The following is a 72089-nucleotide window of genomic DNA, read 5'->3' as shown; positions in this document are numbered from 1 at the left end:
AAAGATGGGAATATGGGAATAATCTCTAAGAGAACATCTGAGGTAAAATGAACAGTAAAGCAAAGTTTCCTCATGGTGGCAGGGGTGGCATGGGGGCAGAAGCCATAAGTACAAGAGAATGCAGGCAGTTGTTACTCTCTCTGAAACTGTGTATATTAGAATTGCTACATTATAAAGAATGCAGTATGATTTAGTAGTTAAGGAGTGCTTTCTGGAGCCATATTGCTTAGACTCAAAATCTGGCTCCTCCACTTACCAGTTGTATGACCAACTGTATGAGCAAGTTACTTAATCTCTCAGAGCCACAGCTTTCTCATCTGCAATGTCAACAAATGGTACTACCTACTTCTTTTTTTTTTTTTTTTTGAGATGGAGTCTCGATCTGTTGCCCAGGCTGGAGTGCAGTGGCGCAATCTCGGCTCACTGCAAGCTCCGCCTCCCGGGTTCACGCCATTCTCCTGCCTCAGCCTCTCCGAGTAGCTGGGACTACAGGCGCCTGCCACCACGCCTGGCTAATTTTTTGTATTTTTAGTAGAGACGGGGTTTCACCGTGGTCTCGATCTCCTGACCTCGTGATCCGCCCGCCTCAGCCTCCCAAAGTGCTGGGATTACAAGCATGAGCCACCGCGCCCGGCTAGTACTACCTACTTCTTATGATTTTTATGTGATTTAATTAGTAAAGCACTTAGAAAAGTACCTGGCTCATAATGGGCACTATCTAAATTTTACCAATTAATAAAATAATAATAATTAGAGCAATAACAAGGACTAGTTTAGATAATGCATATAAAATACTTACCACAATGCCTGCACATGGGAAGTGCTCAACAGATGAATTATTATTATTATTACTATAAATACTCTACAGCAATAACAATTAGGTAAGCACTGGCCTCAGGAGGAGTTAACTAGCCTCACAAACCCATGGCAGAAAACCTTTATTCTAGAAATTTGAGAAAGACACATTGTTCTCCTACAAATACAGCTCCTTCTTTCTATATTTCTAAAACTGCAAAATAAATGAACTGTCCTGGGAGGTATAGTGCTCCTATCATAGCAGGCACTAAAGCACAAGCTGGCTAATTGCTAGGCAGGGTTGCTGTATAGGATACAGACAGACAATAATAACAATGATAGCTAACAGTAACATAGGTACTCCTAGTATCCCCATTTTATGGATAAGGGAACTGAGGCAAAGAGCACTCAAGTCCTTTTCCTGAGATCACATAGCCAGTAAGTAGCAAAGGTCCCTTTCAACCCCCTGACATCCTCTTGTGAAACATAGTAGATTCAGTCCCCAAGACTGTAATATGAATAAGATTATTGGCTTCCCTTTTCTTCTTGTCAGGATAAAAGGAAGTGATGGTGAGTATTGGATTAGAGGTACAAGATTTAAAAGAGGAAAAATATAAAAGAAGACAGTAGGGCCAGTGGCACTTCAACAGACAAACTTTATCAACTCACATCTTTGGGGGGGTAGCCTCAGGATATTGAACCTAATCTCATGAGATCTGAACTGCCTGAGCTGTCTCTCCCAGGAGTCCTCAGGGGATTTCGAGATCAGAGCTGGCCCAGAATTGCCAATTGGAGACACAAGTGCCCACACAAAATTGTTCTGCCTGTTCCAGGTCTGTAGGGAGCTGACTCACGTTTTGCTTACTACAATGGGCTCTATTTCAGTATCAGTTTGATCTCTTGCCAGAGCTGTGTTCACGGAGGAGAGGGAAGAGAAGAAGAGAAGAGAGGGGATTCCTGGCCTGTGGGATGGTTCAGAAATGGGAGTAAGGAAGTCATATTTTCTCACTCAGGAAATAAAGTGGCTGGAACAAAAAGTTCAGGTCAGACAGTAGCAAAAGCTGAGGGAAGACACTAGCAGGAACAGAAGGAAGTTCAGTAAGGAGGGGTTAGCTATAGAGGACTTTGACACATAAGTTTGGATCTTCTATTCTTGCACCTATTCTCTGACATCAACTGGGTGTCCTATGATTCAGTTCAATTTGAACACTAACTACCTTGAGTATCTGAGCAGCGGAATGACATCCAAATACTCCAGGAAGATTCTGGCTGACCTATGCACACTGCACTACAGTGATCTGAGACAGCAGTTCAAGGAGATCTGAAGATAGAAAGGTCTCTGAGAAGCTGTGCAATAGCCCAATCTAAACGGAACTAGATGGTAAGGGGATGGAAGCCACAGGAAAAAGAACTGGAAAGAAGGGATAAGAAAAGAAGTGGTTGACACCACGGAAAACTGCTTATTCAGTTACATCTTTATTCAAGATAAGTCCTCTGTCTAGAACCCACTTCTTACATTCCTTCACTTGACTAACACTCATCCTTCTAAACTTACTCCATTCTCTGTGAAAGTTTCCCTGGTCTCCCAGATTGTATGAAAGTGACTTGTTCATGTATCTATTTTGTCTACAATATTTAGAGTTTCTTAAGGGTAATTTTTCTCTTCTTTCTTTCTTCTTTCTTTCTTTCTTTCTTTCTTTCTTTCTTTCTTTCTTTCTTTCTTTCTTCCTTTCTTTTTCTTCCTTTGTTTCTTCTTTCTTTTCTTTTCTTCTTTCTTTTCTTCTCTTTCTTCTCTTCTTTCTTTCTCTCTTTCTTTCTTTCTTTCTTTCTTTCTTTCTTTCTTTCTTTCTTTCTTTCTTTCTTTGTTTCTTCTTTCTTTCTTTCTTTTCTTTCTTTTCACCAAATATTTCTTGAATACTTACTACAGTGCAAGGAAATGAAGAAAGAACTTGGGACAGACATTCCACCTGATTCTGGTGACATTGGGTTTGGAAATTGATTGGATGTCTTATGTGAAGCTATCTTAGTGACTTCCAGAGAAAATAAAATCTTTTGGTGTCACTAGCATAGAGGGTGTGGTAAAATAAAAAATATATTTGGGAATGGAATTTCCCAAGTCATAGGACTGTCTTTGTTACAATAATGAGGTGACTCATAGGGAATAGAACTGGGTAGCTTCAGGATGATGGTTGGTTGCCAAAAAATCAGCTTTATTATTAGAAAATTAGGACTGAATGAAGGAGATATTCAAGGAGGTTACAGATTGAGTTCAATCATGTGGTCAATGATTTAATCAATCATGCCTACTAATGAAACCTCATATAAAAATCCTGAAACCATGAGGCTTAGAGACCTTCAAGGTTGGTGAATACATCAATGTGCTAAAGAGGATGACATGCCTAGATTCCATAAGGAAAGGGCATGAAAGCTCTGCACTACTCCCCTCCCCAATGTCTTGCCCTATGTATTTCTTCATTTGGCTATACATCTGTATTATTTATAATAAAATGGTAGTCATAAGTATAGCACTTTCTAGCAAATTATTTAGCCCAGAAAGAGATCATGGGAACCCATGTACTTGTAGCTGGCCAGGCAGTAGTGTGAGTTGCTTGGGGAAAATGACATTTGTGGCTGGTATCTGAAGTGGGGACAGTCTTTTGGGACTGAGCCCTTAACTTGTGAGCATCTACACTAACTCCAGATTGTTGGTGTCAGAATTGAAAGACTTTGCCCTTAATCTGTGGAATCTGTACTAATCACAGGTGGTTATTGTCAGAATTGAATCGAATTTTGGGATACCCAGAGAGTTGGTGCAGGAATACTGAGCAGTTGAAATCATGTGTTATTGGGTAACCTCACAAGAGTGTAGAGGTAAAGGGTCCAGAATGGAGCCTTAACTGGGTAGTGATGGTACAGTGATAAAGAGAAATATCCACTATTCATGAAGGACCTTGATGTCACTCTTTAGTGTATTAGTCCTTATCCAAGAGCAGCTTCAGTTGGACTTTATAGTAGGCAAAATAATGGCCTCCTGAGATGCTTTTCATCCTAATCCTCAGAACCTTTGAATATGTTACTTTATATGGAAAAGGAGAATTATGATAATATGTGGAATTAAGGTTAATCTTAAAGTGGGGATATTATCATGAAGTATCTAGACGGGTCCAGTGTAATTTCAAGGGTCCTTAAATGTGGAGGAAGGAGGCAGGCAAAATGAGTCAGAATGATGTGTTATGAGAATGACTCAACTGGCCACTGCTGTCATTAAAGATAAGATAAAGGAATCCATGAGCCAGGAAATGTAGGTGGCAGTTAGAAGCTAGAAAAAGAACACAGCCCTGATGACATCTTGATGTTAGTTCAGTGAGCCCCGTTTCAGAATTCTGACCTCCAGAATTGTAAGTAATAAATTTGTATTATTTTAAGCCACTATGTTTGTGGTATGATCATGCACCATATTAATGACATTTCAGTCACTGAAGGACTACATAGATGACAGTGCTCTCATAAGATTGTGATGGAGCAAAAAATTTCTATCACCTAGTGATATTGCAGCAATCATGCTGTTGTAAGCATTGTGAGATCACAGCCATCGTAATATCATAGAACATTATTCATGTTTGTAGTGATGCTAGTGTGAACAAACCTACTGTGTTGCCAGTCATATAAAAGTATAGCACATACAGTTATGCATATTAAATAATACTTCATAATGATAATAAATGACTATGGTGCTAGTTGACGTATTTATTATACTATACCATGCTTTTTATTGTTATTTTAGAGTGTACTCCTTCTACTATAAAAATAACTGAAGAAATCTCAGGAAGGTCTTTCAGGAGGTATTCCAGAAGAAGGTATTTTTATTATAGGAAATGACAGCTCCATGCATGTTATTGCCCCTGAAGACCTTCTAGTAGAACAAGATATGGAGGTGGAAAACAGTGATATTGATGATGCTGGCCCTGTGTAGGCCTAGGCAAATACGTGTGTTTATGTCTTCCTTTTAAACACAAAAGTTTAAAAGTTAAAAAAATTAGAAAAACTTGGGTTGGAGCAAGATAAGCAAGATGGTGGAATAGAAGCCTCTACTGATCATCCCCCTACAAGGATACCAATTTAACAACTATCTACACATAAAAAAGCACCTTCACGAGAACCAAAAATCAGGCAAGCCCTCAACACACCTGGTTTTAACTTCATACCACTTAAAGAAGCAATGAAGAGATAGGAAAAACAGTCTTGAATCACCAATGCCACCCTGCCCTCAACCTCCAGCAGGGGTGGTGTGGTGTAGAGAGCGTTTCTGTGTTCTAGGGAGTGTGAGGGCACAGCAGTTGTGAAGGACTGAACTCAGTGCTGACCCCTTATAATAGAAAACAAAACCGAAACAAACTCAGCTGACGCCCAACCATGGGGGGAGTATTTAAACCAGCCCTAGCCAGAAGGGCAATTGCCCATCCCAACAGTACAAACTTGAGTTCTGACAAGACTCACCACCATGGACTAAAGTGTTCTGGGGCTCTGAATAAACTTGAAATGCAGTCTAGGCTGCAACTCCTAGTCAAGTTCTGGTACTGACTGGGCCCAAAGACAGTGGACTGGTGGGGCACAAGACCTACTGAGAAACCAGTGGGAATTGTTAAAGGAATACTGACATCACCCCTCCCCTAACCCCAGGCTGCACAGCTCATGGTTCCAAAAGAGACCCCTTCTTTCTGCATGAAAAGAGAACAGGGAAGAGTCGAGATAACTTTTCTTGCATCTTGGATACCAGCTCAGCCACAGCAGGATAAGGCACCAGCCAGAGTCATGAGGCCCCCTTTCCAGGTCTTAGTTCTTGGTTGATATTTCTAGACACACCCAGTGCCAGAAGGTAACACATTGCCTCAAAGGGAAGAACCCAGTCCTGGCAGGATTCATCACCAGCTAACTGAAGAGCTGGATATTACCAGCAGTAATATCCAGAAACTACATAGAGGGCCTCGTGTGAGCCTCTTGAGACTTGCTGATTTAAGGTGAGACTCAAAACATAATCAAATGTGGTGGCTATGGGGCAAAATTCCTTCTGCTTGAGAAAACTGGAGGGAAAAGTAAAGGGCATTTTGTCTTGCAAGTCAGGTATCAGCTTGGCCACAGGGGAGTACAGTACAAAGCATGTTCTTGCGGTCCCCAATTCCAGGACTAGGCCCTTGAACAGTATTTTTGGACTTGCCCTTGGCCAAAATGGAGCCTGCTACCATGAAGTGTGAGTCCCAGGCTATGCAGCATTTACCAAAACCTGACTGAAGAGCCCTGGGACATTAACAGAACATCAGTGGTAGTCTGGCAGTACTCTCCATGGGCCTGAGGTGGTGGCGGCCATGGGGTAAGGCTGCTCTGCCTTTGAAAAAAGGAGGGAAAAGTGAGAAGGACTGTGTTTTGTGGTTTGAGTGCCAGCTCAGCCACAGTGCAATAAAACACCAGGTAGACAGCTATGGTTTTTGACTCTGGTCCCTTACTCCTAGACAGCACCCTTGGACCAACCCGGGGCCTGGGGAACTCACTGTCCTGAAGGGAGCGACACAGGTCTGACTGGATTCGCCATCTGCTGATATTAGAGACCCAGGGCCTTGAGCTAACATAGGCAATAGTCAGGGAACGGTTACAGCACATCTTGGGGAAGACCCCATGCTGCACTGGCTTAATGTCTGACTCAGCACAGCACTAGTGGTGGTGGCCACAGTGTTGCTGGTGTCACTCCACCTTCAGTTCCAGGTGGCTCCAAACAGAGAGAGAAACTACATTTGTTTGAGAGAAAGTAAGGGAAGAGCACAAGTGTCTCTGCCTGGTTATACAGAGAATTATCCTGGGTCTTGTCCAAGACCATCAAGGTGGTACCTCTATGAGTCTGAAAGAACCACAGCATTATTGGGTTTGGGGTGTCCCCTAAAGTAGATACAGCTTAAATCATAACATCCAAATCATTTTGAATATCTGGAAAGTGTTCCCAAGAAGAATGAGTACAAAGAAACCCAGACTGAGTGGAAGACAATAAATATCTAACTCTCCAATCCCTAGATACAGACAAACATTTACAAGTATCAGAATCATCCAGGAAAATATGGCCTCCCAAATGAACTAAATAAGCCACCAGGGACCAATTCTGGAGAAACAGAGATATGTGACCTTTCAGACAGAATTCACAATAGCTGTTTTGAAGAAACTCAAAGAAATTCAATATAACAGAGAAGGAATTCAGAATTCTAACAGACAAATTTAACAAAGAGATTGAAATAACTAAAAATAATCAATCAGAAATTCTGGAGCTGAAAAATGCAACTGGCATACTGAAGAATGCATCAGAGACTTTATATAGCAGAATGGATCAGGGAGAAAAAAAGAATTTATGAGCCTGAAGACAGGCTATTTGACAGTCAGAGGAGACAACAGAAAAAAAAAGAACAAAAAACAATGAAGCATGCCTATAGCATCTAAAAACTAGCCTGAAAAGGGCCAATCTAAGAGTTATTGGCCTTAAAGAGGAGATAGAGAAAGACATAGGGGAAGAAAGATTATTCAACAGGATATAACTGAGAATGTCCCAAATCTAGACAAAGATATCAATAGTCAAGTACAACACCAAGCCCATTTAACCTAAAGAAGATTACTTCAAGGCATTTAATAATCAAATTCCCAAATATCAAGGATAAGGAAAAAACCCTAAAAGCAGTAAGAGAAAGGAAACAAATTACATACAATGGAGCTCCAATACATCTAGCAGGAGACTTTTCAGTGATAATCCTACAGGCCAGGAGAAAGTGGCATGACATATTTAAAATGCTGAAGAAAAAAATCTTTTACCCTAGAATAGTATATTCCAAAAAAATACCCTTCACGCATGCAGGAGAAATAAAGACTCTCCCCAACAAAGAAAAGCTGAAACATTTAATCAACAGTACACCTGTCGTACAAGAAATGCCAAAGAGAGTACTTCAATCAGGATGAAAAGGACATTGATGAACAATAAGAAATCATCTCAAGGTACAAAATTCACTGGTAATACTAAGTACACAGGAAACACAGAATATTACTAAAATGTAGCTGTGGTATGTAAGTTCACTTTATCTTAAGTAGAAAGACTAAATGTGAATGAGTCAAAAATAATATAAGAACTACAAAAACTTTTCAAGACCTACACAGTACAATAAGACAAAAATAGAAACAACAAAATATTGAAAAGCAGGGAGATGAACACAAGGCTTAGAGGCTTTATAACTTTTGTTCCTGTTTGTTTGTTTGCTTATTTATGCAAACAGTGTTAAGTTGTTATTGGTGTAAAGTAATGGGTTATAAGATAATATTTGCATGCCTCATGGTCACCTCAAACCAAAAACACATACAATGGATACACAAAATATAAAAATCAAGAAACTAAATCATAACACCATAGAAAATCACCTTCATTGAAGGAAGACAGGAAGGAAAGAAAAACCACAAAACAACCAGAAAACCAATAACAAAATGGCAGAAGTCCTTACTTATCAACAATAACATTAAATGTAAACGGACTAAACTAATCAAAAGCCAGAGAGTGGCTGAATGGATTAAAAAAACAAGACCCAATGAGCTGTTGCCTACAAGAAATACACTTAATGTATAAAGACACACACACAGACTGAAAATTAAGGGATAGAAAAAGATATTCCATGCCAATGGAAACCAAAAAAGAGCAGTATACTTATATCAGACAAAATAGATTTTGAGAAAAAACTTTAAGAAGAGACAAAGAAGATCACTATATAATGATAAAGGGGTCTATTTAGAAAGAGAATTTAAGTATATTTGCACCAACTGTGAAGCATGCAGACATATAAAGCAAATATCATTAGAGCTAAAAAGACAGACTCCAATACAATAATAGATGGAGATTTCAACACCCCACTTTCAGCATTGGACAGATCATCCACACAGAAAATCAACAAAGAAATATTGGACTTAGTCTGCACTATAGAACAAAGGGATCTAATAGACATTTACAGAACATTTCATCCAAGAGCTAAAGAGACTAAACATTCTTTTCCTCAACACATGGATAGGTAACAAAGCAAGTCTTAAAACATTCAAAAAATTGAAATAATATCAAGCATCTTTTCTGACCACAAGGGAATAAAACTAGAAATTAATATAAGAGGAATGTTGTAAACTATACAAATACATGGAAATTAAACAATATGCTTCTGAATGACCAGTGGGTCAGTGCAGATATTAAGAAGAAAATTGAAAAATTTCTTGAAAGAAATGATAATGGAAACACAACATACCAAAACCTAGTACAGCAAAAGCAGTACTAAGAGGGAATTTTATAGCTGTAAGTGTCTACATCAAAAAAAGAGAAAAAAAACTTCAAATAAACATTCTAATGATGGATCTTGAAGAACTAGAAAAGCAAGAGCAAATCAAACCCAAAATTAGTAGAAGAAAAGAAATAATAAATATCAGAACAGAAATAAATAAAATTGAAATGAAGAAAACAAAACAAAAGATCAATGAAACAGAAGTTACTTTTTTTGAAAAGTTAAACAAAATTGACATACTTTTAGCCAGACTAAGAAAAAATGAGAGAATATACAAATAAATGAAATTCAAAATGAAAAAGGAGACATTCCAGCTAATACTGAAAAAATTCAAAGGATAATTAGTGGCTACTATGAGCAACTATATACTAGTAAATTGGAAAATCTAGAAGAAATTAACAAATTCCTAGACACGTGCAACATACCAGCATTGAATTATGAAGAAATCAAATATCTGAACCGTGCAATAACAAGTAAGGAAATGGAAGTTGTAATAAAACCTGTCCCAGTAAAGAAAAGCCTGGTACCTAATGGCTTCACTGCTGAATTCTACCAAACATTTAAGAAAGAACTAATGCCAATCCTTCAACTATTCTGAAAAGTAGGTGAGAATTGAATACCTCCAAACTCATTTTACAAGACAAGTATTACCTTGACAGCTAAACCAGACAAATACACATCAAAAAAAGAAAATCACAGGCCAATATCCCTGATGAATATTGATGCAAAGATCCTCAAAAATACTAGGAAACCAAATGCAATAATACATTAAAAAGATCATTCATCATAACCATGTGGGATTTATCCCTGGGATGCAAGGATGCCCCAACATAGGCAAATCAATGAATTTGATACACAATGTCAATTGAATGAAGGTCAAAAACCATATAATCATTTCGGTTGATGCTGAAAAAGCATTTGATAAAATTTAACATCCCTCGTGATAAAAACTTTGAAAACACTGAGAATAGAAAGAACATACCTCAACATAATAAAAATCATATATGACAGACCCACAGCTAGTATTATACTGAATGAGAGAAAACTGAAAACATTTTCTGTAACATCTGGAACATGAGAAGGATGCCCACTTTCTCCACTGTTATTCCACATATTACTGAAAATCCTAGCTAGAGCAATCAGATAATATAGGGGAATAAAGGACATCCAAATCAGAATGTAAGAAATCAAATTATCCTTGTTTGCACATGATATCATCTTATATTTGCAGAAACATAAAGACTTACAATAGAACTATTAGAACTGATAAACAAATTCAGTAAAACTGCAGGATACAAAATCAACATACAGAAGTCAGTAGCATTTAAATATGTCAACAGTGAACAACCTGAAAAAGAAATAATAAAAGTAATCCCATTTACAATAGCCATAAGTAAAATTAAATAATTAGGATTTAACTTAACCAAGAAAGTGAAAGGTCTCCTTAATGAAAACTATAAAACAATTTGAAAAGAATTTAAGAGGACACCAAAAATGGAAAAATATTCCATGTTCACAGAATGGAAGTATCAGTATTTTTATAATGTCTGCACTACACAAAGCAATCTACAGATTCAATGCAACCCCTATCAAAATACTAATGATGTTCTTCACAGTAATAAAAAAAACAATCCTAAAATGTATGGGGAGCCACAAAAAGTCCAGAGTAGTCAAAGCTATTCTAAGCAAAAAGAACAAAACTGGAAGAATCACATTACCTGATTTCAAATTATACTACAGAACTTTAGTAATCAATACTGCATGTTACTGGCATGAAAACAGACGTGTACACCAATGAAACAGAATAGAGAACCCAGAAAAAAAATCCACACACTAACAGTGAACTTATTTCTAACAATGATGCCAAGAACATACACTGGGAAAAGACAATGTCTTAAATAAATGGTGCTGGGAAAAATAGGATATTCATATGCAGAAGAATGAACTGGACCCCTGTGTCTTGTCATATACAAAAACCAAATCAATATGGCTTAAAGATTTAAGACCTCAAGCTATGAAACTACTAAAAGAAAACATTTGGAAATCTCTCTAGGACATTGGTCTGGGCAAACCTTTTTCGAGTAATAACCCACAAACACAGATAACCAAACCAAAAATGGACAGATGCAATCATATCAAGTTAAAAAGCTTCTGCATAGCAAAGGATACAATAAACAAATTGAAGAGTTAACTCACAGAATGGGAGAAAATATTTGCAAGCTACCTATCTAACAAGAGATGAATAACCAGAATATATAAGGAGCTCAAACAACTCTATAGGAAAAATCTAATAATTCGATCAAGAGATGAGCAAAATATTTGAAAAGGCATTACTCAAAAGAAGACATATACAAATGTCAAACAGGCACATGAAAAGGTGGGCAACATTAGTGATCATCAGAGAAATGCAAATCAAAACTACAATGAGCTATCATCTCACCTCAGTTAAAATGGCTTGTATCCAGAAGACAGGCAACAACAAATGCTGGTGAGGATGTGGAGATAAGGGAACACTTGTATGCTGTTTATGGAGAAAAGTTTGGAGGTTCTTCAAAAAAACTAAAAGTAGAGCTACCATATGATCTGGCAATCCTACTACTGATTATATACTTAAAAGAAAAGAAATCAGTGTAATGAAGACATATCTTCATTCCCATGATTGTTAAAGCCAAAATTCACAATAGCCAAAATTTGGAAGTAACTTAAGTGTCTATCAATAGATGAATGGATAAAGAAAATGGAGAAAGAAAATAGATGAATGGATAAAGATAAGTACTCCTTATTCACAAAGGAATACTGGTCAGCTACAAGAAAGAATGGGACCCTGTCATTTGCAACAACATGGATGGAACTGGAGATCATTATGTTAAGAGAAATAAGCCAGGGACAGTAAGACAAACTTCTTCACATATTCTCATTTATTTGTGGGGCCTAAAAATAAAAAAAAGTCAAAATAAAGAGTAGAAGGATGGCTATCAGAGTATGGTAAGGGGAGTGGGAGGGCATGGGGGAAGTGGGGATGATTAATAGGTAAAAAAACATTAGAAAGAAAAAATAAGACTTACTATTTGACAGCACAAGAGGGTGACTATAATCAATACTAATTTAATTGTATATTTTTAAATAACTAAATATAATTTGATTATTTGTATCACAAAAGATAAATGCTTGAGGGGATGGATACACCATTACTTATGATAGGATTATTACACATTGCATGCCTGTATGAAGATATCTCATGTATACCATGAATGTATACACCTATTTATTCACAAAAATTAAGAATTAATAAAATTTTAAAAAGAATAATCAGGGAAACATGACACCAGCAATATTACACTGCCAAAAGAATAAAATAAAGCACCAGAAACCATCACCAAGAAATAAAGATTTATGAACTCCTTGACAAAGTATTCAAAATAATTGTTTTAAGAAAGCACAGTGAACTTCAATAAAAGGCAGATAAACAACTTAATTAAATCAGTAAAATAATAAATTACCACAATGAGAGATTAACAGAGAGATTTATTTTTTTGTAATGGACTACAAGTGTTGACAGGGCTGTGGAGGAACTGGAAGTCATATATTCCTGGTGGGAATATAAAATACTCCATCCACTTTGGAAAACAATTTGGCAATTTCTTAAAAACTTAAGTCTACACATACCTTATGATGCAGTCATTCTCTTCCTCAGCATTTACCCATGAGAAATGAAATCCTATGTCCATGCAAGGACTTATATATGAATATGTTTACAGCAGCATCACTGGTAATAGCCAAAAACCCAGAAATATTTCAAGTGTTATGAGCAGGTGAATGAAAAAAGAAAATCTGGTATATCTATGTGGAATACCACATAACAATAAAAATGAATAAAATATTGACATCTGATATAACATGTTTGTTTTAGTCTCAAAATAATTATGGTACATTAAAGAAGCCAGACCCAAAAGCATGCATACTATATGTACAAATCCATTTTATGTTGCCATAAAAGAATATGCTCTGTGTAAATTATAAGGAAAAAATTTATTTCTTAGAGTTCTGGAGGTTAGGAAGTTCAAGGTCAAGGGGCACACATCTAGTGATGGCCTTATTGCTATGTCATCTCATGGCAGAATGTAGAAGGGTAAGAGAGTGAGAATAAGCAAGATAAGGAAAGAGAGAAGGGGATAAGCTCATCCTTTAATCATGAATCTTCTGAGATAACAAACCCACTCCCAAGATAACAACGTTAATACATTCAGGAGGGCAGAGACCTCATTTTCTAATCATCTTTTAACAGTCCCACTTCTTAACGCTGTCACAATGGCAATTAAATTTTCAACATGGGTTTTTGAAAAGGACTTCAAACCATAGCACTGTGTGATTCAATTTATATAAAACTCTAGAAAACTACAACTAATATGTAGTGACTGAAAGAAGATCAATGGCTGTCTGTGGGGGAGGAGCAAGAATGAGTAATTACAAAGTGGCAAGAAGAACATCTGGGGATGAATGATAGATATGTTTACTATCCTCACTGTTGTAATGCTTTTATGAATATTATACATATATGTGTTCATATATTTGTACACTTTAAATATGTGTACTTTATTTTATATCAGTTATATCTGAAAAAACTATTAAAAAGATAAAACAGAAATTTAAAGTAACATCAAAAGAAAGTATTTAATTGCTGATATATAGTTGGAATCTGTACAACGTCCATAGTCTGATTGAAGCACTTACTCATACAGTTTAAGTATTAGTTAGCAAGCAATCTTTTAAAAGTCTTAACCCACTGCTGCTCTTTCCCTCTGGGAATACATAACAAGTAAAGGTTATGACTCAGTCGTTTTCCATGGTGGGACACAACCACAAACACTTCCCCCATCGCTAATCCCATGCCCAGTTCTATACAACCTTAGCTTTTGTTTGTATGGAAATATTTACTGAGCATTTATAATATATCAGACACTGTATTAGGCAGGGGTGAAGGCCAAGGTGTCAGATGCAAAAGTGAATAAGACATGGTCCCAGCCCTTAAAACACTACAGTGGTAAATAGGACAAAACACCATCCAAGTGTAAAGAGCACTTTGTTTTCCATACTCCAGTGTCTTTCTGCTCTCTACCTTATTCCTCCTATTAGAAAAAAGATTGATCAGATTCAGGTTTGCAATCCATCAGTGTCAATAAATCTCTGGAAGGACTATAGCAGTGCCTGCCTACATGATCCCTGGAGCTGCTGGGAGCCAAAATGTCTGGGAAACTGGAGCGTTTCCTGTCTCTCTGGCTCTTGCCTGAATTCACAACCTTTATCAGAGCTCTGGCTCTCAATCTGCCTGAAAACACGAATGAAGTTCCTGAGAATTCAGTCCATTAAAAACTCCACCTGGGTTTTTACCTCCCCAGCTATCCAGCTCCTCTTATCTCCATTTATGTACCACACATCCCTGAACCTCAACCAATCTAACTGAACCATATGGCCTGCAATTTGTGCCTCTAGGAGTCCTTTGGATACCCAGGGTATCCAAATGAACTCCAGAGTGTCCTCATATTGGGAATCCCAGGGTTATGATATAACATGAAAAATAGGTTGGAAGTGCCAGGTGATTCAGCCTAGGGTCTTTGGACAAAAATAAAAAATAAGCATTTCATCTAGCTATGTGTCAAAGATTGAGGAATTAGTCATTTACATTGACTTCCCAATGTATGCCACCCATTAACCAAAAAGCACAGTTATTTCTATGCAAATTATCCAGTGTGTATCAGAAAAATTTAGTTGTAAGCTGCATTTGATCACAACATCAAATTCTCATAAATACTCAAGCTCCAAAGTGGTTTCTTCTCTGCAACCACTTTAGAACATGTTTCTTCATGACACAAGGACGTGATGTCACACCCTGTTGATGCTGAAGAAACTCCTGTTGGTTTCCTTTACTGTGATGTGCCAAGTTGTAACATTTTCTAGAATTATCCAAGACCAATCAGTTCCATCCCTGCTTAATTTATGCCTCTTATATTTAAAGTTGTTCAGAGAATGAGCATCACATTCTACTTTAGGAGACTGATCCTTTTCTGTACCTAACTTCACTGCAATATAGTGTTAAGATGAACATTGACTTAGAGTTAAATTCCCCAAGCCTCATTTTCCTAATCTGTAAATCAATAAGGCAGAACTACATCTCTAAAATCACAATCTCTAAAGTTCCTTTTATTTCTGGCATTTGGTGATTTTTTCAATTCATTTTCATATTCAATCAGTAGTCAAATATTTCCTGAGCATGTGCCACGTGCCAGACACTGCACTAAGTAGGGAAGTGGTGGGGGCATCAGATACAAGAATGAGTAAGACATGGTCCCAGCCCTTAAAAATCTCTAGTGGGCTTTATTTCCATGGCATCTTAAAGGCCTTAAACATTTTCATCAGGGGATGAGCGCCATTGTTGTGTGTATTTGTATTTTGAAGGAGGAGTAAAATCTTACCTACATTTAGAAAGCCAGATCAATTCAGTGGAAATGACTGAAGAGGCTGTTGCAGTGGTGCCTGGCAGAAGTAAGGAGGGCTTGAGCTAAAGAGACTGGAGATGAAGGGGCCCATTAGCAATGTTTAACAATGTTAAACAGTAAAATTGCAGGGACTCTTAAGTGCTTTGCATTACCACTGTGGATCATGCAAAATAGTAAGAGGGCCTGCCTATGCCTTCATAGTTAGAGAAGACAGTACATCCTCTCTTGGAAAAAGTCAAGAAAAACAAACATTTTGCTGTGGAACAATGAGTCTGGAAAAACTAATTTGTAATACGGAAAGTTGTTTCAAGCTAGTTGTGATAATTAATTCTCCTTCCATAGTAGATACTAAATACCATGGGGGTTAAAAGGAGGAAAGAAATATGCACCAACTGGAGCACTAAAGTAAAACTTCATAGAGAAAGGGTTTGGGATATCTCTGGTAAAAGAGAAATATGCAAAGACAGCAAGGTGTAGGTCGGGAGTGCCATGTGGTTTGCTGGTGGAATAGAATGTGGTGGGTGAGAGTAGCATGGGATAGATGATTAAGCTATATTGAAGATAAAGTTGAATTAGACAGGTTGAAGTAAAATCTTAGAATGTGCCTAAAGCTGTGCTAGATAGTTATGACTCCCAGTAAGATGGCAGAATAGGAGTTTTCTACCATTGTCCCCCAATTGTGCATCAAATTTCATAACCAGCCATGGACTGGAGTACTTTTGTGTAAGTCCAGAGGTCCAGTGGAGAAGTTCCAGCATACCATTGGAGCAAAAAAAAATAGAGGATAGACACTTTAAAAAGGTAAAAAGAACATTTTCACTTTACCCATGTAACCCCACCTCCAAGGCAGTATAACTCAGTGCTAAGAGAAACCCCCAACAACCCATGATTCATACAGTGGGGAAAAGCGAGTGTATTGTAAGTAAGCACCAGAACTTCCAGTTGTGCAGAATGCTGCCTATGAGTCACATTTTTTCTTGCCTTACACAGAAGGGGATCAGCACAGTTGAGTAACTGGGAGATGCCTAAAAGTAGGGGAGAGGGGAAAGGTGTAGTGTTTTCTAATGTGATTAAAGTTAAATTGCTTTCAGCTTAAAATAGGCTGTTAAAACTATAAAATGTTTTGTTTAAGGATCATAGCAATTACAAAGCAAAATATATAGCAGATACACAAAAGAGAAAAACAAAGGAATCAAATCATACCACTACAGAAAATTATCAAATCACAAAAGGAGACAGGATGAGATGAAGAAATGAACAAATGAACTATAAAACAGACAGAAAATAATAAACTAACAGCCATAAATTTTTATCTATCAATAATTACTTCAAATGGAAGTGAACTAAAATTTTTAATCAAGAATGGCTGAATGCCTTTTTTTAAAGACCCACCTGTATGCTGCTTACAAGAGACTCACTTTAGCACTAAGGACATATAGAATGAAAGTGAGAGGATGCAGAAACATGTTACACAAATGAAAATCAAAAGACAGCTTGGGAGCTATATTTATATCAGACAAAATAGACTGAACATCAAAAACTGTGGCAAGAGACCAAGAGGTTGACTGATTAAAATAATATAACAATTGTAAATATATATGCACCTGACCTTGGAGCACTTAAATACATAAAACAAATATTAACAGATCTAAAGGCAGAAATTGACAGCAATACAATAATATTAGGGGACTTCAATACTCCACTTTCAACAATGGCTAGATCATTCAGATATGAAATCATCAAGGAAACAGTACGTTTCTACTATACCTTAGACAAAATGAATCTAACAGACACAGACAACATTCCATTCAACAGCAGGATAAATACATATTCCATTCAAGTACACATGGGATATTCTTGAGTATAGAACATATATTATGTCAGAATCAAGTCTTAACAAATTTAAGAATATTGAGGTCATATTAAATATCTCTACCATTGACAACAGTATAAAACTAAAAATCAACAGCAGGAGAAAAACTAGAAATTTACAAATATGTGGAAATTAAATAGCATACAACTGAGCAGACAATGGGTCAAAGAAGAAATCAAAGAGAAAATTTAAAAAATACCATGAGACAGGTGAAAATGAAAACAAGACATACCAAAACTTATGCAGCAAAAGCAGTTTCAAAAAAAGACTGTTACAGCAATATGATACCCACATAAAGAAAAAAGAAAGATGTCAAATAAACAACTTAAGTTTATACTTTAGGAAATAGAAAAAGAAGAACAAACTAAGGATAAACAGCATAAATAAATAAAATATTAAGGAAAAATAGAAAAGATGAATGAAACTAAGAGTTGGATGTCTAAAAAGATGAATAAAATTGCCAAGACTTTAGCTAGACTAAAATGAAAAAGACTCAAATACATTAAATCAAAAATGAAAGAAGAGACATTATAAATAATACCACATAAATAATAAGGATCAGAAAAAAATACTATGAACAATTATATGCCAACAAATTAGGTAAACTAAAAGAAATCAGTAGACTTCTAGAAACTTAGAACCTACCAAGACTGAATCATGAGAATGGAAAATTCGAATTGTTGGATAAAATGTAAGGAAACTGACTCAGTAATCAAAAATATTCCAACACAGAAAAGCCCAGAGCCTGATGGCTTCACTGTTAATTCTACCAAATATTTAATGAATAATTAATGCAATCCTTCTCAAACTCTTCTGAAAAAATTGAAGAGGAAGGAACACTTCTATATTCATCTTATGAGGCTAGCATTACCCTTACCCCAAAGCCAAATAGGGATACTACAAGGAATAAAAAATACAGGGAAATATCCTTGACAACCACAGATACAAAAATCCTCAACAAAATACTATCAAACCAAGTTTAATAGCACATTAAAAGTATATTTCATCACAATCAAGTGGGATTTGTCCTGGGGATGCCAAGATGGTCCAACATATGCAAATCAACAAATGCAATACATCATATTAACAGAACAAATCAAATAACCATATGATCATCTCATTAGATGCAGAAAAAGTATTTGATGAAATTTAACATCCTTTCATGATAAAATCTCTCAACAAATTAGGTATAAAAGAAATGTACCTCAATGCAATAAAGGTCATAAACTAGCCCACATCAAACTTTATACTCAGTGATAAAAAATTGAAAGCTTTTCCTTTAAATCAGGAATAAGAAAAGAATGCCCATTTTGCCACGTCTAGTCAACAAAGTACTGGAAGTCCTAGCTAGAGCAATTAGACAAGAAAAAGAGATAAAAGACATCCAAATTAGAAAAGAAGCAAACCTGTCTCTGTTTGCAGGTACGTGATCATATATATGCATAACTCCACATATGCTAATAAAAATTGTTAGAATTAATAAACAAATACCCTGAAGTTTTGGGATACAGAATCAACACATAAATATTAATGGTCTTTCTATTTACTAATAATTAACTGCCCACAAAAGCAATTAAGAACAGAAATCCCGCTTATAATACATCAAAAAAAATACTTAGTAATAAATTTATACCATGAGGTAAAAAATCTGTAAATTGAAAGCTACAAAATATTAATGAGAGAAATTTATGAACACACAAATCAATGAAAATACATTCCATGATTGTTGATCAAAACAATCAAGATTATCAAAATGTCCATGCTACCCAAAACAATCTATGGATTTAATGCAATCTGTATAAAAATTCCATGGCATCTTTCACAGAAATTTCTGAAAATCCTAAAATTTGCATAGATACACAAAAGAGCCTGAATACCTAAAGCAATCTTGAGCAAGAAGAAAGCTGAAGACACCATACTTCTTCATTTCAAATTTTATTACAAAGCTATAATATTTAAAACAGTATGGTACTGGCATAAAAATAGACACACTGACCAATAGAACAGAATAGAGAGACCAGAAATAAATCCATGCATTTATGGTCAACTGATTTCAAACAAACGTGCCAAGAACACATAATGGGAAAAGAAGAGTTTGTTCAATAATTAGTGTTGGAAAAACTGGATATCCACATGCAGAAGAATTAAAATGGACATGCATGTCACACAATATACAAGAATCAACTCAAAATGGATTAAAGGCTTGAACACAAGACCCGAAGTCCATAAAACTACAGAAGAAAACATAGAGGGAAAACTACATAACATTGGTCTGGGCAATGATTCTTTGGATTTGGCTCCAAATGTCCAGGCATCAAAAGTAAAAATAGGCAAATGGAAACACATCAAACTAAAAAGCTTCTGCACAGCAAAGAAACAACAGAGTGAAGAGAGAATCTATGAACTGGGAGAAAATATTTTCAAGTCATAGATCTGGTATCCAAAATTATAAGGAACTCATACAACTCAATACCAAGAAAACAAATAACCTGATTAAAAAATGGGCAATGGACCTTAATAGACATTTATCAAAAGAAGACATATAAATAGCCAATAGATATATGAAAAAATGCTCAACATCATTAAATATTGGGAAAATGCAGATTAAAATCATAATGTCACCTCACACCTCTCAGAATGGTTATTATCACAAGAAGGATGACAGGTATTGGCAAAGCTATGGGCACACTTGCACACTGTTGGTAGAAATGTAAGTACAACCATTATGAAAAACAGTACAGAGATTCGTCAAAAAACTAAGAATAAAACTACTATATGGTTTAGCAATCTCACTTCTAGGTATGCATCTGAAGAGAATAATATCACTATTTTGAAAAGATATCAATGCTCCCATGTTCACTGCAGCATTATTTAAAAAGCCAAGATTTGGAATCAACTTGTTTCTGTCAACTGATGAATGAAAATGAATTTAATAGTAGTGTGGAAGCTTGATTGAAGTAAGGAGGAATTCAGGAGGCCAATTAGAAGGCTATTGGAGTATATTATATATACATTCTGCCCTGTTGATTTCCCTTTTTACACACACACACACACACACACACACACACGGACACACACCACTTACTTCTCTATTACCTGGGTAACTAGTGAAGAAAGGTCCTTATCTGTCCGGGCCCTAGGTCCTATTTCAACAGCCTAAGGTTTAAATCACCACTGAATAGGAATTTCAGATAACTTTTCCCTTGGTGCTAGTTTTAGGCACCCAGCCTTTCCCCAGGTTTCATTGAGTTGAGCTTCCCATTGTGATTGGCACAGAGCTCTGAGTCAATCACACATTTGCCTGGCATGAAATTCTTAACTACAAGAGGGGCTTTCCAAGGTGGCTGAATAGGAATAGCTCCAGTGTGCAGCTCCCAGTGTGATCGATGCAGAAGATAGATGATTTCCGCATTTCCAACTGAGATACTTGGTTCATGTCATTGGGACTGGTTGGACAGTGGGTGCAGCCCACAGAGGGGGAGCTGAAGCAGGGCGGGGCATTGCCTCACCCCAGAAGTGCAATGCTTCAGGGGATTTCCCTTTCCTAGCCAAGAGAAGCTGGAACAGACTACCTGGAAAAATGGGACACTCCCACCCAAATACCGTGCTTTTCCCAAGGTCTCAGCAACTAGCAGACAAGGTGATTCTCTCCCATGCCTGGCTCAGTGAGTCCCACACCCATGGAGCCTTGCACACTGCTAGCTCAGCAGTCTGAGTTCAATCTGTGAGGTGGCAGCCTGGCTGGCAGAGGGGTGTCTGCCATTGTGGAGGCTTGAGTAGGTAAAGAAAGCTGCCTGAAAGCTTGAACTGGGCAGACCCCACCACAGCTCAACAAGGCCTACTGCCTCTAGACTCCACTTCTGTGGGCAGGGCATAGCTGAACAAAAGCCAGCAGACAACTTCTGAAGACTTAAACATCCCTGTCTGACAGCTCTGAAGAGAGCAGTGGTTCTCCTAGCATGGCGTTTGAGATCTGAGAATGGACAGACTGGCTCCTCAAGTGGGTCCCTGATCCCTGTGTAGACTAACTGGGAGACACCTCCCAGTAGAGGCCGACAGACACCTCATATAGGCAGCTGCCCCTCTGGGAAGAAGCTTCCAGAAGAAGGATCAGGCAGCAATATTTGCTGTTCTGCAATATTTACTGTTCTGCAGCCTCTGCTGGTGATACCAAGGCAAACAGGGTCTGGAGTGAAACTCCAGCAAACACCAACAGACCTGCAGCTGAGGGAAATGATTGTTAGAAGGAAAACTAAGAAACAGAAGGGAATACCATCAACATCAACAAAAAGGTAATCTACACCAAAACCCCATCTGTGAGTCACCAATATCAAAGACCAAAGGTAGATAAAACCACAAAGATGGGGGGAAACCGGAACAGAAAAGCTGAAAATTCTCAAAATTCAAGCACCTCTTCTCCTCCACAGGATCACAGCTCCTCACCAGCAACAGAACAAAGTGGGATGGAGAATGACTTTGGTGAGTTGACAGAAGTAGGCTTCAGAAGGTCAGTAATAATAACAAACTTCTCCAAGCTAAAGGAGGATGTTTGAAGCCATCACAAGGAATCTAAAAACCTTAAAAAAAAAAACAGATTAGGCAAATGGCTAACTAGAATAAACAGTGTACAGAAGACCTTACATGACCTGATGGAGCTGAAAACCATGGCACGAGAATGTCGTGACGCGTGCACAAGCTTCAATAGCCAATTCGATCAAGTGGAAGAAAGGGTATCAGTGACTGAAGACCAAATTAATAAAATAAAGCAAGAAGACAAGGTTAGAGAAAAAAGAGTGAAAAGAAATGAACAAAGACTCCAAGAAATATGGGACTATGTGAAAAGACCAAATCTACATTTAATTGGTGTACCTGAAAGTGATGGGGAGAATGGAAACAAGTTGGAAAACACTCTTCAGGATATTTTCCAGGAGAACTTCCCCAACATAGCAATGCAGGCCAACATTCAAATTCAGGAAATGTGGAGAACTCCACAAAGATACTCCTCAAGAAGAGCAACCCCAAGACACTTAATTGTCAGATTCACCAAGGTTGAAGTGAAGGAAAAAGTGTTAAGGGCAGCCAGAGAGAAAGGTCGAATTACCCACAAAGGGAAGCCCATCAGACAAACAGTGAACCTCTCAGCAGAAACCCAACAAGCCAGAAGAGAGTGGGGGCCAATATTCAACATTCTTAAAGAAAACAGTTTTCAACCCAGAATTTCATATCCAGCCAAACTAAGCTTCATACGTGAAGGAGAAATAAAATCCTTTACAGGCAAGCAAATGCTGAGAGATTTTGTCACCACCAGGCCTGCCCTAAAAGAGCTCCTGAAGGAAGCACTGAACATGGAAAGAAACAATGGGTACCAGCCACTGTAAAAACAGGCCAAATTGTAAAGACCATCGAGGCTAGGAAGAAACTGCATCAATTAACAGGCAAAATAACCAGTTAACATCATAATGACAGGATAAATTCACACATAACAATATTAACCTTAAATGTAAATGGGCTAAATGCTCCAATTAAAAGACACAGACTTTCAAATTGGATAAAGAGTCAGGACCCATCAGTGTGCTGTATCAGGAGACCCATCTCACAGGGAAAGACGCACATAAGCTCAAAATAAAAGGATGGAGGAAAATCTACCAAGAAAATGGAAAGCCAAAAAAGCAGGGGCTGCAATCCTAGTCTCAGATAAAACAGACTTTAAACCAACAAAGATCAAAAAGACAAATAAGGCCATTACATAATGATAAAGGGATTAATTCAACAAGAAGAGATAACTATCCTAAATATATATGCACCCAATACAGGAGCACCCAGATTCATAAAGCAGTCCTTAGAAACTACAAAGAGACTTAGACTCCCACACAATAATAATGGGAGACTTTAACACTCAACTGTCAATATTAGACAGATCAATGAGACAGAAGGTTAACAAGGATATCCAGAAACTGAACTCAGCTCTGCAACAAGCAGACCTAATAGACATCTACAGAACTCTCCACCCAAATCAACAGAATATACATTCTTCTCAGCACCACATCACACTTATTCTAAAATTGACAACGTAATTAGAAGTAAAGCACCCCTCAGCAAATGAAAAGAACAAAAATGACAACAAACTGTCTCTCAGACCACAGTGCAATCAAATTAGAACTCAGGATTAAGAAACTCACTCAAAACCACACAACTACATGGAAACTGAACAATGTGCTCCTGAATGACTACTGGGTAAATAAGGAAATTAAAGCAGAGAGAAAGATGTTCTTTGAAATCAATGAGAATAAAGATGCAACATACCAGAATCTCTGGGACACATTTAAAGCAGTGTGTAGAGAGAAATTTATAGCACTAAATGTCCACAAGAGAAAGCAGGAAAGATTGAAAATTGACACCCTAACATCACAATGAAAAGATCTAGAGAAGCAAGAGCAAACAAATTCAAAAGCTAGCAGAAGACAAGAAATAACTGAGATCAGAGCAGAACTGTAAGAGATGGAGACACAAAAAAACTCTTAAAAAAATCAATGAATCCGGGAGCTGTTGTTTTGAAAACATCGACAAATTGATAGACTGCTAGCAAGACGAATAAAAAAGAAAAGAGAGAAGAATCAAATAGATGCAATAAAAAATGATAATGGGGACATCACCACCAATCCCACAGAAATACAAATTACCATCAGAGAATACTATAAACATCTCTATGCAAATAAACTAAAAAATCTAGAGGAAATGGACAAATTCCTGGACACATATACTCTCCCAAGACTAAACCAGGAAGAAGTTGAATCTCTGAAAAGACCAATAAGAGGCTCTGAAATTGAGGAAATAATTACTAGCCTACCAACCAAAAAAAGTCCAGGACCAGACTGATTCACAGACAAATTCTACCAGAGGCACAAAGAGGAGGTGGTACCATTCCTTCTGAAATTATTCCAATAACAGAAAAAGAGAAAATCCTCCCTAACTGATTTAACGAAGTCAACATCATCCTGATACCAAAGCTGGGCAGAGACACAACAAAAAAAGAGAATTTCAGACCAATATCCCTGATGAACATCGATGTGAAAATCCTCAATAAAATACTGGCAAGCCGAATTCAGCAGCACATCAAAAACCTTATCCACAACAATCAAGTCAGCTTCATCCCTGGGATGCAAGGCTGGTTCAACAGACGCAAATCAAACGTAATCCATCACATAAACAGAACCAACAACAAAAACCTCATGATTATCTCAATAGATGCAGAAAAGACCTTTGACAAAATTCAACAGCGATTCATGCTAAAAACTCTCAATAAACTAGGTATTGATGGAACGTATCTCAAAATAATGAGAGCTATTTATGACAAAGCCACAGCCAGTATCATCCTGAATGGGCGAAACCCAGAAGCATTCCCATTGAAAACCAGCACAAGACAGGGATGCCATTTCTCACCACTCCTATTCAACATAGTGTTGGAAGTTCTGGCCAGGGCTATCAGGCAAGAGAAAGAAATAAAGGGTATTCGATTAGGAAATTAGGAAGTCAAATTGCCCCTGTTTGCAGATGACATGGGTGTATATTTAGAAAACCCCATCATCTCAGCCCAAAATCTCCTTAAGCTGATAAGCAACTTCAGCAAAGTCTCAGGATACAAAATCAATGTGCAAAAATCACAAGCATTCCTACACACCATTAACAGACAAACAGAGAGCAAATCATGAGGGAACTCCCATTCACAATTGCTGCAAAGAGAATAAAATACCTAGGAATCCAACTTACAAGGGATGTGAAGGATCTCTTCAAGGAGAACTACAAACCACTGCTCAATGAAATAAAAGAGGATACAAACAAATGGAAGAACATTCCATGCTCATGGATAAGAAGAATCAATATTGGGATAATGGCCATACTGCCCAAAGTAATTTATAGATGCCATGCCATCCCCATCAAGCTACTAATGACTTTCTTCACAGAATTGGAAAAAACTAAAGTTCATATGGAACCAAAAAAGAGCCCGCATTGCCAAGACAATCTGAAGCCAAAAGAACAAAGATGGAGGCACCATGCTACCTGGCTTCAAACTATACTACAAGGCTACAGTAACCAAAACAGCATGGTACTGGTACCGAAACAGAGATAGAGACCAAAGGAACAGAACAGAGCCCTCAGAAATAATGCCACATATCTACAGCTATCTGATCATTGACAAATCTGACAAAAACAAGAAATGGGGAAAGGATTCCCTACTTAATAAATGGTGCTGCGAAAACTGGTTAGTCATCTGTAGAAAGCTGAAACTGGATCCCTTCCTTACACCTTATACAAAAATTAATTCAAGATGGATTAAAGACTTAAATGTTAGATGTAAAACCATAAAAACCCTAGAAGAAAACCTAGGCAATACCATTCAGGACATAGGCATGGGCAAGGACTTCATGGCTAAAACACCAAAAGCAATGGCAACAAAAGCCAAAATTGACAAATGGGATCTAACTAAACTAAAGAGCTTCTGCATGGCAAAAGAAACTACCTTCAGAGTGAACAGGCAACCTACAGAATGGGAGAAAATTTTTGCAATCTACCCATCTGACAAAGGGCTAACATCAAGAATCTACAAAGAACTCAAACAAATTTCCAAGAATAAATCAAACAATCCCATCAAAAAGTGGTCATAGGATATGAACAGACACTTCTCAAAAGAAGACATCTATGCAGCCAACAGACATGTGCAAAAATGCTCATCATCACTGGTCATCAGAGAAATGCAAATCAAAACCATAATGAGATACCATCTCCCTCCAGTTAGAGTGGCGACCGTTAAAAAGTCAGGAAACAACAGATGCTGGAGAGGATGTGGAGAAATAGGAATGCTTTCCCACCGTTGGTGGGAGTGTAAATTAGTTCCCCCATTGTGGAAGACAGTGTGGTCATTCCTCAAGGATCTAGAACTGGAATTACCATTTTTTCCCAGCAATCCTATTACTGAGTATTTACTGAATGGATTATAAATCATGCTACTATAAAGACACATGCACAGGTATGTTTATTGCAGCACTATTCACAATAGCAAAGACTTGGAACCAACCCAAATGTCCATCAATGATACACTGGATTAAGAAAATGTGGCACATATACACCATGGAATACTATGCAACCATAAAAAGATGAGTTCATGTCCTTTGTAGGGACATGGATGAAGCTGGAAACCATCATTCTCAGCAAACTATCACAAGGACAGAAAACCAAACACTGCATGTTCTCACTCATAGGTGGGAATTGAACAATGAGATCACTTGGACACAGGGCAGGGAACATCACACATCTGAGCCTGTTGGGGGGTGAGGGGCTGGGGGAGGGATAGCATTAGGAGAAATACCTACCGTAAATGATGAGTTGATGGGTGCAGCAAACCAGCATGGCACATGTATACCTATGTATCAAACTTGCACGTTGTGCACATGTACCCTGGAACTTAAAGTATAATAATAGTAAAAAAAAGGAGTTCTTAACTAACTACACTGCATTTCCTGGGATGTCCGAGTTTTCTTTCCCCTAACATTTACGCAAAATAAGAGATCTGCAACTTCAGTTTCACTGTTTCTAGCAAACAGAAAAGGCCCTGAAGGTACAGTGACTTCTGGAGAGGAACTAGTTATCACAGGCATATAAGAACTAGAATGGCATTCACACAGCCATTCCAATTAGCTCAGGGTAAGAAAAATTCTCTTCCCTAGGGAAGCTTGTCTTTGATTTCCTAGCATGTCAGAGCTAATGGGTTCCTTAGAGATTATCCTCTGTCAGATGAAGTGACTGAGACCCAGAGAGAATAAGTAGATTTTCCTAGATTACTCTCCTAATTAGTGATAGAAATGGGACTAGATGCAGTTTACTAAGCCCTGGGTCTGCCCCTTCTTTTCATTATGTTTAGCTCTCAAGGGAATACTGTTCTGATCCCTGTTACTGCACCCTCTGGAAATTTTTGCTCCTATCTGGCTATTTTTCAGGAAATTGAAGATAGATAAAAAAGATTTAGAGACTTATAAGGGTGATTAATCAAATAAGACGTCACACCCTGAATATCAGAGTGATCAATAACATAACAATAATGAGAATTTAAAGAATTAGGTGTGCTTGCCACTGTTACATCTGTAAGGGTGCCCCCTTCTATATAGAAGTAACTTGCCTTGCTGAGAATTAAAAAGTGAATTTTATATTCGAGTGCTATTTCTTTTGCAGCACCTAAACTTTATATATAACAATTTGGGGTCTCACTCGGGATTACATTCCCCTCCAGGGACGGTCTCTAGTTCTCTCTCGTGAGGAGGTGCAACTCACCCTATTGTGGCGGCCTCAGGGGTGAGAAATCAAGACCCACCCAGTGTGAGGAATAATCCGAGCTCTCAGCAACGCAAAAGGAGAAAAAAAAAACCAGCCAACCAACCAACCAAACAAAAAACTGGCCAGCAACCTAGCTTAAAGGATTCTCACATACTGCGGTGACAGTTCTGTTCACAGAGCAAGCAATGAGAAGCCTCGGGAGCTGGTAAAGTATTTCCCTGTTGGTCAAATTCTGGAGGGCTAAATGTGTGTGTGGGTGAATGACTACAAACGACCCTGCTTGTGGTGTTGTTCGTGTGGATGGTGACAAGTCCTACTGCTGGATGGAGTGAGTGGGTCCTCCCTGCGGTTCCATAGCTATCTCATATGGCTTAGGGCAGATCCTGCCACAGGATTTATATTGGCATGCCAACACTAAGAAGGGCCTGATTCTACCTTGGGGAGGCAGCCAGAGAGGACAGCACCAGTAGGAAGTGTGCAAAGGACCTTCAGAGGGGGAAAGGGGAGAAACAGGTCAACCCTCCAGGACAGGCAAGACACCCCCTGGTTTGAGGGGTTGAGCCTTCCAGGGCAAGCAAGGCAAGATGCCCCCTGGCTTGAGGGGCTTGAGCCATTCAGGACAGTAAAGGTGAGACATCCCTAGTGTTGAGGGTTTGGGCCTTCTGGGACAGGCAAGGCGAGACATCCCTGGTGTTGAGGGGTTAAGCCTTCTGCTAATTTCAAGGGTTGAAGCTGACACAATCCCCCCCTTTCCTTTCTTCTTGGGGAAAGAGAGAGTAGCTCCACTCCCACAGGTCCCTACCCTAGAGGAGAGAGAGAGAGGCAGGAGAGGAGAGAGAGAGAGAGGGAGAGAGGCCAAGAGAGAGGGAGAGAGGCAGAGAGGGAAAAGAAGAGACAGAGAAAGAGGAAGTCAGAGAGAGAGAGAGAAAGGCAGAGAGAGAGAGAGAAAGGCAGAGAGAGAGAAAGAAAGGCAGAGAGAGAGAGAGAGGAAGAGAGGCAGAGAGAGAGAGGCAGAGAGAGAGATAGGAAGAGAGACAAAAAGGGAGTCAAAGAGAGAGAGAAAGTCAAAAAGAAAAAAGATATACAAGCAGTTGAGGAAAAAAAAGTGTACCCTATTCCTTTAAAAGCCAAGGTAAATTTAGAACCTATAATTGATAATTAAAGGTCTTCTCTGTGACCCTATTAACACTCCAATACCACTTTGTTGTCAGTGTAAACAAGGGCCTAGCCCAAAAGCACTGAGGCCACTGACAACTGGTAGCCTTCCTATCAAAAATCCTTAACCCAGTAACCCGCAGATGGCCCAAATGCATTCAATCTGTAGTGGCAACTGCTCTGCTAACAGAAGAAAGTAAAAAAATAACTTTTTAGAGGAAGCCTCATTGTGAGCACACCACACCAGTTGAGAGCTATCCTAAGTTAAAAAGCAAAAAGGTATCTTACTAACTCAAAAATCTTAAAGTATAGGGCTATTCTGTTAGAAAAAGATGATTGATCATTAACCACTGAAAATTCCCTTAACCCAGCAGGTTTCCTAACAGGGGATTTAAATCTTAATTACCATACAAAGGTCCGACCAGACCTAGGAGGAACCCCTTCAGGACAGGACGATAGATGGTTCCTCCCAGGTGATTGGGGTGGGGGGAGAAAAAACGGCAATAGGTATTCAGTAATTGATAGGGAAACTCTTGTAGAAGCAGAGTTAGGAAAATTGCCTAATAACTGGTCTGCTCAAACGTGGGAGCTGTTTGCACTCAGCCACACCTTAAAGTACTTACAGAACCAGGAAGGAACCATCTATACCAATTCTAAGTTAATTTGAACTAAACAAGGTCTTATTAACAGCAAAGAATAATTGAAATCTCAAACTTAGAAGGTTTTCAACAAAAGTAAAATTTCCTAAAAGTTATCAGTGTAACATGTATTATCCTAACTTCTAATCCAATGGCCTTAGTCAGTCTAGTCCACAGACATGAAGGAAGTTCACTTTAGAAAAGAATAGTTAACATCTTTAGGAAAATAAAATTTTAAAAAAAGTGGGGGGAGGATTTATGTAAAAAGAAAGTTATATGGTAAGTTCTTGTCCTAAAATAACTGGTTGTTTAAAAAAAAAAAAGGGATGTTTGCGACAAGTCAGAAAGTTGAGGCATGTCGAAGAATTATCTGTGAAAGTCATGGAGAAAAAAGAAAAAAGGTTATAAAAGGAAATTTATGCAAGAAATGTTGTATAATTTAAAAGTAATTAGACCTCCTAAACGTAAAACTATTGAAGAAACAGTTTATGTGCAAGGTGTGTAAGAAAAGTAAAATACACCTTTGACAAAAGGATTATAAGGAGGCATAAGAATGTGAATTTTTACCTATGTTAAAAGGTTAAAAATATGTATATTTTGTTTTAAAGGTTTAATCAAGTTTTAAAATGTTAATTGTAAAGTAAATTCTGTGTGTAAACTTATTCGCTAAAGTTAAAGAGGTATCTTCCAGTTTTTCTGTGAACTGGACATTAAAATAAAAGCACAACAGGTTTTTCTTAAAGCACTAACCTGCTCTTTAACAGAAATTATAAAAGGTTAAAAAGAGTCTATAAAAATCTTACCTTATTGTCAGACATTAAAAATGGCACATGGATACATATGTAACAAACCTGCACATTGTGCACATGTACCCTAAAACCTAAAGTATAATAATAAAAAAAAAAAACTTTTTTAACAAGTACACTGTCCTGTGCGTGAGCACTGCCCTGGACATGCACCTAGACTTCTAGATTCCCAGGAACATTTCATAGCATATCAAAATGCCCATGGGCATCTAATGTCCTACCTTTTACTTAAACTTTTTTGGTCCATTTATTGTTTGCCCCAGTTATTATTCTCGACCTTTAATAATGTGAAGTTAATCAAGGGCCTGTTTTGTTTTGTTTCATTTTTCTGACATTTACCTCCAGGAAATAAAGTTTTTTCTTTTTGAGTCAAATCAAATACAGATTGTCTTACAAGTAGGTTCTTCCCCAGAGAACCACCAGATAGATCAAATAATGACAATTTTCTGGGTATGAGACTTTTAAAGAACTCTAGCACCATTCACTCCCTTGATGAGTATTGGCTTTCACTACAAATGTGGGCTATCGTTTTGAAGGATATTGTGGAAGTGGAGAGTGGGTGATGGAACTATGGCAATTTAAAACACCACAAAACCAACTGTTCTTACCAAGATTTGACCTTCTTCTTGAATAAATGCTCCTCTGATTTCTGCAAAAAAAAAAAAAGGGAATAAATACGTCTACAAAGTTTAATTAAAATTAAATTTAACATTAATAATACATGATATAAAGGTGAAATTTAGCTTATCTGGCAAAGAAATCACACAGGAAGCATTGTTAAATATAAAATGGTGTTTTGCTTTCTTTGGTCTAAAAACTAATAAAAATAGGTGCTAAAGAAAATTTATCAGTAAGAAGGCACCGAAGACTATGAAGTCCACTGTTGATGTCCCCACATTTAAAACAAAAGGTCAATTTCTTAGAAATTATATACTTGGTTTATCTTCTGCTTTCCTTTCCCTCAAAACTAAAAGTCTTTTAGCACAGGTACCACCCCTGGAATTTCCCGTAAACCAGCACCAGCCTGAAGATCACATTCTCATCAAAGGGTGGAAAAAAGAAAAACTTGAGCCAGCCTGGGAAGGACCCTACCTTGTGCTGCTAACCACCGAGACTGCTGTTCCTACAGTGAAAAAGGGATGGAGTCAGCACACCCGAGCCAAGAAAGTGCCACTCCCTCCAGAGTCGTGGGCCATAGTCCCAGGGGAAAACCCTACCAAACTAAAGCTAAGAAAAATTTAACTCTCTTTCATCTATTCTATTACTCTTTCTTCTTTTCTCACTCTCTTGCTGACCATCTAGTTATTAACATAACCAAGTCAATTTTACCTCAAATTATTACTTTTTTTTGAGACGGAGTCTCACTCTGTCACCCAGGCTGGAGTGCAGTGGTGTGATCTCAGCTCACTGAAAGCTCTGCCTCCCAGGTTCACGCCATTATCCTGCCTCAGCCTCCTGAGTAGCTGGGACTACAGGCACCCACCACCATGCCCAGCTGATTTTTCTGTATTTTTAGTAGAGACAGGGTTTCACCGTGTTAGCCAGGATAGTCTCGATCTCCTGACCTCGTGATCTGCCCATCTCGGCCTCCCAAAGTGCTGGGATCACAGGCATGAGCCACCGCGCCTGGCTACATTTTATGCTTGCCTTGCTATACCTTATGGGGACTTGCCAAGTCAAAGACAGCTCTATACTACAGAGAAGTACCTCTGTCCCTCCTGACTCTCCTCAGACTGGGCATTAGTAAATTGGGACCATGTAATCTGGGGAGATTTTGATAAAGACCCCAGTGTCAACCAGGAGTCTTGGCCCCCGATGTAGAGCTTTTATTCAATAGTTGGTCCAACATTCTGTGGACCACTAAAGAGCAAAGATGGACTGCCCCAACCAGTTTTTGTAATTTCTTAAGACCATACATTCATTTTACTAAAGGGACAGCCCCCCACCAACTGTCAGCTAAACCAGGGCAACCCTATACAGGCTATTATTTCAAGCCCCCAAAGTTCTTCCCTTTTTCTGAGCCCGTTCCCTTCTTTAAGCCAGTTTTACAGTATTGGGGCTGAGGTTTCAGGGACAGACCCTATTGGATTCTTTGAAATGCGTTTCTTTGATCCCCTGCTGCCTGCACCTGCCTCTAAGCCTTTTTCTAAAACCTCTCACAATGGAACCATTGTTCCTCCTCCATCTAAGGACAAGGCCAAGATAGCAGTGGTAGATAAAGACTTAAAACAAACTTTGGCAATTGAGACAGGATACCAAGATATAAATGCCTGGTTAAAATGGATCAAATATTCCGTCTGCACGTTAAACAAAAGCAATTCTTATGCTTGTGCCCACAGCAGGCCAGAGGCCCAGATTGTCCCCTTTCCACTAAGGTGGTCCTCCAGTCGACCAGGCATGGGCTGCATGGCATCTCTTTTCCAGGATTCTCTGCTATATCCCCAAATCCATCACCCAGCAGGTCAGCCCCCGAGGGCCATCCAGCTTCCATCTCCCAACACTAAGTTCACTTTGTGTCTCTCAGGTCAGGGAGGAAACTTAGCATTCCTTGGAGACCTGAAGGGATGCAGTGAGCTTAAGAACTTTCAAGAGCTTACCAGTCAGCCCTTGTTCATCCCCAAGCGGCTGTGTGGTGGTATTGTGGTGGACCTTTACTGGACACTCTGCCAAATAACTGGAGTGGCTTTTGTACTTTAGTCCAATTGGCTATCCCTTTCACCCTGGCATTTCGTCAACCAGAGGAAGGAAAAATAAGACATCGTAAAGCGAGAGAAGCCCCTGATAGGTCTTTTGACTCTCACGTCTATTTAAACGCAACTGGAGTCCCATGGGGAATATTAGATCAGTTTAAAGCCTAAAATCAAATAGCTGTAGAATTTAAGTCAATATTTTGGTGGGTAACAATTAATAAAAATGTAGATTGGATAAACTACATCTACTACAACCAACAGTAATTTATTAACTACACTAGAGATACTGTTAAAGGAATAGCTAAACAATTAGGGGCTACTAGCCAGATGGCTTAAGAAAATAGGATAGCCTTAGACATGATATTAGCAGAAAGAGGAGGAGTTTGCATCATGATTAAAACTCAATGTTATACCTTCATCACAAGCAACACCGCCCCTAATAGAAGTATAACAAAGACATTGCAAGGTCTGACTGCTCTATCCAATGAGTTAGCCAGCAACTCAGGGATAAATGACCCCTTTACAGGATGGCTAAAGTAGTTTGGTAAATAGAAAGGAATAATAGCCTCAATTCTTATTTCCCTTGCAGTCTTAATAGGTGTACTTATTCTTGTCAAGTGCTGTGTCATACCATTCATCCTAAGTAGATACAGAGGCTCATAAAAACGGCACTTACTAAAACCTCCCTTAACTATCCTTTACCTTATCCAGAGAAGCTACTTCTTTTAGAAAACCAAGCAAAACAACTAAGCCAAGACATGTTAAAAAAAGTTTGAAAAGAAAGCTGTAAGGAAATATAAGGGGAGGGGTTGTTAGATATGAGTTCTAAATTTCTTTTCGAAGAATTAATATGTCAGTGTGTTCAATTCTTTGCCTTCTACTTTTAAAATTAACTTCTTCATAAAGCAATTTTTCGATTACCTACTCCAACCTGAGTCATTCTGATCACCTGCTCCACCCTACATTCCAATCACCTGCTCCACCCTAACTCATTCCAATTACCTGCCACCTGCTCTGCCCTGACTCCCGCCAAAGCACTCACTCAATCATTCCCTTTAAATTAGCCAATTGGAATTACTTTAGCCTGTGCGATCTAACCCTAGCCAATAGGGGAACGACACAGCAGCAGGGACTACATGTATCAGGGATAAGAACCCCTTCTCCTCCCTTGTCCAAGTGTGTGCTCACCATTGTTTCATCTGTAAGGACACACCCTTCTATATAGAGGTAACTTGCCTTGCTGAGAATGAAAAAGAAAATTTTAAAAATAAAAAAATTAAAATATTTTTTGTACTTATGGAATACATATTGATGTTTCTAATACTTGTCTTTTATTTGTTTGCTTTTAATGCTCATTTAACAATTAGAATACTTCTTTTTAGATTAAACTTTTTATTTTGAGATAAGTATAGATTGCCATGCAGCTATAAGACATAATACAGTAAGACCCAAGGTACACTTCATTGAGTATTCTCTAATGATATCATCTTGCAAAACTATTACGCAATTTCACAGGATATTGACATTGGCATAGAGAAGATTCAGAACATTTCTATCACTATGAGAATCCCTAAAATTGCCCTTTTATTGCCACACCCACTTTTATTGCTACCTCTTACCCTACCCCTTTTATAACCCCTAGCAACCATTAATCTCCATTTGTATAATTTTGTCATTTTAAGAATATGTAAATGTAATCTTATAGTATGTAACCTTTTAGGATTGACTCTTTTCACTAAGCATAATTCTCTGGAGGTTCGTTCAAGTTGTTGCTTGTGTTCATAGTTTGCTTGTTCCTGATTATTGCTAAGTACTAGCTGATGGTATGGATGTACCACAGTTTGTTTAACCATTCACATTGTTGAAGGACCTTTGGGTTGTTTCCAGTTTTTGGTAATTATGAATAAAGCTGCTGTGAACATTTATGTTATTTATATAGAAGGCATTTATATGTGTTCCTTTCAGAAATGTCTATTGAGGTCTTTTGCCCATTTTTAATTGGATTATTTATATACAGGATTTGTGTGAACACAAGTTTTCACTTCCCTGGGCTAAAAGCTGAGGATTGTTATTGCTGGGTGGCATAGTAGTTGCATTTGTTTTTTAAAGAAGCTGTAAAACTGTTTTCCAGAATGGCTGTTGATATAGGTTGGATATTTGTCCCCACTCAAATCTCATGTTGAATTGTAATCCCCAGTGCTGAAAGTGGGGTCTGGTGGGAGATGTTTTGGTCATGGCCTGGTGCTGTCTTTGCAATGGTGAGTGAGTTCTCATAAGACCTGCTGGTTTAAAAGTGGGTAATTCCTCTCCCCCCATTATCTCTCTCTTGCTCCTGCTTTTGCCATGTGAAGTGCCTGCTTCTGCTTTGCCTTTCACCATGAGTAAAAGCTCCCTGAGGCTACCTGAGAAGCAGATGATGCTATGCTTCCTGTACAATCTTCAGAATATGATCCAATTAAACCTCTTTTCTTATAAATTACCTGGTCTCAGGCATTTCTTTATAGCAATGCAAGAATGGCCTAACACAGTGGTACCACTTTATATTCACATGAGTAATGTGTAAGTGATCCAGCTTGTTATATTGTAACCTTGCTAAATTTACTTATTAGTTACAGGAATTTTTTTTTTGTAGATTTGTCAGGCATTTCTATGTAGCCAATCATGTCATCTTCAAAAATGGAAAGTTTTATTTCTTCTCATCCATATGCTTTCTGCATAATTTCCTTGCTTTACTTCACTGGATAGAACTCCCAGAAATACGTTAAAAAGAATGGTGAGAATCAAGAACCTCCTGGCCTTGATCTTAGGGTGAGAGCAGCCATTCTCTATCATTCAGTGTTATTTGCTCCAGTATTTTGTAGATGCTTTTCAGGTTGAGGAAGTTCTTTTATATTCCTATTTTCCTGAGAGATATCATAAATGGATGTTGAATTTAGTCAAATTCTTTTACTGCATAAATTAATATGATCTAGTGAATTCTCTTATTTAGGCTGTTAATATGGTAGATTACACTGATTGATTTTCAAATGTGAATCAGACTTGCACCCCTGGAATAAACTCCATTAGGTTATGGTGTATAATTTTCAGTATGTATTGCTGAATTCTGTTCTTAATATTTGGTTAAGAATTTGTGTGTCTGTTTTCCTTTTTATATTTTTAATACTTTAAGTCCTAGGGTACATGTGCACAATGTGCAGGTTTGATACATAGGTATACATGTGCCATGTTGGTTTGCTGCACCCATCAACCCATCATTTGCATTAGGTATTTCTCCTAATGCTATCCCTCCCCCAGCCCCCCACCCCCCGACAGGCCCCAGTGTGTGATGTTCCCTGCCCTTTGTCCAAGTGACCTCATTGTTCAATTCCCACCTATGAGTGAGAACATGCAGTGTTTGGTTTTCTGTCCTTGTGATAGTTTGCTGAGAATGATGGTTTCCAGCTTCATCCATGTCCCTACAAAGGACATTAATTCATCTTTTTTATGGCTGCATAGTATTCCATGGTGTATATGTGCCACATTTTCTTAATCCAGTATATCACTGATGGACATTTGGGTTGGTTCCAAGTCTTTGTTTTTTTTTTTTTTTTATCATACTTTAGGGTTTTAGGGTACATGTGCACATTGTGCAGGTTTGTTACATATGTATCCATGTGCCATGTTGATTTCCTGCACCCATTAACTCATCATTTAGCATTAGGTGTATCTCCTAATGCTGTCCCTCCCCCCTCCCCCCATCCCACAACAGTCCCCGGAGTGTGATGTTCCCCTTCCTGTGTCCATGAGTTCTCATTGTTCAATTCCCACCTATGAGTGAGAACATGCGGTGTTTGGTATTTTGTCCTTGCGATAGTTTACTGAGAATGATGGTTTCCAGTTTCATCCATGTCCCTACAAAGGACACGAACTCATCATTTTTTATGGCTGCATAGTATTCCATGGTGTATATGTGCCACATTTTCTTAATCCAGTCTATTGTTGTTGGACATTTGGGTTGGTTCCAAGTCTTTGCTATTGTGAATAGTGCCGCAATAAACATACGTGTGCATGTGTCTTGATAGCAGCATGATTTATAGTCCTTTGGGTATATACCCAGTAATGGGATGGCTGGGTCAAATGGTATTTCTAGTTCGAGATCCCTGAGGAATCGCCACACTGACTTCCACAATGGTTGAACTAGTTTACGGTTCCAAGTCTTTGCTATTGTGAATAGTGCTGCAATAAACTTACCTGTGCATGTGTTTTTATAGTAGCATGATTTATAACCCTTTGGGTATATACCCAGTAATGGGATTACTGGGTCAAATGGTAATTCCAGTTCCAGATCCTTGAGGAATTGCCACACTGTCTTCCACAATGGTGGAACTAATTTACACTCCCACCAACAGTGTAAAAACATTCCCATTTCTCCACATCCTCTCCAGCATCTGTTGTTTCCTGACTTTTTAATGATTGCCATTCTAACTGGAGTGAGATGGTATCTCATTATGGTCTTGATTTGCATTTCTCTGATGACCAGTGATGATGAGCATTTTTTCACATGTCTGTTGGCTGCATAGATGTCTTCTTTTGAGAAGTGTCTGTTCATATCCTATGCCCACTTTTTGATGGGGTTGTTTGATTTATTCTTCTAAATTTGTTTGAGTTCTTTTTAGATTCTAGACATTAGCCCTTTGGCAGACGAGTAGATTGCAAAAATTTTCTCCCATTCTGTAGGTTGCCTGTTCACTCTGAAGGTAGTTTCTTTTGCCATGCAGAAGCTCTTTAGTTTAGTTAGATACCATTTGTCAATTTTGGCTTTTGTTGCAATTGCTTTTGGTGTTTTAGTCATGAAGTCCTTGCCCATGCCTATGTCCTGAATGGTATTGCCTAGGTTTTCTTCTAGGGTTTTTATGGTTTTACATCTAACATTTAAGTCTTTAATCCATCTTGAATTAATTTTTGTATAAGGTATAAGGAAGGGATCCAGTTTCAGCTTTCTACAGATGGCTAGCCAGTTTTCCCAGCACCATTTATGAAATAGGGAATCCTTTCCCCATTTCTTGTTTTTGTCAGATTTGTCAAAGATCAGATGGTTGTAGATGTGTAGTGTTATTTCTGAGGGCTCTGTTCTGTTCCATTGGTCTATATATCCGTTTTGGTACCACTACCATGCTGTTTTGATTACTGTATCCTTGTAGTGTAGTTTGAAGTCAGGTAGTGTGATGCCTCCATCTTTGTTCTTTTGGCTTAGGATTGTCTTGGCAATGCGGGCTCTTTTTTGGTTCCATATGAACTTTAAAGTAGTTTTTTCCAATTTTGTGAAGAAGGTCATTAGTAGCTTGATGGGGATGGCATGGCATCTATAAATTACTTTGGGCAGTATGGCCATTATCCCGATATTGATTCTTCTTATCCATGAGCATCGAATGTTCTTCCATTTGTTTGTGTCCTCTTTTATTTCCTTGAGCAGTGGTTAGTAGTTCTCCTTGAAGAGATCCTTCACATCCCTTTTAAGTTGGATTTCTAGGTATTTTATTCTCTTTGTAGCAACTGTGAATGGGAGTTCACTCATGATTTGGCTCTCTGTCTGTTAATGATATATAGGAATGCTTGTGATTTTTGCACATTGATTTTGTATCCTGAGACTTTGCTGAAGTTGCTAATCAGCTTAAGGAGATTTTGGGCTGAGATGATGGGGTTTTCTAGATATAAAACATGTCATCTGCAAATAGGAACAACTTGAATTCCAAATTTCCTAATTGAATACCCTTTATTTCTTTCTCTTGCCTGATTTCCCTGGCCAGAACTTCCAACACTATGTTGAATAGGAGTGGTGAGAGAGGGCATCCTTGTCTTGTGCTGGTTTTCAAAGGGAATGCTTCCGGGTTTTGCCCATTCAGTATGATATTGGCTGTGGCTTTGTCACAAATAGCTCTTATTATTTTGAGATATGTTCCATCAACACATAGTTTATTGAGAGTTTTTAGCATGAAAGGCTGTTGAATTTCATCAAAGGCCTTTTCTGCACGTATTGAGATAATCATGTGGTTTTTGTCATTGGTTCTGTTTATGTGATGGAATATGTTTATTGATTTGCATTTGTTGAACCAGCCTTGCATCCCACGGATGAAGCTGACTTGATTGTGGTTGATAAGCTTTTTGATGTGCTGCTGGATTTGGTTTGCCACTATTTTATTGAGGATTTTCGCATCAATGTTCATCAGGGATATTGGTCAGAAATTCTCTTTTTTTGTTGTGTCTCTGCCAGGCTTTGGTATCAGGATGATACTGGCCTCATAAAATGAGTTAGGGAGAATTCTCTCTTTTTCTATTGATTGGAATAGTTTCAGAATGAATGGTACCAGCTCCTGTTTGTACCTCTGGTAGAATTCATCTGTGAATCTGTCTGGTCCTGGACTTTTTTTGGGTGGTAGGCTATTAATTACTGCCTCAATTTCAGAGCCTATTATTGGTCTATTCAGAGGTTCAACTTCTTCCTGGTTTATTCTTGGGAGGGTGTATGTTTCCAGCAATTTATGCAATTCTTCTAGATTTTCTAGTTTATTTGTGTAGAGGTGTTTATAATATTCTCTGATGGTAGTTTGTATTTCTGTGGGATTGGTGGTGATATCCTCTTTATCATTTTTTATTGCATCTATTTGATTATTCTCTCTTTTCTTCTTTATTAATCTTGCTAGCAGTCTATCAATTTTGTTGATCTTTTTAAGAAACCAGTTCCTAGATTCATTGATTTTTGAATGGTGATTTATGTCTCTATCTCTTTCAGTTCTGCTCTGATCTTAGTTATTTCTTGCCTTCTGCTAGCTTTTGAATTTGTTTGTTCTTGCTTCTCTAGTTACTTTACTTGTGATGTTAGGGTGTCGATTTTTGATCTTTCCTGCTTTCTCTTGTGTGCATTTAGTGGTATAAATTTCTCTCAACATACTGCTTTAAATGTGTCCCAGAGATCCTGATAGGTTGTGTCTTTGTTCTCCTTGGTTTCAAAGAACATCTTTATTTCTGCCTTCATTTTGTTATTTACCCAGTAGTCATTCAGGAGCAAGTTGTTCAGTTTCCATGTAGTTGAGTGGTTTTGAGTAAGTTTCTTAATCCTGAGGTCTAATTTGATTGCACTGTGGTCTGCGAGACTGTTTGTTGTCATTTCTGTTCTTTTACATTTGCTGAGGAGGGCTTTACTTCCAATTATGTGGTCAATTTTAGAATAAGTGTGACGTGGTGCTGAGAAGAATGTATATTCTGTTGATTTGAGTTGCAGAGTTCTGTAGATGTCTATTAGGTCTGCTTGTTGCAGAGCTGAGTTCAGTTTCTGGATATCCTTGTTAACCTTCTGTCTCATTGATCTGCCTAATATTGACAGTGGGGTGTTAAAGTCTCCCATTATTATTGTGTTGGAGTCTAAGTTTCTATGTAGGTCTGTAAGGACTTGCTTTTTGAATCTGGGTGCACCTGTATTGGGTGAATATGTATTTAGGATAATTAGCTCTTCTTGTTGAATTGATCCCTTTACCATTATGTAATGGCTTTCTTTGTCTCTTTCGATCTTTGTTGGTTTAAAGTCTGTTTTATCAGAGACTAGGATTGCAACCCCTACATTTTTTTGCTTTCCGTTTGCTTTGTAGATCTTCCTCCATCACTTTATTTTGAGCCTATGTGTGTCTGGGCACATGAGATGGGTCTCCTGAATACAGCACACTGATGGGTCTTGATTCTTTATCCAATTTTCCAGTCTGTGTCTTTTAATTGGGGCATTTAGCCCACTTATATTTAAGGTTAATATTGTTATGTGTGAATTTGTTCCTGTCATTATGATGTTAGCTGGTTATTTTGCCTGTAAATTGATGCAGTTTCTTCATAGCATCAATGGTCTTTACAATTTGGCTTGTTTTTGCAGTGGCTGGTACCTGTTCTTTCTTTCCATGTTTAGTGCTTCCTTCAGGAGCTCTTGTAAGTCAGGCCTGGTGGTGACAATATCTCTCAGCATTTGCTTGCCTGTAAAGGATTTTATTTCTCCTTCACGTATGAAGCTTTGTTTGGCTGGATATGAAATTCTGGGTTGAAAGTTGTTTTCTTTAAGAATGTTGAATATTGGCCCCCACTCTCTTCTGGCTTGTAGTGTTTCTGCTGAGAGATTCGCTGTTAGTCTGATGGGCTTCCCTTTGTGGGTAACTCAACCTTTCTCTCTGGCTGCCCTTAATACTTTCTCCTTCATTTCAACCTTGTTGAATCTGACATTATATGTCTTTGGGTTGCTCTTCTTAAGGAGTATCTTTGTGGTGTTCTCCATATTTCCTGAATTTGAATGCTGGCCTGCATTGCTATGTTGGGGAAGTTCTCCTGCATAATATCCTGAAGAGTGTTTTCCAACTTGTTTCCATTCTCCCTGTCACTTTCAGGTACACCAATCAAATGTAGATTTGGTCTTTTCACATAGTCCCATATTTCTTGGAGTCTTTGTTCATTTCTTTTTACTCTTTTTTCTCTAACCTTGTTTTCTTGCTTTATTTCATTAGTTTGATGTTCAATCATTGATACCCTTTCTTGCACTTGATCGATTTGGCTACTGAAGCTTGTGCATAAGTCATGAAGTTCTCGTGCCATGGTTTTCAGCTCCATCAGGTCATTTAAGGTCTTCTCTACATTGTTTATTCTAGTTAGCCATTTGTCTAATCTTTTTTCAAGGTTTTTAGCTTCCTCGCAATGGGTTAGAACATGCTCATTTAGCTCACAGAAGTTTATTATTACTGACTTTCTGAAGCCTACTTCTGTCAAGTCATCAAAGTCATTCTCTGTCAAGCTTTATTCCATTGATGGTGAGGAGCTGCCATCCTTTGGAGGAGAAGAGGTGCTTTGATTTTTAGAATTTTTAGCTTTTCTGCTCTGGTTTCTCCCCATATTTGTGGTTTTATCTACCTTTGGTCTTTGATGTTGGTGACTCACAGATGGGGTTTTGCTATAAGTGACCTTTTTGTTGATGTTGATGCTATTCCTTTCTGTTTGTTAGTTTTCCTTCTAACAGTCAGGTCCCTCAGCTGCAGGTCTGTTGGAGTTTGCTGGAGTTTCACTCCAGACCCTGTTTGCCTTGGTATCACCAGCGGAGGCTGCAGAACAGTAAATATTGCAGAACAGCAAATATTGCTGCCTGATCCTTCTTCTGGAAGCTTCTTCCCAGAGGGGCAGCTGCCTATATGAGGTGTCTGTCAGCACCTACTGGGAGGTGTCTCCCAGTTAGGCTACATGGGGGTCAGGGACCCACTTGAGGAGGCAGTCTGTCTGTTCTCAGAGCTCAAACACCATGCTGGGAGAACCACTGCTCTCTTCAGAGCTGTCAGACAGGGACACTTAATTCTTCAAAAGTTGTCTGCTGGCTTTTGTTCAGCTATGCCCTACCCACAGAGGTGGAGTCTAGAGGCTGTAGGCCTTGTTGAGCAGAGGTGGGCTCCAGAAGTTCGAGCTTCCTGGCTGCTTTGTTTACCTACTCAAGCCTTAGCAATTGTGGACACCCCTCCCCCAGACAGGCTGCTGTCTCACAGATCGATCTCAGACTGCTGTGCTAGCAGTAGTAAGACTCTGTGGGCCTGGGAGCTGCTGAGTTAGGCAAGGGAAAGAATCACCTTGTGTGCCAGTTGCTAAGATCTTGGGAACAGCACTGTATTTGAGTGGGAGTGTCCCGTTTTTCCAGGTAGTCTGTCACAGCTTCCCTTGGCTAGGAAAGTGAAATCCTCCAACACCTTGCACTCCCCAGGTGAGGTGATACCTCATCCTGCTTTGGCTTGCCCTCCATGGGCTGCACCCACTGTCCAACCAGTCCCAATGAGATGAACCTGGTACCTCAGTTGGAAATACAGAAATTACCCGTCTTCTGCATTGATCCTGTTGAGAACTGCAGCCTGGAACTGTTCCTATTCGGCCATCTTGGAACACCCTCCACCTCTGTTTTCATAAGGGATATTTTCTGTGGTTTTTATTTTTTACTGCGGTTTGTCTGGTTTGGGTATCACGGTAATAGTAGCTTCAGAATACTTGCCTCTATTTTCTGCAAGATATTGTAAAAAAAGTGTTAATTCTTCAAGTGCTTGGTAGAATTCTGCAGTAAAACTATTTTTGTCTGGATATTTCTTTATGGACACTTTAAAACTAAGAATTCAATTTATTTGACAGTTTATAGGGTTATTCAAATTCTCTATTCCATATTGAAGGAGTTGTGGTGTTTTAATTTTTTGAGGAATTGGTCCATTTCATCTAAGTATGTAAGTCTGTTCATAGCATTCTCTTATTGTATCTTTGATGCCTGCAGTCTACAGTGATATTCCCTATTTCATTCCTCATATTTGTAAGTTGTGTCTTCTCTCCCTTTATTTTTTCAGTCTTGCTAGAGGTTTGTCAATTTTATTGATTTTCAAAGAACCAGGCCTTCGTTTCACAGATTTTTTCTATTGTTTTTCTGATTTCAATTTTATTTATTTATGCTTTTATGTTTACTTCCATCTGCTTACCCTGTGTTTATTTTGCTCTTCTTTTCCTAGGTTCTTGAGGTAGGACTTATATTATTGGTTAGAGACTGCCTTTTTGCAAATGTAAGTATTCATTGCTATACATTCATCTGTCAGTATTTCATTAGCCATATCTCGCAGATATAAATATATTGTGTTTTCCTTTTCATTCAGTTCAATGTATTTTTAGATTTCCTTGAAGCATCCTCTTTGATTATTTTGAAGTGTCTTGTTTTGATTCCAAGTGTTTGAAAAAGTTCTTGTTCATTTTCTAGTGTGATTCCATTTGTCATTGGAGAGCACACTCTGTATGATTTCAGTTCTTTCAGATTTGTTGAGGTTTGCTTTATGGCCCCAGATGTGGTTTAATTTAATGAATGTTCCATGGGACCTTAAAAATAATATGTATTTGGAATATATATTCCGCTGTTGCTGGGTGGTGTGTTCTATATATATCCATTAGATACTGTTGATTGATTGTGTTGTAAAATTCTAAATTCTTGCTGATTTTCAGTCTAGTTGTTGTAACAATTGTTGAAGGATGAGTGTTGAAGTGTACAAGTATAATTGTGGATTGGTCTATTTCTCATTTTAGTTTTGAAAGATTTTGCTTTACATATTTTGCAGCTCTGTTGTTTAATGCATGTACATTTAAGATCCATGTCTTGGTGGATAGACCCTTCTATTATTACATAGTGTCCCTGTATGTTTTTGGTAATTGTATTTACTCTGAAGTCTAATTTGTCTGATATTAATAGAGCCATTCATGCTTTCCTTAGATTAATTTTACTATGATGTATGTTTTTCCAATCTTCCATTTTAAGCTTGACTATAGCGTTTTAATTTACATGAGTTGTTTTTGTAGATAGCTTATGGTTAAGTAGTGTTTATTAATCCAGCCTTTCACTATCTGTCTTTTAATTGGTGTACTTAGATTATTTATAATTAATGTAATTATTGTTATGTCAGGGCTATGTATGCTTATTTACTTTTCATTTTGTTTGTTCTCTCTGTTTTTTCTTTTATTTTCTTTTCCCCACCTTACTAGGAATTACTACAGTATACATTTAGAACCACATCAAACAATGCCATATTTCTTGCTTCAAATATAAAACATAATCAGAAAAATAAAAATGAGAAGGAAAGCCTATTGTGTTTAGCCATATTTTTTCTCCATTTTTTTCTTCTTCCTGAAGTTCGATATTTCTTCTTTTATTGTTTCCTTGCTGTATAGAGAGCTTCCTTTAGTCATTCTTTTAGGGTAGGTCTGCTGGCAACAAATTCTCTTAGTTTTCCTTCATATGAGAATCTCAATTTTCCCTTGATTTCTGAAGTGTATTTTCACTGAATACAGGAATCTTGATTGACAGTTCATTTCTTTTAGCACTTGAAAAATACTGTCACTTCCTTCTGGTCTCCTCTCCCTAATTTATTATGAAAAATATGTGCCATTCAAATTGTTTGTCCCTGCAAGTAAGATGTCATTTATCTCATTATTATCAATATGCTTTCATTGTCTTTATTTTTCAGAAGTGTGATTATGATGTGTCTTGCTGGGGATTTTTATTTTTTTTTTATTTGGAGTTCAGTTGGTTTCTTGAATCTGTAGTTTTATGTCTTTTGCCAAATCTAGCAAGTTTTCAGCCATTATTTATAGTTTTTTTTTTTCTGTCCTGCCCTCTTTATTCTTTCCTCTGACACTCAGTAACATGTATGTTGGATCGGAGACTATTCACTTTTCTTTTTCTAGACTATGTTCTCTCTGTTGTTTAGACTTGGTAGTTTCTACATCTTCTTTTTTTCATAAATAAGTCTGATTTATTTTATGGCCCTCATTCATATCTGTGGACTTGATCAGAATGCTGTTAAATAGAGTGGATTTCTTTCTTTTAATTATACTTTAAGTACCAGGATACAGGCGCAGAATGTGTGGGTTTGTTACATAGGTATACATGTGCTGTGGTGGTTTGCTGCACCTATCAACCTGTCATCTAGGTTTTAAGCCCTGCTTAGCTATTTCTCCTAATGCTTTCCCTCTGCTCATCCCCCAGCCCCCAACTGGTGCCAGTGTGTGTTGTCCCTTCCCTGTGTCTATGTGTTCTCATTGTTCAACTCCCACTTATTAGTAAGAACATGCAGTGTTTGGTTTTCTGTCCCTGTGTTAGTTTACTGAGGATGATGGCTTCCAGCTTCATTTATATCCCTGCAAAGGACACGATCTCATTCATTTTTATGGCTGCCTAGTATTCCATGGTGTATATGTGCCACATTTTCTTTATTAAGTCTATCACTGATGGGCATTTGGGTTGATTCCAGGTTTTGCTATTGTAGATAGTGCTGCAATAAACATACGTGTGCATGTGTCTTTAGAGTAGAATGATTTATATTCTTTTGGGTATACACCCAGTAGTGGGATTACTAGGTCAAATGGTATTTCTGGTTCTAGATCCTTGAGGAATTGCCACATGTCTTCCATAATGGTTCAACTAATTCACATTCCCACCAACGGTGTAAAAACATTCCTGTTTCTCCACAGCCTTGTCAGGATCTATTGTTTCTTGACTTTTTAATAATTGCCATGTTTACTGGTGTGAGATGGTATCTCATTGTGGTTTTGATTTACATTTCTCTAATAATCAGTGATGATGAGCTTTTCTCATACGTTTGTGTAAATATCCTCTTTTGAGAAGTGTCTGTTTATATCCCTTGCCCACTTATTGATGGGGTTGTGTTGTTTTTGCCTTGCAATTTTGTTAAAGTTACTTGTAGATTCTAGATATTAGACCTTTGTCAGATAGGTAGATTGCAAAAATGTTCTCCCATTCTGTAGGTTGCCTATTCACTCTGATGATAGTTTATTTTGCTGTGCAGAAGCACTTTAGTTTAATTAGATCCTTTTGTCAGTTTTGGCTTTTGTTGCCATTGCCTTTGGCATTTTTGTCATGAACTATGCCTGTGTTCTGAATGGTATTGCCTAGGTTTTCTTCTAGGGTTTTTATGGCTTTGGGTTTTACATTTAAGTCTTTAACCCACCTTGAATTAATTTTTGTATAAGGTGTAAGGAAGGGGTCCAGTTTCAGTTTTCTGCATATGGCTAGCCAGTTTTTCCAGTAACATTTATTAAATAGGGAATCCTTTCCCCATTGCTTGTTTTTGTTCATTTTCTCAAATATCAGATGGTTGTAGATATGTGGTGCTTTTTGTGAGGTCTATGCTCTTTCCCATGGGTCTATATGTCTGTTTTGATACCAGTACCATGCTGTTTTTGTTACTGTAGCCTTGTAGTATAGTTTGAAGTCAGGTAGCATGATGCCTCTGGCTTTATTCTTTTTGCTCAGGATTGTCTTGGCTATATGGTCTCTTTTTTGGTTTCATATAAAACTTAAGGTAATTTTTTTCCAATTCTGTGAAGAATATCTATGGTAGTTTGATGGGAATAACATTGAATCTATAAATTACTTTGGACAATGTGACCATTTTCACAATATTGATTCTTCTTACTCATGAGGATAGAATGTTTTTCCATTGGTTTGTGTCCTCTCTTATTTCCTTGAGAAGTGGTTTGTAGTTGTCCTTGAAACGTTCCTTTCCTTCCCTCATTAGCTGTATTCCTAGATATCTTTGTAGAAATTGTGAATGGGAGTTCATTCATGATTCGGCCCTCCACTTGTCTATTGTTGGTGTATAGGAATGCTTGTGATTTTTGCACATTGATTTTGTATCCTGAGACTTTGCTAAAGTTGCTTAACAGCTTAAGGAGTTTTATGGCTGAGATGATGGAGTTTTCTAAATATAGAATTATGTCATCTGCAAACAGACAATTTGACTTCCTCTCTTCCTATTTTAATACCCTTTATTTCTTTATCTTGCCTCATTGCCCTGGCTAGAACTTCCAATAGTATGTTGAATAGGAGTGGTGGAAGAGGGCATCCTTGTCATGTGCTAGTTTTCAAAGGGAATGTTTTCAGCTTTCCCCCATTTAGTATGATATTGGCTGTGGTGTTGTCATAAATAGCTCTTACTATTTTTGAGATATGTTTCTTCAATACCTAGTTTATTGAGAGTTTTTAACATGAAAGGATGTTGAATTTTATCAAAGGCTATTTTTCTGTCTTCAGGTTCACTAATTCTTTCCTCTGCCCCCTCCATTCTGCTCTTGAGGTCACCTGTAGTTTCTTTTACATTATCACATTTTTCAGTTTTCAAATTTCCATTTGGTTCTTCTTTATGTCTTCTATGTCCTGCTGAGACTTTCTATTTCTTTGCTAAGACTCTCTAAACTTTCATTTGTTTTGAACATATAAATAATTTTGTGTGATGCACATCTTTATGGCACTGCTTTAAAATATTTGTCAGATAATTCTAGTATCTCTGTCATCTTGGTGTTGGCACCTATTTTCTTTTCATTCAATCTAATAACTTCTTGTTTCTTAATATAATGAGTAGTTTTTTATTGGAACCCGGGCATATTGGCTATTATTATTTGAGACTCTGGCTCTTATTTACACTTTCTGAATTAACTTGTTTCTTCTGACACTTCTCTGGCAAAGTACCTTGTTACTGCCAGGTCGGGGGTAGAAGTTCAGTTTCCCCACTCAGCTTCCTTTGAAACTCAAGTGGCATGGGCTTTTCCTTTGTGTTAGACAGAGTAGAATTTCCAGTTCCCTACTAAGCTTCCAGTGATACTTCCCTGGCTGAAAGAGGTAAGCAGGTCTCATTACTGTTCTCCATATTGCATCTAATGACTCCATGGAGTGTAGGTGGCCTTATTACCACTGGTCAATGGAGAAAGCTCTTACTTCTCCACTAGGCTTCCTCTGACACCACTGCAGCAGAGAAGAGTAGAAACACCTCATTACTGCTTGGTGCCAGTGGAAGTCCACGTTTCCCCTGTAGTCTTCACTGATGACATGGGTGTTGGGAGGATAACCTTGTTACCAGTTGGCAGTGACAAAAGTCCAGTCCATTACTTTGCCTTCTTTGACACCAACCTGATGAGGGTGTTATACTGCCTAGTTACATCCCTGAGAGGGTGATAGACCCTCCACTTGTCCCTTACTTGCATGGGTGGGGATGGGTCCACAGATATTTCTGTGATGATTGACTGGAGTAGAGCCACTATTATCTAAAAGTTTTCTGGCCTGCTAGGCTGTCTCTTTCCTGATACATTGGCTAGAGAGAATAGGCTTTTGTTAGGAACATTTTTGTTTCCACCTGTTGGTGTTTGCTTTTCAGGCTTTTTCAGTTCCTTATATAGGATACTCAAGGCAAAAAGAAAACCCAGGGAACGCAACATCATATCATTCCTTGGGTCCCAAGGTCACTAGCCAGGCTGACTTCTTCTTACTACCTTTCATAACCTTTTCTTATTTGATTCATAGATAGATGGTTCCTAACTTATGATGGTTCCATTTGGGAATTTTTCACTTTAAGATGGAGTGAGAGTGACACACATTGTGTAGAAACTGTGTTTCTCTCATGATGCTGGGCAGTGGTAGTGAGTCACAGTTGCCAGTCAGCCATGCATTTTTGACTTACAATATTTTCAACTTATGATGGGATTATCAGAACATAACCCCATTATAAGTAGAGAAACATCTGTATAATGTTCAGGGTTTTTACTTCTACTTAAGTGGAAGGAATAATGGAAAGTAAGCCTACTCCATTTTGCCAGGATCAGAAGTAATCAAATATCACTTTTAAGAAAATTTAATTTGTGTGTGTGTGTGTGTGTGTACCATTTCTCCTTTTGGTGAATTTTCCTGGATCTCTGGCCATCCATGGAGTATTCTGGGGTCCAGTGGTTTTGTACTGAAAAGTTTCTTTGTCTCTGAATTATTACCACAAACAATTATAAAGAAAAGCTTGATTTTTTTTTGTCCCAAGGAGACACATTATATTGGCATAAAGCAGTATTGTGGATTGCTCAAGAGCACAAATTCTGGAGCCAGACACCTTGAAACTGAGTCCTAGTTCTGCTGCAGTATTATCTTGGGCAAGTTACCTAACCTCTTCATGCTCCAGTTTTCTTATTTATAGAATGGGAGTAATGATATCACCTATCTCACAGAGTAGGAATAAGAACTAAAAGAACTAATATCTGAAAAAAAAAAACTCAAAACAGTATCTAGTTTATTATTGCCCAAAATAATACATAACTTAAAGTGTTGTGCTTGCATTTTATTTTATTTTATTTTATTTTATTTTATTTTATTTTATTTTATTTTATTTTATTTTTGAGATGGAGTCTCGCTCTGTCGCCCAGGCTGGAGTGCAGTGGCGCAATCTCGGCTCACTGCAAGCTCCGCCTCCCGGGTTCACACCATTCTCCTGCCTCAGTCTCTCCGACTAGCTGGGACTACAGGCGCCCGCCACCACGCCCGGCTAATTTTTTTTGTATTTTTAGTAGAGACGGGGTTTCACCATGGTCTCGCTCTCCTGACCTCACGATCCGCCCGCTTCGGCCTCCCAAAGTGCTGGGATTACAAGCGTGAGCCAGCATTTTACACTGTTAAGAATAATATCTTCTTTATGCCTTCCCCTTCAAGCTCTGAGTCTTGCCCACCTTTCCACCTCACTGAACACCACTCTCCTCCAGTTCTGTATACTCCAGTTGCCCTGAATTTTGTTCAGTTTTTAAAACACATCATGTATTTTTTTTTCAGCTCTCAGCCTCCACACTATATCTTACTTACCCTTCACATCTCATGGAGGCCTTTTCCTGTATCACGCAATCATTTCAGAACTCCCTGCTTTGTGTTCCCACAACACTCTGCACTTTCCTCTACCATTTGTGTCTCTGGCCAAGCAGCTTCAGGCTCAGCAGGGAGTGGGCTCTGGTCCCCTTTGGCCCTATCTAAGGCTTCTCAGGCTGTAATCAGCAGGTGGTAATAATAGTTCTGGACCTAGTAAGAGTGGGGCTGGGATACAAATAGTTTGAGATAGATATCTCCATAGCTTTGAGTATACGAATATACACAGAAACTTGAGGTAACTGAAAAAGGTCAAAACAGAAAAAGATATAAGTGACTCTCATTAAATCTGCTTTATAATTATATTGTAAATGCAGCTTCTTAATCTTAAAACTTTCAAAAAATAATTTTATATGCAATGAGATTTTAGATGTACAGAAAGTTTCTAAGTGGAAATATATATTATTGGCATATAAATCCTGAAATTAAGAGTGAATAAATACTGACTTGGCAAGACAAATCTGAAAGGTTTCTAACCACTGGCTTAGATGCCAGAAGACCCCATGTGTGGCCTTCAGCTGCTGCTAATCACGACTGCCTTTTGTCTCCCAACTTATAGGCCATGCGTGCCTGGAGTCCACTGGTCCTTTTCTGCAGACTCTTTCTTTATTTCTTTCCTTCACCTTTAATCTTTCTGGCTACCCTTGTTAGCTCTTCTAGGCATATCTCATCTATCTCTCTTTTGTCTCCCATCCCATTCCAAGGCCATTCTGGTCCTTCTGTGAATTTGCTGGAGGCAATTAAAATATCCAGCAACTGTTTGTTATAAAAGCTTGTGGAATTTTCTCACTTAGTGTCTCCTGCATATGACATTGGATTCCCACTGTGACCACCATTAGTTCATACCTCTTGTTTTCTCACCTCCAGTAACTACCCCATTCAGTGCATTCTGAATGCCATTGACAAAATAATTTTCCTACAATGCACTTTTATCATGTCATTGTATTTTATTTCCAGGATAAAGGCCAACAGATTTAATCTGGTGTCAATTCTTACCACAATATAGTAGCAGTTCACATTTCCAGCCATATTCCACACTATTTCCCAACCCAGAATGGGGGATCTGGACACAGGATAGCATTTTCTTAAATTCCCCATAGAAATTTCTAGATTATATTTCTTTAACCCTTAACTCAAAATTGTTTTATCTTTTAAAACCATTCTGGATATACCACCTCCCCATCCTTTTGGTTGCCTCTTCTTCCTTCCAAGATGGACCACACACATATTCGTCCAGAACTTTGACACTTGACTCACAATGCTGCTCACTACCCCAAGTCCTGCTGGAATGTGGCAAAGACAGTTAACACTCACCAGATATTTCACTGATTGCCTTATATTTCCCAGCTGTCCTTGCGATTAGAATGGGACCATTTAAATTGTACTTACCAGTGAACTGTGAACTGAAATATCATATGCTACTTCCAAGCTGAAGCAGTTAAAGGTCAGTATATTTATTCCGTGTCTCCTCTTCCCCTGCTGCAGCGACCTTAGAAACTATGTGTTGAATTACCAGAATTTCAAGATGGAAGAAGTCTGGATCCTATGTTACTGGATGGATGACAACTCCTACCAAGTTGAGCCTGATTCTACATGAGCATAGAAACAAACCTTTGTGTGTTAATCAGCTGAGTTTATTTGTTGCTGTAGCTAGCCTTAATTACCTTGACTAATTCACCAGATAACTTCAGCAACATAGGCTTACAATTTCTTGAGCTCATTCAACTCCAATAAATATCACCTCCACTCTATGTTAGCAACCAACCAAATAACAGCATCCTACATCTTGTCCTCTTATAGTATTTTACCTCCAGAAACTTTGATTCCAATATTCCACTCTCTGATCAAAACATCTTAATATTCCTCCTCTCAAATTTCCTTACTCCCACTAAGGTGGTTCTTTAATATCATTGAAAATTCATAATCCTTGACACTTCTCTATTTTCAAAGTCCCTCTTCTCTCAGTCCCTGCTGGCTTCATGTTGTTCAATGTGAATCTGGGGCATAATTACCACTAGTTTATTATGCCCTCACCTATTATTTCCTCATCTGCTTATCTTTCCACCACCCACGCTTTGCAATTTTCCTATACCAGATGAATATAAAGATCCATTTATTTACTTTTAATTCTGGGTTGCAGAGTGCTACTGCAGAAAATTGCATAAGCACATTGATAACCATCATTTCCAAGGTTAAGATGTTCAATTTCACGTGTACTCTCAAAATTGCTAACTGAACTTTTGCTTTTTTCCAATTGGTTCCTTTTCTTCATCTGTCACTAACATTTGCCACAGTAATTACTTCCACCCTTCTCAAAGCTCCTAAATATACACTTCTCAGTAGATCATCATGCTTCCTTTACAGAGAAATTAAAAGCCATTTTGAAGTGCCTTGAACTAACCTTCCTGTACTTATTTCTTTTCTCTTGACTTAAAGAAGCAGATGTCCTTACCTTTTCCAAGACAAATGATTCCACTAGTGATTTTCTTTCACAGAGTCACTACTCCATCAATTATCCCTCCTCACCGAGTTATATGTCTTTAACACCTCTTTTTCCACTAGCTTTTCCTCATTTGCCTATAAACGTGATCAAATCCTCTGCATCTTAAAAAAATCACCTACCATCAAGAGTTCCTCTCCCTCAAGCTATAACCTATAACCATATTTCCTTAATTTTCTCCACAGCTAAACTTCTTGAAAGAGCACTTTGTCCTCAATGGTTCTACTTCTTTGTCTCTGACTTGTGATTCATTCACTGCAATATAATGTCTGCTTTTACCTTTACTGAAACCATTCTCTCTAGAGGCACTAATGAATAATTAAACCTGATCAATTGACCTCTCTTCCTTAAGTGGGATAAATGACTTGACCTTTGGCAATATTTAACACTATCACTCTCATCTGGAAACTCTCATTCTTGGTTTCCACAATATTAATCTCTCTTAGTTCTTTGACCTCTCTGACTAGTTTTTTTTTCTTCATCTGTCCATTACATGTTGGTGTTATCAGTATTTTCTGCTTTGATTGTCTTCTCATATAAATCTAGATATTTTCCATCTCCTCATCATCTTGTTCAATGATTCAACCACTGTATCACCATATGTTCGTGGATGATGCCTAATTCCACCTTATCTCCAGGGCTTTCCTCTGCCTGGATGTTCCACAGAAACTACAAACTTAGCATGTCCAAAACTGTATCCCCAAACTGGTGTTCATTCAGCATTCCGTCTCAGAGAAGAGTATCAGTATTCCCTTGTTTGCTCAAAGCAGAAACCTGAAAACCATTCTCCTCTGCTTCCACTTCCTCATTCTTTTTTCTGTACTCCTCAAAATCTTGGCACCAAATTGTATCAGTTCTATTTGAAAGCTTTATGAATTTGCCTTCATTTTGTCCATTGCCCAAGTTTGGCTCTTGTCTTGTTTCACCCTGACTTCTCCAAAAGCCTAACAGATTATCTTCCTAACTTTGATATCTCCTGTCTATAATCAATCCAAATTTAACTTTTCGAAATCACAACTGATTATGTCAAGCACTCGCTCCAAAAGCTTAGGTCGTTTTTCCATTGTCCATAGTATAAGTTTCAAAATCTTTAGCATAGCATGCAAGGTTTTTCTGGTACACCCTAAGCTAATTTTACAACCTCATCATCCACCACTTTTTTTCACACCATGTTCTAATCACATTGAACTTTTTCTCATAAAGCCACTCTACCCTTTGTTTACACATCTCCTTCAAACTAATCGTCTATGAACTTCCCTTGATTCATTCTATTGCAGTCTTTTTTTGCTCCATGCTCCATTTAAAAAAGTTTTTGTTGCTATGTCTTTGGGTTTGTTATTTTTCTTTTGTGGTACCTAATCTGCTATTACCCATCTATTTAACTTTTCAGATATTGCATATTTCAGCAATAGAGTTTCCATTTGTTTCCTATTTAATAATTCCATTTACTTTTTCATTATGTTGACATGTTTCTCTAAACCACTGAGCATATTTATAATAGCTGTTTTACATTTATTCTCCTCTAATTCCATCATATCTGTCATTTCTAGGTCTGTTTCTATGGACTGATTATTCTCATAGTTATGCCTATATTTTCCAGCTACTTTGCATGTCTAATATTTTTGTTGGAGGCTGGAATTGTGATGTTACACCGTTGAGCACTGGATTTGCTTGTCTTCATTTAAAGATTGCTGGATGTATTTCTGGAAGAAAATCGGACTACTTGCATATCAGCTCAATCCATTCAGGACTCCAAATTTGTGAGATGAGTCTAGAATAGTTTTTTTTTTTCCTGAACACAGCTTTATTCAGATGTGATTGACAAATTAAAAGTGTATATGTTTAAGCTGTGTAATGTGATGTTTATATATATATATATACACACATTGTGAAATGATTGCCACAATCAAGCTAATTAACATATTCATCATCTCACATAATTACCTTTTTGTGGCGAGAATATTTCAGATCTACTCTCTTAGCAAATTTTGAGCATATAATACATTAACTATATATACCATGCTGTACATTAGGTTTCTGGTACTTATTCATCTTAACACAGGAAAGTTTGTACACTTTAACCAAACTGTCCCCATACCTGCAGCCCCTGGAAATCACCATTCTACTCTCTGCTTCTATGAGTTTGAATTTTTTTGATTCCATATAAAAGTGTATTTTTCTTTCTCTGTCTGGCTTATTTCGTTTAACATAATGTTCTCCAGTTTTATATATGTTGTCACAAGTGGCAGGATTTCCTTTCTTAAAAACTTTTTTTGATTTTTGATTTTTAATTTTTGTGGATATACAGTAGGTGTATATATTTATGGAGTACATGAGATGTGTTGATACATGCCATGTGAAATAATCCTATCATGGAAAAAGGGGTATAACATTCCCTCAAGTATTTATCCTTTCTGTTTATAAAAAATCAAATTACTCCTTCTAGTTATTTTAAAATGTACAATTCAGTAATTATTGACTATAGTCACCCTGTTGTACTATCAAATAGCAAGCCTTATTCATTATTTCTAACTACTTTTTATAGCCATTAACCTTCCCCACATCCACTCCAATGCTCCCTTCCCAGCCTCTGGTAGCCATCCTTCTATTCTATGTCCATAAGTTCAATTGTTTTGATTTTTAGATCCCATAAGTAAGTGAGAACATGTGTTGTTTGTCTTTCTGTGTCTTGCTTATTTCACTTAATATAACAATGTTCAGTTCCATCCCTGTTGTTGCAAATGACAGGATGTCCTTTCTATGGCTGAATACTACTCCATTGTGTATATGTACCACATTTTTTTATCCATTCATCTGTTGATGGACACTTAGGTTGCTTTCAAATCTTAGTTACTGTGAAAAGTGCTGCAACAAACATGGGAGTATATTTATCTCTTCACTATGCTGATTTCGTTTTTGGGAGGTATATACCCAATATTGGGCTTGTTGGATCATATGATAGTTCTATTTTTAGATTTTTTGAGGAATTTCCAGACTGTTTTCCATAGGGGTTGTACTAATTTACGTTCCCACCAACAGTGGACGAGGGATCCCTTTTCCCCATGTCCTCACCTCATTACTATTGCCTGTCTTTTGGGTATGTCATTTTAACTGGGAAGAGATAATAACTCATTGTGGTTTTGATTTGCATTTCTCTAATGATTAGTGATGTTAAGCACCTTTTCATATGCTCACTAGCCATTTGTATGTCTTTTTTTGAGAAATGTCTATCTATTCAAATTTTTTGCCTATTTTTGATAGAATTATTAGATTTTTTCCTGTAGAGTTGTTTGAGCTCCTTATATATTCTGGTTGTTAATTCCTTGTCAGAAGGGGAGTTTGCAAATATTTGCTCCTACTCTGTGTGTTGTCTCTTCACTTTTTTGATAGTTTTCTTTGCTGTGCAGAAGCTTTTTAACTTGATATGGTCTCATTTGTCCATTTTCCCTGTGGTTGACTCTACTTGTGGGGTATTGCTCAAGAAATTTTTGCCCAAACCAGTGACCCGGAGATTTTTCCCAATGTTTTATGGTAGCAGTTTCATAGTCTGAGGTCTTAGATTTAAGTATTTAATCCATTTTGATTGGATTTTTGTATATGGCAAGAGATAGGAATCTAGTTTCATTCTTCTGCATATGAATATCCAGTTTTCCCAGCACTATTTATGGAGGAGACTGTTTTCCCCACTGTATGTTCTTGGTATCTTTGTCAAAATGAGTTCATTGTAGGCATGTGGATTTTTTTCTGAGTTCTCTATTCTGCTTCATTGGTCTATGTATCTGTTTCTATGCCAGTACCATGCTGTTTTGGTTGCTATATCAGTGTAGTATGGTATAATTTGAAGTCAAGTACTGTGATTCCTTCAGTTTTGTTCTTTTTGCTTATGATAACTTTGGCTATTCTGGGTCTTTTGTGGTTCCATATAAATTTTAAGATTGTTTTTTCTATTTCTGTGTAGTATGTCATTGGTATTTTGATAGGGATTGCATTGAATCTATAGATAGCTTTGGGCAGTATGGACATTTAAAAGTTATTGATTCTTCCAATCCATGAACATGGAATACTTTTTCATTTTTGGTGTCCTCTTTAATTTCTTTCATCAGTGTTTTATAGTTTTCCTTAAAGAGATCTTTCACTTCTTTGGTTAAATTAATTCCTAGGTATTTAATTTCATTTGTGGCTATTGTATGTGGGTTTACTTTTTTGATTTCTTTTTCAGACTGATCACTGTTGAAATACAGAAATATTACTGATTTTTTATGTTGATTTTCTATCCTGCAACTACACTGAATTTGTTTAACAGTTCTAATAAACAAATTGTTCTAATAAACAGGTCTTTAGTTTTTCAAAATATAAGACTATGTCATCTGCAAACAAGGATAATTTGACTTCTTCTATCCCAATTTGGATGTTCTTTATTTTTTCTCTTGTCTAATTGCTAGGACTTCCAGTTCTATGTTGAATAACCATTAGGAAAGTGGGCATCCTTGTCTTCTTCCAGATCTTAGAGAAAAGGCTTTCAGTTTTTCCCAATTCTGAATGATACTGGCTGTGGGTGTGTCATAAATGATTTTATTATGTTGAGTTATGTTCCTTCCATACATAGTTTATTGAAGGATTTTTTTTTTTTTACCATGAAATGATGTTGAATTTTCATCAAATACTTTTCCAGCATCAGTTTAAAAGTTTATATGGTTTTTATTTTTCATTGTGTTGACATGATGTATCACACTGATTGATTTGGGTGTGTTGAACCATCCTTGCATCCCAGGGATAAATCCCACTTGGTCATGATGAATGCTATTTTTAATGCAGTGCTGAATTTAGTTTGCTAGTATCATGTCACAAATTTCTGCATCAATATTCAGGACAGATATAGGCCTGTAGGTTTTTTTTTTTCTGATGTGTCTTTGTCTGGTTTTGGTATTAGGGTAATACTGGCCTTGTAAAGTGGGTTTTGAATTATTTCCTCCTAGACCATTTTTTAAATTGTTTTAGTAGGATTTATATTAGCTCTTCCTTAAATTTTTGGTAGAATTTGGCAGTGAAGTCATGAGGTACCAGACTTTTCTTTACTGGGAGACTTTTTATTATGGCTTCAATCTTATTACTTGTAATTGGTCTGCTCAGGTTTTAAATTTCTTCCTACTTCAATATTGGTAGATTGTACATATCTAGGAATTTGTCAATTTCTTCTAGATTTTCTAATTTATTGGCATATAGTTGCTCATGGTAGCCACTAATGATCCTTTGCATTTCTGCACTACCAGTTGTAATGTCTCCTTCTTCATTTCTGATTTTATTTATTTGGATTTTCTCTCTTTTTTGTTAGTTCATCTATGGTATGGTTTGGATCTGTGTCCCCACCCAAATCTCATGTGAATTTGTAACCCCAGTGTTGGAGGTGGAGCCTGATTGAAGGTAATTGGATCATGGGTGTTGATTTCCTCCTTTGTTGCTGTTCTCATAATAGAGTTCTCCCAAGATCTGGTTTTTAAAAAGTGTGTGGCAACCCCAACCCTCCTACTCAAGCCAGGTAAGATTGGCCTTTTTCCCCTTCATCTTCTGCTATGATTGTAAGTTTCCTGAGACCTCCCAAGAAGCCAAGCAGATGCCAACATTATGCTTCCTGTACAGCCTGTGGAACCATGAGCCAATTAAACTCATTTTCTGTATAAATTTGCCAGTTGCAGGCATTTCTTTATAGCAATGTGAGAATGGACAAATACAGTCTGGCTAAAAAGTTTGTCAATTTTGACTAAATTCTCCAAAAACCAACTTTTTGTTTCATTTATCTTTGTATTTTTTTCTTTCAATTTTTTAAATTTCTTCTCTGATCTTTATTATTTCTTCTCTTCTACTAAATTTGAGTTAGCTTTGTTCCTGCTTTTCTAGTTCTTTAAGATGCATCATTAGATTTTCTATTTGAAGTGTTTTCTCTTTTTTTGATTTAGGCACATATAGCTCTAAACATCTCTTAGTACTGCTTTTGCTGTATCCCATAGGTTTTGGTATGTTATGTTTTCACTATTATTTATTTCAAGAAAGTTTCAATGTCTTTCTTAATTTCATTGACCCACTGGTCATTCAGGAGATATTGTTTAATTTCCATGTGTTTGTATAGTCCATACATTCTCATCATCTAGCTCCCATGTATAAGCAAGAACATGTGGTATTTGACTTTCTGTTCCTGCATTGGTTTGCTAAGGATAATGGCCTTCAGTTCTATCCATGTTACTGCAAAGGACATAATTTCATTTTTAATGGATGCATAATATTTCATTGTGTATATGTACCACATTTTCTTTATCCAGTCTATCATTGATGGGTATTTAGGTTGAATTCATATCTTTGCTACTGTGAATAGTGCTGTAATGCAAATACATATGCATGTGTCTTTACAAAAAAATAATTTATATTCCTTTGGGTATGTACCCAGTAATGAGGTTGCTGGGTTGAATGGCAGTTCTGTTTTTAGGTTCATCAAATTGTTCCGCAGTGATTAAACTAATTTACATTGCAATCAACAGTGTATAAGTAATCATTTTTCCCCATAACCTTGCCAGCACCTGTTATTTTTTGACTTTTTAATGATAGCCATTTTGATTGGTGTGAGATGGTACCATGATGTGGTTTTGATTTGGATTTTTTCTAATAATCAGGAATGTTGAGGGTTTTTTTAAAATTATACTTTAAGTTCTAGGATACATGTGCAGAACATATGGGTTTGTTACATAGGTATACATGTACCATGGTGGTTTGCTGTACCCATCAAGCCATAATCTGGGTTTTAAGCCCCACATGCATTAGGTATATGAGTTAATGCTATCCTTCCCTTTGCCCCCCACCACATGACAGGCCCTGGTGTGTGATGTTCCCCTCCCTGTATCCATGTGTTCTCATTGTTCAACTCCCACTTATGAATGAGAATATGCAGTATTTAGTTTTCTGTTCCTGTGTTAGTTTGCTGAGCATTTTTGGTTTCCAGCTTCATCCATGTGCCTGCAAAGGACATGAACTTATTCTTATTTATGGCTGCATAGTATTCCATGGTGTATATGTGCCACATTTTCTTTACCCAGTCTAACATTGATGGGCATTTGGGTTGGTTCTTTCTTTCTGGGTGCAATGGTTTTGGGACCCATTAACTGGAAAGTTTGCTCAACCTTAATTCTTCAGTCAGAATTGTCTCATCTGAACCTATTGAGCTACTATGGTGTTGGCTATTGCTTCTACCGTTAATTGTCAGTCTTCTTCAATTAGGCATAAGCAAGATATTTTCCTCAAAAATTGATGATGGAGGATCTGCAAATGTGAGCTTCATTTTCAGCATCATGTGCTCCTTTCTTAAAACAAATCAGCCATTTGTAAGCTGCTCATTTCTTAGGGGGACTCTCTCCATAAGCTCTTTAAAAAACATAAAGTGTTTCACCATTCTGCCACCCAACCTTCACCATAAATTTAATATTTCTTTTTGCTTCAATTTTGGCAGAATTCGAGTTGCTTTGATGGAGGTTTTTTTCAAACTGATATTTTATTCTTCTTAATATCTCAAGCTAGATCCTGTTCAGACATTTTATAACAAATTAGAGTTTACTTTGGTGCAAATGAGTTTTGAAATCCATGCATAATTATTTCATTATATGCATTTTCAATAAACTTTTGAAGACCCCTCATATATGGCCTTTATCATATTGAGATACATTCCTTCTACACATAATTTTGAGAGTTATTCTAATGAAAGAAATGTTGACTTTTGTCAAATGCTTTCTTTGTGTCTATTGAGATGGTCATATCATTTTTATCCTTCATTCCATTAATGTGGTATATCACATTTATTAATTTGCACTTATTAAACTATTCTTCCATCCCAGGGATGAATCACACTTGATCATGGTGAATTATCCTTTTAATGTCTTGTTGAATTAGGTTTTCTAGTATTTTATTGAGAATTTTTGCCTATGTTCAGCAGAAATATTATTCTGTAGTTTACTTTTCCTATGGTATCCTTGTCTGGCTTTGGTATCAGGCTAATGCTGGCCTCATAAAATGAGTTGGAAAATGTTTCCTTTTCTTCAATTTTTTAAAAGAATTTGGGAAGAATTGCTATTTATTCATTCTTAAATATTTGGTAGAATTCAACACTAATTCAATCAGGTCTTGGGCTTTCCTTTGATGACACAAACAAAGGGAAACATATCCCATGCCCATGGACGGATAGAATCAGTAGTGTGAAAAATGATCATACTGCCAAAGGCAACCTACAAATTCAATGCAGTTCCCATAAAAATACCACTATTATTATTGACAGAACTAGAAAACACAATCTTAAAATTCATATTTAACCAAAGAAGACCCTACATAGCCAAAGCAAGAATAAGAAAAAAGAACAGACCTGGAGGTATCACATTACCCGACTTCAAACTATACTATAAGGCCATAGTCAAAACAAGTGAGGTAACTCAGGAATGGAAAACCAAACGTCATATGCTCTCACTCATATGTGGGAGCTAAGCTATGCACATGCAAAGGTATAAGAATGATACAATGAGGCCAGGCACGGTGGCTCACACCTCTAATCCCAGCACTTCGGGAGGCCGAGGTGGGCAGATCACGAGGTCAGGAGATCGAGATCATCCTGGCTAACACACAGTGAAACCCCGTCTCTACTAAAAATACAAAAAAATTAGCCTGGCTTGGTGGCAGGTGCCTGTAGTCCCAGCTACTCGAGAGGCTGAGGCAGGAGAATGGCATGAACCCAGGATGCGGAGCTTGCAGTGAGCCAAGATAGTGCCACCGCACTCCAGCCTGGGTGACAGAGCGAGACTCCATCTCAAAAAAAAAAAAAAAAAAAGAAAGAAAGAAAAGAAAAGAAAAGAAAAAGAATGATACAACGGATTTTGGGACTTGGGGGAAAGGGTGGGAGGGGGGTGAGGGATAAAAGACTGCACATTGGGTACAGTGTACACTGCTCAGGTGATGGGTGCACCAAAATATCAGAAATCACCACTAAAGAACTTATCCGTGTAAGCAAACACTCCCAAAACTGATTGAAATTTCTAAATAATAAAAAAATACATAGTGGGGTGGTAGAAGGGTGGTATCAAAGGTTAATAGATACAAAAAAATAAAAAAGAATGAATAAGACTTAGCATTTCATAGCACAACAGAGTGACTATAGTCAAAATAATGTAATTGTGGGCTGGCTGGCAAGACGGCCAGATAGGAACAGTTCCAAGCTGCCTCTCCCAGGGAGACCAACAAAAAAGATGGGTGACTTCTGCATTTCCAACTGAGGTACCCTGTTTGTCTCATTGGGACTGGTTAGGCAGTGGGTACAGCCCATGGAGGGTGAGCAGAAGCAGGGTGGGGTGTCACCTCACACAGGAAGTGCAAGGAGTAGGGGAACCTGCCTTTCCCAGCCAAGGGAAGCCATGAGGGACTGTGCTATCCAGCCCAGATATTATGCTTTTCCCATGATTTTTGCAATTTGCAGACCAGGAGATCCCCTCATGTGCATATACCACCAGGGCCCTGTGTTTTGAGCCCGAAACTGGGTGGTTGTTTGGGCAGACAACGAGCTAGCTGCAGGAGACTTTTTTTTTTTTTGACGGAGTCTGAGTCTGTCACCTAGGCTGGAGTGCAGTGGCGCGATCTCGGCTCACTGCAAGCTCCGCCTCCCGGGTTCACACCATTCTCCTTCCTCAGTCTTCCAAGTAGCTGGGCCTACAGGTGCCTGCCACCACACCAGGCTAATTTTTTGTATTTTTAGTAGAGATGGGGTTTCATCATGTTAACCAGGATGGTCTCGATCTCCTGACCTCGTGATCCTCCTGCCTCAGCCTCCCAAAGTGCTGGGATTACAAGCATGAGCCACTGCGCCCAGCCAAGAGATTTTTTTTTTCATACTCCAGTGGTGCCTGGAACCCCAGTGAGACAGAACCATTCACTCCCCTAGAAAGGGGACTGAAGCCAGGGAGCCAAGTACTCTTGCTCAGTGGGTCCCACTCCCACAGAACGCAGCAAGCTAAGAACCACTGGCTTGAAATTCTCGCTGCCAGTACAGCAGTCTGAAGTCGACCTGGGATAATCAGGCTTGGTGTGGGGAGGGAGTCTGCTATTACTAAGGCTTGAATAGGTGGTTTTCCCCTCACAGTACTAAGGACTGGGCAGAACTGAACATAGTGTGGCAAAGTAGCTGTGGCCAGACTGACTCTCTAGATTCCTCTTCACTGGGCAGGGCATCTCTGAAAGAAAGGCAGCAGGCCCAGTCAAGGGCTTATAGATAAAACTCCCATCTCACTGGGACAGAGCACCTGGGGAAAGGGGCTGTTGTGGGTGTATCTTCAGTGGACTTAAATGTTGCTGCCTGCCAGCTCTAAAGAGGGCAGCAGATCCTGAAAAGGAGGGCTCAACCAGCACAGCACTAGAGCTCTTGCCTTCTCAAGTGGGTCCCTGACTCCTGTGCCTCCTGACTGGGAGAGACCTCCCAAAAGGGGTTGACAGACACCTCATGCAGGACAGCTCTGGCTGGCATCAGGTTGGTGCCCCTCTAGGACAAAGCTTCCAGAGGAAGGAGCAGGTGGGAATCTTTGCTATTCTGCAGCCTCCACTGGTGATATCCAGGCAAATAGGGTCTGGAGTGGACCTCCAGCAAACTGCAGCAGACCAGCAGAAGAAGGGCCATCAACAAAAAAGAACCCCCACTCATAAACCCCATCAAAAGCTCATCAACCTCAAAGATCAAAGGTAGATAAGTCCATGAAGATGAGGAAAAACCAGCACAAAAATGCTGAAAATTCCAAAAACCTGAAAGCCACTTCTCCAAATGATCACAACTGTTCTCCAGCAAGAGCACAAAATTGGACAGAGAATGAGTTTGATGAACTGACAGAAGTAGGCTTCACAAGATGGGTAATAACAAAGTTCTCTGAACTAAAGGAGCATGTTCTAACCCAATGCAAGGAAACTAATATCCTTGACAAAAGGCTACAGGAACTGCTAATCAGAATAACCAGTTTAGAGTAGAATATAAATGACCTGATGGAGCTGAAAAACACAGCATGAAAACTTCATGAAGGATACAAAAGTATCAACAGCCAAATTGATCAAGCAGAAGAAAGAATATCAGAGACTGAAGATCAAATTACTGAGATGAGGTGTACAGACAAGATTAGAGAAAAAGAGACTGAAAAGGAACAAATAAAGTCTCCAAAACATATGGGACTAAGTGAAAAGACCAAACCTAAGATTGATTGGGTTCCTTGAAAGTGATGGGGAGAATGGAACCAAGTTGGAAAACACACTTCAGGATATTATCCAGAAGAACATCCCCAACATAGCAAGACAGGCCAAATTCAAATTCAGGGACTGCAGAGAACACCTTAAGATACTTTTTGAGAAGTGCTACCCCAAGACACACAATGGTCAGATTCTCCAAGGTTGAAACAAAGGAAAAAATGTTAAGGGCAGCCAGAGAGAAATGTCAGATTACTTACAAAGGGAAGCCCATCAGACTAACAGTGGATTTCTCTGCAGAAAACCTACAAGCCAGAAGAGGGTGGAGAGGGCAATATTCAACATTCTTAAAGAAAAGAATTTTCAACCCAGAATTTAATATCCAGCCAAACTAAGCTTCGTAAGTGAAGGACAAATAAAATCCTTTACAGATAAGCAAATGCTGAGGGATTTCATCACCACCAGGCCTGTCTTGCAAGAGCTCCTGAAGAAAGCGCCAAATATGGAAAAGAAAAACTGGTACTAGCCACTGCAAAAACACACCAAAATATAAAGACCAATGACACTATGAAGAAACCACATCAACTAATGTGCAAAATAACCATCTAGAATCACGAAGACAGGATCAAATTCACACGTAACAATATTAACCTTAAATGTAGATGGGCTAAATGCCCCCAATTAAAAGACACAGACTGGCAAATTGGATAAAAAGTCAAGATCAATTGGTGTGCTGTATTCAGGAGACCCATCTCACATGCCAAGACACACATAGGCTCAAAATAAAAGGATGGTAAAAAATATTTACCAAGCAAATGGAAAACAAACAAGAAAACAAAAAACAACAAAAAAAGCAGGGGTTGCAATCCTAGTCTCTGATAAAACAGACTTTAAACCAACAAAAATCAAAAAAGACAAAGAAGGGCATTACATAATTGTAGAGGGATCAACGCACATGAAGAGCTAAGTATCTAAATATATATGCACCCAATACAGGAGTAACCGGATTCATAAAACAAGTTCTTAGAGACCTACAAAGGGACTTAGACTCCCACATAATAATAAATGGAGGCTTTAACACCCCACTGTCAGTATTAAACAGATCAAGGAGACAGAAAATTAACAAGGATATTCAGGACTTGAACTCAGCTCTGGACCAAGAGGACCTAACAGATATCTACACAACTCTCCACCCCAAATCAACAGAATATATATTCTCCTCAGCACCACATAGCACTTATTCTAAAATCGACCACATAATTGGAAGCAAAACACTCATCAGCAAATGCAAAAGAACAGAAATCATAACAAACAGCCTCTCAGATCACAGTGCAATAAAATTAGAACTCAGAATTAAGAAACTCACTCAAACCACACAACTACATGGAAACTGAACAACCTTGTTCTGAATAACTACTGGGTAAATAACGAAATTAAGGGAGAAATAACAAAGTTTTTTGAAACCAATGAGAACAAAGAGGCAATGTACCAGAATTTCTGGGACACAGCCAAAGCAGTGGTTAGACAGAAATTTATAGCACTAAATGCCCACATCAGAAAGTGGGAAAGATCTAAAATCAACAAGCTAACATCACAATTAAAAGAACTAGAGAAGCAAGAGCAAACAAATTCAAAAGCCAACAGAAGACAAGAAATCACTAAGATCAGAGCAGAACTGAAAGAGATAGAGACATGAAAAACTCTTCAAAAAAGTCAATGAATTCAGGACCTGGTTTTTTGACAAGATTAACACAATAGATAGACCGCTAGCCAGACTAATAAAGAATAAAAGAGAGAAGAATCAAACAGACACAATAAAAATGATAAAGGGGATATCACCACTGATCCTACAGAAATACAAACTACCATCAGAGAATAATATAAATACCTCTACACAAATAAACTAGAAAATCTAGAAGAAATGGATAAATTCCTGGACACATACACCCTCCCAAGACTAAACCAGAAAGAAATTAAATGCCTGAATAGACCAATAACATGTTCTGAAATTGAGGCAGTAATTAATAGCCTACCAACCCAAAAAAAGCCCAGGACCAGATGGATTCACAGCTGAATTCTACCAGATGTACAAAGAGGAGCTGGTACCATTCCTTCTGAAACGATTCCAAACAATAGAAAAAGAGGGACTCCTCCATAACTCATTATGCTGATACCAAAACCTGGCAGAGACAAACAAAAAAAGGAAATTTCAGGCCCAAATTACTCATGAACATTGATGCAAAAATCCTCAATAATATACTGGCAAGCCAAATCCAGCAGCACATCAAAAAGCTTATCCACCATGATCAAGTCAGCTTCATCCCTGGGATGCAAGGCTGGTTCAACATACACAAATCAATAAATGTAATCCACCACAGAAATAAAGCCAATGGCAAAATTCACATGATTATGTCAATAGATGCAGAAAATGCCTTTGATAATATTCAATACCCCTTCATGCTAAAAATTCTCAATAAACTATGTATTGATGGAACATATCTCAAAATAATAAGAGCTCTTTATGACAAACCTGCAGCCAATATACTGAATGGGCAAAAGATGGAAGTATTCCCTTTGAAAACTGGCACAAGACAAGGATGCCTTCTCTCACTACTCCTATTCAACATAGTATTGGAAATTCTGGCCGGAGCAACAGAAAGAAATAAAGAACATTCAAACAGGAAAACAGGGAGTCAAATTGTCTCTGTTTGCAGATGACAAGATGGTATATTTAGAAAACCCCAGCCGGGTGCGGTGGCTCACGCCTGTAATCCCAGCACTTTGGGAGGCCGAGGCAGGCAGATCATGAGGTCAGGAGATCGAGACCATCCTGGCTAACACGGTGAAACCCCGTCTCTACTAAAAATACAAAAAATTAGCCAGGTGTGGTGGCAGGCACCTGTAGTCCCAGCTACTCGGGAGGCTGAGGCAGGAGAATGGCGTGAAACCGGGAGACAGAGCTTGCAGTGAGCCGAGATCGTGCCACTGCACTCCAGCCTGGACGACAGAGCAAGACTCCGTCTCAAAAAAAAAAAGAAAAATAAAAAGAAAGCCCCATCGTCTCAGCCCAAAATCTCCTTAAGCTGATCAGCAACTTCAGCAAAGTCTCAGGTTAGAAAATCAATGTGCAAAAATCACAAGCAGTCCTATACACTGATAACGGACAAACAGAGAGCCAAATGATGAGTGAACTCCCATTAACAATTGCTACAAAGAGAATAAAATACCTAGGAATACAACTTACAAGGGATGTGAAGGAACTCTTCAAGGAGAACTACAAACCACTACTCAAGAAAATAAGAGAGGACACAAATAAATGGAAAAGCATTCCATTCCCAAAGATAGGAAGAATCAATATCATTAAAATGGCCATACACCCAAGGTAATTTGTAGATTCAATGCTATTCCCATTAAGCTACCGTTAGAAAAACTACTTTTAATTTCTTATGGAACCAAAAAAGAGCCCATATAGCCAAAACAATCCCAAGCAAAAAGAACAAAGCTGGAGGCATCATGCTACCTGACTTCAAACAATACTACAAAGCTACGGTAACCAAAATAGCATGGTATTAATACAAAAACAGATATATAGGCCAATGGATCAGAACAGAAGCCCAAGAAATAATGCTACACAACTACAACCTTCTGATCTTTGGCAAACCTGACAAAAACAAGAAATGGGGAAAGGATTCCCTATTTAATAAATGATGCTGGGAAAACTGGCTAGCCATATGCAGAAAACAGAAATTGGAATACTTTTTAACAACTTATACAAAAATTAACTCAAGATGGATTAAAGACTTACATGTAAAACCTAAAATGATAAAAACCCTTGAAGAAAACTTAAGCAATAACATTCAGAACATATGCATGGGCAAAGAGTTTATGACTAAAACACCAAACACAATTGCAACAAAACCCAAAATTGACAAATGGGATCTAATTAACATAAAGATCTTCTGCTCAGGAAAAGAAAATATCATCAGAGTGAGCAAGCAACCTACAGAATGGGAGAAAATTTTTGCCATCTATCCATCTGACAAATGTCTGATATCCAGAATCTACAAGGAATTTAAACAAATTTACAAGTAAAAACAAACAACCAGGTAACAACAGAAGCTGGAGAGAATGTGGAGAAATAGGAATGCTTTTACACTGTTGGTGGGAATGTAAATTAGTTCAACCATTGTGGAAGACAGCGTGGCAATTCCTCAAGGATCTAGAACCAGAAATACCATTTGACCCAGCAATCCCATTACTGGGTATATACCCAAAGGATTATAAATCATTCTACTATAAAGACACATGCACATGTATGTTTTTGCAGCAATGTTCACAATAGCAAAGACTTGGTACCAACCCAAATGCCCATCAATGGTAGAATGGATAAAGAAAATGTGGCACATATACACCACGGAATACTGTGCAGCCATAAAAAAGGATGAATTCCTGTCCTTTGCAGGGACATGGATGAAGCTGGAAACCATCATCCTTAGCAAACTAACACAGGAACAGAAGACCAAACACTGCACGTTCTCCCTCATCAGTGGGAGCTGAAAAATGAAAACACATGGACACAGGGAGGGGAACATCATACACCAGGGCCTGTCGGGGGAGGGTGGGGTTAAAGGGGAGGGAGAGCATTGGGACCAATACCTAATGCATGCAGGGCTTAAAACCTAGTTGACGGGTTGATAGGTGCAGCAAACCACAATGGTACATGTATACATATGTAACAAACATGCACATTCAGCACAGGTATCCCAGAACTTAAAGTAAAATTTAAAAAAGTAATTGTACATTTAAAAATAACTGTAAGAATATAATTGGACTGTTTATAACAGAAAGGATAAATGATTGAGGGGATGGATACCCTATTTTCCATGATATGGTTATCACACATTGCATGCCTGTATCAAAATATCTCATGTACCCCATAAGTATAGACTCTCACCATGGACCCACAAAAATTAAAAATAATTTTTAAAAAATGAACAAAGGTTCTGAATAGAGATTGTTTTCCAAAAATTTTATACAAATGGCCAGAAAGCTCAAGAAATGTGTGTTTAGGAAAATGCAAATGAAAATCACAATGGGATATCATTTCACAACAACTAGGATGGCTAGTCAACAAGAGTTGGTAATGATGTGGAGAAAATATAACCCTCGTAACACTGCTGATGGATATGTAAAATGGTGAAGCCCTTTGGAAAATAGTCTGGTGGTTCCTCAATTAAATGTAGACTTACCAAATGACCTGACAGTTCCACTCCAAAGTATATACTCATAATAAGTGAAAACATATGTTCACCCAGAAACTTGTACAGAAAAGTTTACAGCAGCATTACTCATAGGAGCTGCAAGGTGGCAACAACTTACATGTTCATTAATGGACAAATGGATATACAAAATGGACTACATCCGTGCAATAGAATATTATTCAGTCATAGAAAACAATGAAGTACCTTTCCTTCAGGAAATGAATAACCTTCATATCTTTCATCAGTGCAACATGGATGGACATTGAAAACATTATAACAAGTGAGAGAAGCCAGTCACAAAAAGCCACATACTATATGATTACACTCACATTTCTATTAACTTCCTTGGCCTGCACTAAAACGACAACAAACCGGGTGGCTTAAAACAACAAAAATGTATTGTCCTACACTTCTGGAAGCTAGAAACTTGTAATCAAGGTGTCAGCAGGGTGATACTCCGTCTGAAATCTGTAGGGGAGAACCAATGTTTCCTTGCCTCTTCTAGCTTTTGGTGTTTGCTAGAAATTTTTGACATCCTTTGGTTTGCATCACTTCAATCTCTGCCTCAATGGACATATGGCCTTCTTGCATCTACACATCTTCCCTCTGGGTGTCTGTCTCTGTGCCTCTTCTCTTTTTGTAAGGACACAAGTCATATTGGATTAGGAACCCATCTTACTCCAGTATGACCTCATCTGAACTCATTACATTTGCAGCAACTCTATTTCCAAATAAGGTCACATTCTGAGGTACTGGGTGTTAGGACTTCATCATATCTTTTGGGGCAACACAATTCAACCTATAACAATATGAAAATTTGAAATAGGAAACTCTGTAGAGACAGAAAGTAGATTAGTCTTTGCTTAAGGCTAGGAGCAGGGGCAGGAGGATAGGAGAATGATAGCTAAATATGGGGTTTCTTTCTGAGATGGTAAAAATATTCTAAAATTGACTTTGGTAATGGTTGCACATGTCTGTGAAATTGTATGGTATACGAATTAAATATCAATGAAGCTGTTTAAAAAAAAAGGAAAAAAATGATTTAAAAGAGATTGTCCAACAGGTTTCACCAGATTTCCAAGTGGCCTATGGTGTAAAGAAAGATAAAGCCTAATTTGAAACTACTTTAGCAAGGAAAACTTAGTCCCTTAAGGCTGTGCCATCCAGCATGGTAGCCACTGGTCACATGTGGATATAGATATTTGAATTTAGATTAATAAATTTTAGTTGAATTAAAAATTAAATTTCTCAGTCACACTAGCCACATTTCAAGTGCTCAATACTCACATGTGACTAATGACTACCAAATTGAACAGCACAGACACAGAACCTTTCCATCATTGCAGAAAATACTGTTAGACAACACTGCTACACATCTACTGTTGTTCCACTCTCTACTCAGATTTAACTGCCACAAAATCAAATGTAGGGGCCAAATAGATTTCTTACAAAGTTGACATAAATATCAATCATAGAATACTATTGTGCTCCTGGAACTTTATATACATTAATTTAATCCTTCAATAATCACATGTAAAGAAGAATTTATTTTATTTGTCTGGCTGACATCAAGTTAAATTTCAAAAGGTGGGATCAGTAATCAGAGTTCATAAGAAAGAAATTGGAGATAGACTGAAGGAGTCCTGCAATCCTAATTTAAAAGCTCCCAGGTATTTCAACACAGGTGAAATTTGCTTGATTGGGATACCTGAGGTTGAATGCAAATTAGAAAATGAATATAAAATTTCATTAACAGGAGGAAAAGATTTTAATCATTCTCATTGTTTGGTTAACAACTGTAGGTGTAACAACAGCAGCAACTACAACAACAACACAACTATACAATTTAGTCAAGATTTAATGAAAAGGCTATCAGTGGCTTGTCTGAATGCAAGCCTGTAATTTTAAACTTGTATTCTGGCTTTCAGAAACAAATGCATTTCTCACCCTGAAGCCATTTGTAGATATATTTTCCGGCCCCACTTTCCTTTTTCACCCTGAAATATACTCTTTGACATACATTGCATTTTATAAGTATTGGAAACAGCCAAAATGTGAAACTAAAGTTAGGAACAAATTTGACAATATAAAGAAATTGCATCATTACAAGCTTCCAAGAAGTGTTTATAGTGCATTTATCACTGTCATTTGGCTTGTACTGGCCTCTTCTTAGAGACAGATATTTTTCTGTGAAAAAGAGTAGCATGTGGAATTTTTTTTGGCAGTTCTTTCGTTAATAACACAAATAACTGCTCAGACAAGTCATGATGACCTTTAAGAGTGATTCAATACGTAATTCAGAGATGACCCACCAATGTGAGTCAGACATTCCTTTAGTGCCAAAAGAGTTTTTAATTTTAGAGTTTTGTTCTTTTTAGAAAAAGAATAGGAAATTGCATATTACTTATGGATTTTTTTCTACTTGCAGGATGTCATTCAGAATTTCATGGTATGAAAAAGCTTTTACTGATTGAATAATTTATATTACAGCTACTTCAAATATTGCTTCACTTATTATCCTGGTCATAAAGAAGGTGTGTAAGTGAGTGATTCCCATTTATCTTAAAAAACGAGGAAAGAAGGGACTGAGTTAAGCATTACTTTTCTCAAATACATCAAGTATTTGAGCAAGTATTCTTGTTAATCTTCATTTCTTTATACCTTGAAAATATTTGCAGTAAAATGCATGAAGTGTACTAATAATGTACAGCTCAGTGAGTTACCCATGTGAC

Source organism: Symphalangus syndactylus, chromosome X (assembly GCF_028878055.3).
Source record: "Symphalangus syndactylus isolate Jambi chromosome X, NHGRI_mSymSyn1-v2.1_pri, whole genome shotgun sequence".
Taxonomy (NCBI): Eukaryota; Metazoa; Chordata; class Mammalia; order Primates; family Hylobatidae; genus Symphalangus; species Symphalangus syndactylus.
This window is presented reverse-complemented; position numbering follows the sequence as displayed.